The sequence below is a fragment of the Festucalex cinctus genome, chromosome 7, assembly GCF_051991245.1.
Source record: "Festucalex cinctus isolate MCC-2025b chromosome 7, RoL_Fcin_1.0, whole genome shotgun sequence".
Taxonomy (NCBI): domain Eukaryota; kingdom Metazoa; phylum Chordata; class Actinopteri; order Syngnathiformes; family Syngnathidae; genus Festucalex; species Festucalex cinctus.
Genome location: NC_135417.1, coordinates 19,549,813 through 19,621,294, shown reverse-complemented (window position 1 = coordinate 19,621,294; position 71,482 = coordinate 19,549,813). Strand labels below are relative to the sequence as shown.

Genomic DNA, 71,482 nt, shown 5'->3' with positions numbered 1-71,482 from the left:
TCTCTGCTTCAAATTGTCTGTGTGGAGTTTGCATGCTCTCTGTGTGCTTGTGTGGCTTTTATCCGGGTACTCCAGCTTCCACATTCCAACATGCAGGGCAGCGTAGATTAAAGGAAAAATCAATGTGATCCATAGATGTGAATACGAGTGTCAATCATTTGTCTGTACATTATGTGCCTTGTCGTTGGCTAGTCCTAAGCCAGCTGGGATCAGTGAAGAAAAGCAGCATATTAAACAACTGCATTGCAAACAATCATTTTGTACACAGTTTTTATTTTTATTTTTTTTATTATTATTTATTTATCAAACCTTTTTTTTTTTTTTTTTAGGAAATAGCTTTGTATCAGACACAATGTGTAAAGGCTAAAAGCTTACATGTTTTTTTGTTTTTTTTTTCCTGTGTGTGATTTTATATTTTATTTTTTTTAAATAAATACAACATTATGTACCGGTAAATGGTGACTGAAAACATCATTGTGCAACATTGGATCAGACTTTACAAGATGCATTGTCACCTTTCAAAAACAAGTCTACTTTTTTTCCCGACCATGTGGGCTACTGAATATTATAATTTTGAATAATTTCATTTCAGTGATCTGTTTAAATGAGGATGGGAGCAGCAACTTGATTGGACGACTTAGGTAACAAAATCCCATTTATCCAAAAAAAAAAAAAAAAAAAGACTAAATATATTATTTTAGGAAGGTGATGACATCCATACATTTACTGTATACTGTATGCATAATAAATATTAGACATGCTGTTTACTCATAAGCATGAATAGAAAAAGACACATTTGTAGGTGGTTTTAATGTATTAAAATTAGATTATTTGTATTTATAAAAACAACAACAAATACATTCATTCGAAGTAAATTGAACAGATACCCTAACTTCCAGTTTATTCTAATAATCTGTTCAAAATGCACATATATTTCCATGGAAAGTATCCAACTTTGAATTTAGCAACCCTACCTACGCCTCTCTGTAGCTGAGTGCAATAATCCTTGTGTCAGTTCTCAGTGGAAATAACAGCAAATGTAGTGGAGTCTGCGTATAACATCCCACCGTGTGTACAAGCAGTAGGCCTCTTTGACAAAAACATTACATAAAAAGACAGAATGCTGTGGTCGTTTTTGGTCTTATACAGTATATGTCGTCCAGCCTCCACCTACGTGTTAAATCTGAAGTAAACTGTAGAAGATGTCATTTTAGGAAGAGTCAAATGTGAAATTGTGGTTTTGCAACATCGTTTCTTCAGATGTGTGTATGTCATGCAAAGTGAATTAAACAAGAATTACATTAAAGAGTTTTTCATTTTTCTTCATGGAGGATAATGTTTTACCCTTTCATTTTCACGCTGATTCATGTCATACATAATGGGAAGACAGACATTTGTAATGCGTGGCATCATATCTAAAACACTTTGAAAAGGAACAGCAGCAATTTAAAACTGACATTTCATCAATGAGGAAATTGGTTTGTTTTCCACTGAGTCGTGTAATTCTGACACTTTGAAAAACTTTCTGATGAAAAGCATTTATTAATATACAGTCCTCTTTGAACTGCATAAATGGAATAGCAGCTATTAAATATGCCCTGTGTATAATATAATTATCATCACTTTATTTATTTAAAATAAATATATTTTCATAATTCAATAATAATAATAATAATGTATTAAAATCAAATGAATACCCAACTTTTAGTAACACTGCTAGATAGTTAATTTAACAATACATTTGTGTTACAAAAGCACTGTATCCTATTCAGGTTTTCTGTCCCTCTTGTGTAGTCCCATTAGGTAACACATAATAATAACACCCCTGAGACTGTGAAGGCAAAAGTTGTGGTTATAATGAATTTCATTTTCATTTATTTTTTTATTTAACCTTTCTTTTTAACCGGGAAGAGTCCCATTGAGTTACAATAACTCCTGGCCAAAACAAGCGGCATATACTTTCATATAGGAAATAAATAAATAAATAAATAAATACATAAATAAATAAATACATAAATAAATAAATAAATTTCAATAAGTAGTTTCAATAAGTAGTTTCCCTTAAGGTCAGTCATCACAATTAACATGAATGAAGTGAGGATAGTAATGTAGGCAAGAAGATTAGCACCACATGTAAAATGTTTAAACAATTTATTTGACAATAAGATATAAGTATATTCACTGCACTGTATGCTAATAGTTCAATATAGTTCATTCAGCTGAATGAGCAAAAAAATGCTCAGTGGGGATTATAAATTGTCATACAATATCTGAACTAAGATCATAATCCCTGTTCAGATACTGTATGATAATTTATGATCTGGTTCATGTTATCATAGTCGGGTGAAACAGGCAGAATGTACACTGTATAGCTTCACAATAGAAATAACCAGAGCCTAATGGATGACATCTTGAGGGTGATATTAAAGGTAGGTGCATAAAATAATCTGTTGATTGGTACTTGCAGCTAGCATAGGCTCGATTCCCTATTATTGGTTCAGGAAAAGGACAGGATCTACCCAATGCCATCCAAATATAAGTGTATGTAGGTCACTGAGACTCCTGAGGAGGAAGATGGAAATGTCTCGCCCCTCCCTTCGCCCCTTTGGTTTGTCTGCACGATTATGCTTTGACTGTGGCCACAGTTAAGGAGAGAGCTTCCCTCTTGTTTGACAGTTGACACACAGCTAAAACAGGGCAAGGGCACACACATATCAGGTTATAAAGGCTCTTATTAGGACTGATTCCTCACTTCTGATCCAAGCCAGCAAAGGCCCCATTATCAGACGTCTATCAAACATCGATTCGTGACCAATTAACCTGTGCTATTAACAATCACAAATCATTGTGCATGTGGTCAATACTAACAACAGCCATCTAACAATGGCTAATTGGAGATTGTCCTGAAGCTTGTACTGTTGCCACTCACATATAGAAACTAGTTAAGTTGACTATTTACATATCATGTGTCACCTCAGTCATTCAAGCGCAATTAAAATGAATGAAGGTATGTTTTTTTTTGTTTTTTTTTGTTTTTTTTTTGTTTTTTTAAATCAAGAGACTCGTACCTTAAACCAGTAATCTAATTTAACAGTAGATACTTTTTCTAAAGAGTTAGGGAAATTTGATTTTGGCAGAATTTTCAGGATGAAACAAAAAATGCATTACAATTGTTACAGGTGGACTTAAATTGAACTTCTCCTTCCAACTGTTTAATATTTCAGTACTATTTTACACTGCGATTGGCTGGCAACCAGTCCAGGGTGTCCCCCGCCTGTTGATCAAAGCCAGCTGAGATAGGGTCCAGCACCCCCCGCAACCCTTGTGAGGAATAAGTGGTCAAGAAAATGGATGGATGGATGGATACTATTTTACAAAATTGCTCTTCTCTGACAAAGAGCTGAATCACAAAATTCACAGTTGGTTTTAGACGCATGAATAGGTGTAAAGGTATAGTAAATGTTAAGTTCAATGGAAGGCCCAATTTCAGATTTTAAGGAAAATTTAGGCCTCAAAATTTTTGAGAAAAAGATTTAATACACCATCATATAATTTAATTCATCCAACCATCAACATTTGACTTTTGACCCTGTTTTTGGCGGGGGGAGGGGGGTCTTGGGCATATGCTGTTTGGGGCAACCCTGTTACACATAGTCAGAAAACTAAAAACATACAATTGAAAAAAGGTTGCTGAATTAAGTCCTTTTTTTTTTTTTTTAAAGAAAGTAACATTTTATTTCAATACTAATTTAATTTTAGTTTTATGCTACTCTATGTACAGTGACAAGGTTCTTAATCGAAGACAATGCTAGAGTTTTTGCTAGCTGCTAAGCTACTTGGACAAGAATAAATTTAGCCATATAATAAAAAGAACTCTGCGATTGGCTGGCAACCAGTTCAGGGTGTACCCCGCCTACTGCCCGAAGCCGGCTGGGATAGGCTCCAGCACCCCCTCGACCAATGTGAGGAGTATGCGGTTTTTGGGAGTAGTGTATTCAGAATAGGTTTTGTTAACCAGGAAAATGACACCTATGACCATGATATATTTTGTAATATAAAGGGTGAAGTTGAGGCAAGGACAGGGATCTATATGTTGCAGTATCTAATCAATGCAGCGCTAGCAGTGTGAAAGCACAACACAAACATATCAGACTAAATCCAAATGAGAGCCTATTGAATAAAGCAACAAGATCCGCTTCAGTGTGCTGTGGGCAGGTGCTATTAAACTCTGCTGCTGTTTCGAAGGAGGCGTTAGTGTTGCTTCACATCACCATCTGGTACTATGCCCTTTCTTTTAACAGGGTGGAGAGACTGAATCTTTATGCATGTGACTTTGAGTTCATGAGAAAATTGAAAACATACTATATTACATCGTTGATTCATTTCAACAGATGTGGCACAGGGCATTTCATAAATCCTCAAAAGGCATCGTAGGGGACGAGAAGAACTGAGTTTTACGTTGTGTAATTTTGTCTGCCTTGGTGGTAGAGATGCTACAGTACTGTATTGTAAGATATTGCAACCCCGAAAATAAATAATATGTAGTACGGGTAGATACAAATTTTGCTTTGAACAAACATAAGGTTCACTTAGTACCAGACCATCCTAGGCTGCAGTTCGATGATTGACTTTCTGGCCATGTCACTGAACTTGTGGCCTCATGTTATGGAGTCTAAAGATGTCTCATCAAAGGTTTTTGACTTCCGATACGATTTTTTTTTTTTTTAGGTTTGCTCTTTCCAATACCAATCCGATACTGATTTTTGTTTTTAACAACCTGAAGCAGTGGAAGGAGTCATACACAGGGTGAAACGATTGCTTGTTTTGTTACACTTTAACACATTGAACAATAGTGTTTAGCCTTTTTTAAACAAACAAACAAACAAACAAACAAACAAACAAACAAACAGTAGTGCGATCTCTGTTATTTAGTGTCGAGAAGGAAATTCCTACCATGGCTCGAAAAAGTCCATTAGATGGTGAAAGTGTGGTATTAACACGGGCTCTGCTAGATGCTAGTTCTTCCACGAGAAACGGGTTGTTTGCAGTAGTTGCATGTCTCTGTTGGACTACCGTTATCTGGTAGTGTAAAGTACTCCCACACGACAGACATGTTGGTTTATGCTTTACAACAGCCGTGAAACGTGTCGATGCCGTAAAAAGCCGTAACACGTGATCGGACACCATCATGTCAGTGAGTCCAGTTTCGTCCGATACTCATAACAAAGCTGTATCTGGACCCAATCCAGATCGCAAAGATCGGATCGGGACATCCCTAATTGACACTCAGGTGAAGAGAGGGTTGGAGCTGTCAACTGCACCTGCTGTGTTGACCATGATGGCGGGGTTTGACCGAGCACATCCAAGCGTTTTGTGAGCGTCTGCTGGAAATGTCTAGCAGAGTCATTGGCAGAGAATTATCCTGATCATTGAATCAGGTGTGTTGAAGTACAGTAACCTCAAAAACATGCAGGACTCAGGCCCTCAAGGACCGTATTTTGACACGTGAGGTAGGGTGGGAAGGAGGGACTCAGATGCGAGTTGCTCCTCTCCCGCATGGAAAGGAACCAGAAGAGATGGCTGAGGCATCTGATTAGGATTGACGGCTCCCTATGAGGTGCTACGGGCATGCCCCATTGGGAGGAGGCCCTGTGGATGACCCAGGTGTGAGGGTTCGTGGGGGATTGAGGACCCAAGTGGAGGAAGACTAGGCGAGGCGTGGCGTGGCAGGTGTGCTTGGAATCATAGTTTATTTTGAACATAAAACAAACAAAGTGCAAAATAACATACAAAGTGCAAACTAAAGCTTGGAACTAAACTTAATAGATTCAAACTAAACGGTCAGAACTCAGAGGCGCAGGGAAGCAAGGTGTGACGATGACAACAACAAGAAAGACTCGACAAGGACTGAACGAAAGCAGGGAACTAAATACACAGTAACGAGAGACACCTGGACAAGACACAAGTGGCTTGGGGAGCTGATTAGATACCAAGGGAACGGGAAAACGAGCACAGGTGGACATGATAAGACTTGACGAGACAGTGACAGAACAAGAGACACGAGGAAAACATGACTATGGATGGATGGATGGAAATGTCTAAAAACGAGGGTGACAGAAAGAACAAGTGAGAGACAAACAATCCAAATATAAGCGAATAGGAATGAGCTTTTTGATCAGCTGGGAAACGCTGCCTTTGTTCATCAATATGCCACTGACTGGAGGCAACATTGCTGGTAATTTGGGGAAATAATTCTAAAGATGATCAACATCTCATTATCTGTATTAACATGCTTGCCAGTGGGGAAAATACCTGCTAATATGACAGTGGAAGAGAGCTGTGCATCATTATTCTTTTCGATGGAGGGGTTAGAGACAAACACTGCAAAACATTCTTGTTATATGACTGTATTAAATGACAAAAATATTATGAATTATTGCGTCCCTATGAAGTCCTGCTGTCCCCATCTTCAAATGCAAGTACATTTGAAGTCATGGCTTCCCTGTCTCTTTCCCTCAAATAGAAAAAGGGAGGAATAGGCAGAGTCAGTGATAGAGGCAAAAGGGTGATAGTCTGGCTCATATTTGACACTCCTTGTCTGGGCAGCTTGTCAGCTCCATTCAAGCAGAAGGCTCAAAATAACACTCCTGGTTGTGGCGTGTCACTGCATACAGAATATGCCCAAGTATGTGGGATTCAGGGTTTGGATTTTGACCTTTGCGGTCCCCTTGGCAACCCACCATTAGGGTGATTCCCCTGATGCTCTCACCAACCCTCATTGAATGAGGCGGCTCTCCCTCTGTGAATTATTTTAGTGAAATGTCACAATAATATTCCTTGCGTAAAAGATTAGTTTTCCCTCGTTATCTCTTTAATCACGTGATACAACTAAATCATTGAAAGCACCTCATTACTTTTTCATGAATGTTCTTAGCACTCAAATTAAACACACCTTTTCACACTCACATTTTCTCTGAAGGTCACGATTAATTAAGATTCTCACAATTGCAGAGATGAATGGGTGGTATTTCCTCCAAAAGCCCACTCTGCTTCGAATGCCAGGGCAAGCTTTTATTCTATCAATCAGCCAAGAATGAGGTTTTCCTTTGTCCGGAAGCATGAATCTATTTGTTCCTATCTGATGGTGCCATTGGGCTCAAGACACACCAGAGAGAATCGCGTCTGAGTGGGTGTGGACTAAATGATATTTTGTCACTGCTGGTCATATAAACACTCTTCCAAGGACGCTTACTCTTTCGTTCAGACAAAACAATGGCGGAGGACATATAACTATAAATCATAGATGTCAGAATCGCCTTTTACAACAAAGTATTGCTCCTTTTGTAGCACACACCAAACACAAAAATACAATTATCCTAAAGCTCCCAATGTAATCAGAGACAGTGCTGTAAAGTCATACAAAAACAAAAAAGTGCCTTTTTGCAAGAATGTAAAATGAGCTAAACTGGATGGCCACATTCTGAGCCACCTGTTAAGGCAAAGGTCAAAGAGAAATATCAGTCATCAGTCTTTGGTAGCTAGACTCATCTGCTTTGATGGTCAGTCACAGTGTCCAATAAATAATTTACTGGTGTTCTTTTTTTGTGTGTGGCCTTAGTTAACCTCCCCATCAGATAATTACTGCCCCAATGTTCATAATTACAATACTACTTGTATTATCCAGGAGACTGGTAATCACAGCCATGAGTAAATGTAAGAAACAAGCATACCAAATGGCATTTCCATAGCTGCAATATATACGTCAACAAAGTTCATTATTGTAAACAGTTCTCATCGGTCAAATTTGTAATGGATTGCAAGCTTACACACTTTTCACGCAGAAGAAATATAACCCCTTTAAGAGAGCTTCAGATGGCAACCCAAAAAGGTGAATGCCAGTGGCATGACGTGTCACAAGCCATTGATGTGCTCGATGTTAATTCCCAGTTGTATTTTGCTCCGTGTCAAGTAAAACAGAAAACTCTGTGAACTTTAATTAAAATATATCAATAACGTCACCGTCGTTTGGTATTTAAAGGGTCATGTTCCCTTCTTTAAAGTAGCACTTGGGAACTTTTCAACCTTAATAAAATGAAACATCAACTTAAAACTAATTGTATGATAGCTTTGCCATGCCCTGAGCAGCTCTGTATTAAATAAGAAAAAGGGAAGCTACCCGGATAAAAGGACAATCAACGATCAACATTAGCAAGGCGTTCACTGTATAAAAAAACAAAAAACAAAAAAAAGAGGTCTTCCTTCAGGCATAACATTACCTCTTTTATCTATATGGCGCCACCATAATCAACATAAACTGAAAGTTCCTTCGTGTCGCTTTAAGTGAATTCTTGCCAGGGAAATGTTGCTTCAGTCGTTTGAAGAAAAAAAAGGTTATTATTTGGGCTGCAATTGATTACTGTGGCAACTTGTCAAAGAATCCACAATCTTTTTTTTTGTTGTTGCACTTTTATTAAGCTAACAAATATTAACACGTGTTATAGAGACAATTACAGGGATTTCAAACATTCAGAAATAAAAGAATAGAATGAAATGTAATATTCAGGGGAAGAAAAACCTTATTCCTCATAATATGTTTCATAAGAGCAGAAGTAAAATGTTCATCTATCCATTCTGTATACTGAATGTCCTCATTAGGAATCCCAGGTGAGCTGAAACGTTAGTGTGAGCTGTTGTTCGCATTAACATTAACACCTCTGGACAATTTAGACTGTTTAATTATTAACTCAACACGCACGCTTTTGAAATGTGGGAGGAAGTCGGACTACCCGTAGAAACACTAGGGAGGAAGGGAGGAGATTAAGGGGGCGGGGCATACTGTAGGTACTGCTTAGACAGATAAAAAAACATCCATCCATTTTCTTAACCGCTTGCTCCTCACAAGGGTAGCGGGGGATGCTGGAGCCTATCCCAGATGGCTTCGGGCAGTAGGCGGGGTACACCCTGAACTGACTGCCAGCCAATCGCAGAGATAAAAACACTCCTGACTAAAAGTTCAAGTCTAAAAACAGAGAACCTAAGAACACATAATACTGTAGCTAGGCTCCTGTCCTTTCTAGCCGAGAATTTGTGTACATTCAAAATAAATGTTAAAGGTCCATATCATGCAAAATCAACTCTTTTGAGCTTGTAGCCATATTAAAATGCTAATTCCTCACCAAAAACACACAAGTGATGTTTTCCTCCATGTTTTCATCTCTGAGCATTCCTGCTGTTTCAGCACCAGACATCACGATAGTCTTGATTTTGACCCTTGGGTCCCGGCAGATTTCACCAACCTCATTTTTTTTTTTTTGTCCCACTATTACACAGGCCTCGCCCAGGCGTCCTTTTGTGTATGTCAATCACACAGTTGTCATAAACTAATTAAAAGGGAATGTATCTGTTAAGCGGCACGGTAGTCGAGTGGTTAGCACGTCCGCTTCCCAGTTCTGAGGTCTCCGGTTCGAGTCCAGGCTCGGACCTTCCTGGGTGGAGTTTGCATGTTCTCCCCGTGCCCGCGTGGGTCTTCTCCGGGTACTCCGGTCTCCTCCCACATTCCAAAGACATGCATGGCAGGTTAATTGGGCGCTCCGAATTGTCCCTAGGTGTGCGTGTGAGTGTGGGTGGTTGTTCGTCTCTGTGTGCCCTGCGATTGGCTGGCAACCAGTCCAGGGTGTCCCCCGCCTACTGCCCAGAGCCAGCTGAGATAGGCGCCAGCAGCCCCCGCGACCCTTGTGAGGAATAAGCGGTCAAGAAAATGGATGGATGGATGTATCTGTTAAATTCCTTCCTATTTACTTACAAATTCACATTTACGTTCTCATTCGTATCCACGTCTAATCGGCAGCAGGACGGACTAATGCTGCATTCGAGGATGGTCGGAAGTCGGACTTTTACGAGTTCAAGCCAGGAAGTATGTACGGGAACGCCCCCTTGAACTCGGAAATTCCACTTGCGAAGTCGGAAAAAAAAAGACCCTATCTCCACTATCTCCCTGCATGAAATTATACAGTGAACTACTGAACTGTATGGAATGCTTATGAAATAAGATAAAAACAAAAAATGAAGCAAAACTACGAGAAGGTAAGTTTGCTGGAGGTCAAAAATGAGTTTTAAAAACCAAAATAAAAAACAATTTCCCACTATCCGCCATTTTGGTTGTTTAATTTCGCCTCGAACGCTTTTAGGTCGGAACTGGGAAAAACCATCTCGGATATATTCGAGTTCGGACCATCCTCGAATGCAGCATTAAGTAGCAGGCGGTGACTGGAACTATAACTGCTCCCTGCTTTCGCAAGGAAGAATCATTAAACTGTAACTAAACTTTTTGTTTCGTTTTTTTTTTTTTTTTTTTTGTTAGTGCAAACCAGCCTCACATCCCTGCTTGACATGACCAAGATCGTTTGTGCACAATTACCTTGACATGTCAAATGATATTCTGTTGGAATATGCACAGACAGTAGTTATTAGTGGACTAGGTAATGGAGCGTGACAAGTTTCGGAATGTGAAGAAAATTCCATATTTCCATTACTTGTGTATACGTCCGACTCCTCTAATAAAACACTACTAGAAGCTCAACTAAACACCAGTCCAACCCCATCCACTCCAGCACACACAGTCTCATTAAGGAAGAACCGTAGCACAGTTGTCTGCAGAGCTTCCAGGCTGTTGTAAAGAATTATTGACTTCAAAATGGCACAGTCTGTCACTGTTGAGCTCCGGCTATCGACATGCCATCTAGCGCGAGGGAGATATCTGCCCAGACCTAACTTTAATGGGCAGCTCACATTTACAGAGAAAAGCCTTTCAGAGATTGATTGGTGGCTTATAATCAAAGCCGTTTTCTAGCCAACCATTTTCACCATGAGCCCGAATTGAAGTCAATATGTCTTGCCATCTATAACTTCTCTACAATCTATAATTGAAAAAAAAACAAACAAAACAAAACATGCAAAAGCAATCATTACAACACACAAGATTTTGATTTTTTTTTTATAATTTATTTATTTTTTTGACATATTCAGCCTCTGGAGTATACGTAGCTCACCATAATGCATAACTGTATTTATGATGTTAAATCTAAGGTTTTAGTTTTGGAATCCCGTAATATAACCAGACACTTAATCAGCCACCTTTCTCCTCATGCCAAGAGGAAACCACTGGGAGTGAGGGACAGCATCTTGATTGTTTTTAATCAAAACATAAGCCTGCAGAAACCCAGTCGTATAATTGAGAAGAATTATATTGCCATGCAGGTAGAAAGTCCTCTTTCCATGCATGCTTGGGGAGCATGAAGTATCAGCATGGAAGGACAATTTTCATGCATACATGATGGCGCCTATTTATTGGCTGTTCTTGGAAGATAATTGCTTTTTTGTGAGTGTGGTAAGCAACAAACTTGATGTGTAGAGACCGTTATTGGCTATCTCTACATGAGCATGAATTTAAGTGCTCCCCCCACACCCCTCACCTGGTAAAATGCTTTCAAAACGAACATAAACAATCATCATCAAAGAAAGTGCATAATTTAGTGCCAGAAAACCAGTAAAAAGATGTTAAATATTTTAATACTATACTATTTCTAGGAGTATAAAATGTAATGGACTATAATAATGTACATTAAACTGGCACAAAAAAATACTCATCCTAGAAAACTGTCTGTTTGAGAAGTAAAGTTTGAATATAATTCATTCTATTAACTTATTTCAGTGAAGATTTAGCAATGGTGAAGACTACTTGCACAATATAATTATTTTTTTTTTTTACAAGAGCTGTATCAAATATTCTGCCTTCATAAAGAATAATGTTCTGTTTTGATGTCAGAGGTATTTATTTTACAATGTCTATCAAATTCTAATATTGTGCCTCTACATTATAAAGGTGGAGAACGAGATTGCATCATTCTATGAGCACCCACTAATCTTTCATTCTCGTGAACACAAAAAAAAAAAAGTCAAAGGAATATCTATTTTATATTGTCTAAAAGGAGCATAATCACCTTTTGCAAAGGCTGAATATTTGACTGCTCCGTCTGATTTATTTTGTAATTTCTTAAAAAGAGATATTGGCAAGAAATGAAAGTATGGATTATACACAGACTATTGGGGGAGAAGAATTGGAAAAAATAAATATTGATTCATTGTTCTCTGATATCAGGTATAATAAAAAGAAATGCATTTAATCGGAAGCACCCCATAAATGAGTCACTTAACGATCTCTGGTTTGCAAACAATTATAAATGGAAGTAAAAACAAGACTGAGTTTAATCAGGCCTGAGAAGTCAATCTGCTATTAAATCCTGTCTTTGCTCTCCTCTGCCCAACTGTGCCCTCTGGCTGACCTACAATACGTTACGTTAATTAAAGACTGAAAATTAGTGGCACCGTGGTACAGCGGTTTCCCGCTATTGCCTCACAGCAAGAGGATTTGAGTTGAAATGGCTTGGGATGCTGTAGATTTTCTTCCTCGGTCGCTGCATTGTGCATCAGGCCAATGATTAACTGTTTGCTCTGTGCCTTTTGTCAGAAAGACTCGGTGCAGAGTTGAAAGCAGTGGGATAAGACAGGGATGTCTTATCTGACTCGGGCAGAACTCCACCAACATCGCTGCTTGCCTTGCCTCTCCCATCACGAGTCTGTCTGCAACAGGAGCATAAAAGCAAATATTTAAATAAATAAATAAATAAGTATCACAGTCCTTCCATTTTACAACACTTCATCTGACATGGCAATAATATTTGAATTAAACTACTGTATTTGAGTGCCCTGCGATTGTATGTACTTATTATTTATTTATTTATTTAGCCTTAATGCACACGCAAGTCAATAACCAATGTCAATAATATGTGAAAAGTTCTTAGCATTTAGCCTACAAGTACATTCAAACGTACTTGTAAATACATTTATTTATTTGCAAATACATTCAAATGTATTTGCCAGTCAAAAATGATTACTCCAGATTGGCAGTTCCACTCTTCAATAATAATAAGCTAACTTGGAATATATTGTCGCTGTTCTGTGAAAAACGCTTATTTATTTATTTATTTGTTTATTTATATATGCTTTGGGGATATCTGCATTCAGTTTAATCCCAAAAATGTAATAATAATAATAATAATAATAATAATAATAATAAAGACAATAATGGACATAAGTGTTTTTCACAGGACAACTATGGGTAAAAGATAAAAAATAAAAAGTAGTGATGCACGATAATATCGGTGGCCGATAATTATCGGCACTTATCGACCAATTTGACGTCAAACAGATAAACCAGATAATAGAGAAATCTGCCGATAATTATCAGCCATTTGATTTCATACAGATAAACTAGATACGAAAGAAATCCATCAATAATTATAGACATGCCACGTTGGTCCATTTGTTGTGTTTGTGGCTCATATCAATAAAATTCAGCTTCATGGTGCTTTACATACAATGAAACATTGTGCAAAGTTTATACAATGTTTCAATGTATTTGTTAGACTTATAGTAGCACTTGAAAACATATTTGTATTCAAATTAATTTTGCAAACAATTATCGGCTTACATATCGGTTATCGACATCGGCACCTCTAAATTATTGGTTTATCGGTATCGGTTGGAAATAGCATTATCGTGCATCCCTAATAAAAAGTTCACTACAGAGAAAACAAGCTGTGTGAGAGAACAACTTGAAAAATATTATAAAGGAGCTCAAAAATAACAAATTGTTGCAGCCACAGGAGATTTTCAATTGCCCTATTTTTATCTGTGATTATCCAGAGGCAGAAGCAGCATTTATCTGTGGCAGTCCTTTGAAGGATATTAATTTTAGAGACAACTCATTCCATCAAAACCAGAAACTCTTCAGATTAAAAGGCCATCAAAGCAATTGCGTGCCCTGTCAACATGTAAGATAAGATACCACTGCGATGTTCAGGGTTCCGAAGGAAACAGCTTCCCACTCCTCAGAATGATGGGCTTAAAAAAAACAAACAAAAAAACAACAACCATTTTCTTATATAATGGAAAGAAAGTTAATTTTCATAATTTCCGATGATGCAACAGAAGAGATACCTTAAAACATTTGTGGGGGCTAGCAAGTGAGCCATGAACAAAATAAATGACACAGCCAGAAAAAGGAGGCTTTCAATGCATCAGACCACATAAAAATGATAAAAATCACATTCCTCTGGATCCTTTTGATAAACTCTCAGCTGCTTGATTTCCAATTTCGAATTGCTCCACTCTCAATTTGCATCGCACACTTGGCTGCTTTGGGACACCTGAAAGGATTTCGATGACATTCAAAAAGAAGAGGAAGAAGACCGTGACCAATTCAGCTCATGAAATTATAAGTGTGAATATGACACGTTATATTTATCAAATAAAACAAAAAGCTATGCCACCTATTGCATCATCACTTCCTCCTCTTAGCTTAATACCTGCTATGTCAAGTCAGGATGAACAGATGGAAGTTAATAAAACATAAAACCTTCAGTCATTTCATTGTGAAAAATGGTTCTCAAATTGTTCATAATTGACATAGTCTCTCGTATTGACATTGTATCTGTCTCAAGATAAAAGGACCTGAAAGGAAAGTTGTTGCTGCGCCACAAAACTTACACAAGGCCTTTCTTTACACATTGACTTGCTATGAGTCATCAATATGATGTTAGAGCTACACCATGTCATCGTTCTATTTCAAAACAGCCATTATTCTCTCCAAAATGAAGCGCTGACGTTGATGAAGAATGTTGGGAATAACATCTTGTTACACACTCAAGGTCAGCAATTGAGCTTCTTTATCACCAAAGCTGTCGAAAGAGTTCCACGCTCACTGAAAAAAAGAAAAGAACTGAGGTGAGTACGCTTAAATGTTCAAACTCATTCTTTAAAACAAATACATTTGTTTTTTTAGAGGAAAAAAAAGCCAGCACTGACTGATGTTATCACATTATGCCTTCTGCTCAGATGTGATTAAGCAGCGACTCATCACTGGACATCGTTCAAACTGATTGTACAGTTCGTTCTGATAACTGAAGGGGTCAACGGTGAGGATGGATTTACATTTAAAACCTGAATATTTACATATACTTCCACAATAGGGTGTATATAGGGCAAAATTTGGTAAATGTTCAACACTGACCCCCTAACTGATTCAGAATATCAATAAAAACATACTGCGTCCAAATTATGATTTGTTCTTCCAATACCAAGAGTTTGCTCACTGCCTTCAACATTTGAATATTTCTGGGATTGCTCATTTTGCTCAGTTATGCAACAAAATAAAATGTTTAATAATGGCTCTGTGGTAATCTGTACATTACATCAATGAAAAAGAAATTCATGCTAATATATTATACAGTATTGCAATAGTATCGCCATATTGAGCAGTTTTAGTAATCAACAGCACTACTGTCATTGGTTTAGTACAAACAGTGTATGCTACATCATAAAAACAAACAAACATGACTGAATGTGTAAGTTGGTCATATTTTGCTTCAGCCATTGTCTGGTTGTATTTTGTCTTTTGTGCTTCATTCACACCGAGGTGGCATATGTAATCCCAATTAAAACTTGTGATTCTATGAAATGTGCTCACAAATGCATATTTGTTGAGATATTCCGAAATCAGCAGATGAGAGCAGCTGTAAATTAGCATGGACAGTAGGATGGGATTCCCATTTTAAGATTCACTGGTCTTGAATAATCAATAAGAATTGACTACATGATCAGAGAAGTTTACGTCTGCCATAAGCACACATTATTTAATATTTTATGATTCTAAATGCAAACACAATGTGCCGCGTAATACGGAGAGAATCTGAAATGTTTTGCAGATCACTGTATACGTGTAAAATTTCAAAGCTTTTTCACAATCTCTGAAGAGTGATTCATATTGATTTTTGCTCACCGCCAGCCAGTTGGATGTCCTCCCTTCCAAGCTTTTTGTGACTGGCTTTGACTCATTTGGTCACGAAAATAATTAATATATCACTGTCATCTGGTGTGTTCCCAACTCCTTTAAATACACTGTTTTAGAAGCAAGATTCAGGAAGTTTAGCCTGGACCAGATGGACCTTAAAAACTTCCGGCCAATATTGGAACTCCCTTTTTTGTCTAAAATCTTAGAAAAACTAGTTGCAAATCAGCTGATACGTTTCCAGGAGACTAGCAACATCTACAAGACATTTCAGTCAGGGTTTCGAAAACAACACTATTGAAACAGCACTGCTGAAAGTCTCTAGCGACATTTTGATGGCCGCTAATTCAGTATACATACAGCATACAGTTGTGTCAGTGAGTGTAACAAAATTCTCATTCTAGTTACTTTTTCTTCATGGCTGATGACATAATGGTAATTATAATAATTTGTTCAAATAATTTATTTCAGACGGCTTGTCCCATGCTAGAATGACATCCACCACTCATGTCTTTCTTTCTGTGCCTTGGTCAAATCCATCAAAAATTGTTGTGTTTCACCATCAGCGCCACAACTTAGACCTGCATTTAGATGGTCTAAATTCTTTAATTTTTGTCACCAAATTGTCAGGTGCGCAAGAGGATGTGTAATTTAAAAAAAAAAAAAAAAAAAAAAAAAAAAAAAAAAAAAATGGCCTAGGTTCACTGGAAGGCCCAGTGAGATGCATTCTGCTAAATTCTCCAAAACAGTAAAATAGATGTGGCAAAGTGGCTTAGTTAGTGGGGGACAACGCCACCTGGGGACTTGCACCCCAGGAGTCCAAAACAAGCTTCACAACTAAAAGGCACGCAGTTTAAACATCCACAGGACAAGATGTGACTCCAAATATTCTGAGTTTATTAACAAATTAAAAGCTTAAAAAACAACAACCTGACAACAAAAGAAAGTGGTGTGGGACTGCTAAAAACACCACAGGACTGGGGGACTTACCACGACAGCGGTACCAAAAAAAAGGGGGAACTCCAAACACTACACAGCACCCGTGACACAGCAAACCAAATAAGTGGGAAAAAACGGGACCACCACCGCAAGGTGCCCTCAGTACCTGGCAACGATAAAAACACAAATTAAAAGAAGCAAACAACCCACACCACTTCACCCAAAGTCATCTGGCAGAGCAAAAATAAAAACAATCTTAAACATATAAAATGCCCATACTGTTAAAAGAAACAAACAAAAAAACTATTAATATAAAACAAAGAATCCAAACAGATAAAAATGTTAAATGAATGGAAGGGCTCCGCGGCGGCAACACTTCGCCTGGGTCGGTCCTAACAGTTCAGCTGACCCAGGTCGCCGCCCAAACAGGAGGGGAAGTTGTCAGGAAGGTAACGTGTTTAAAATCCAGTTTTAAGATGTTAAAAAGCCAAGACAACAGTATGACCCGGAGTAGTGCCACACGGAGCGCACAATGGCAAGGTCACGGCGTTGGGAGGAGATACCCAGCGCGGCTCCACAATTTAATGGCTGCAGGAAGCGCCGCGCACCAGGGAACAGTCACGCTCCAAAATATGCCACGTTGCTTCACTTGGGTCCGACACCACCCGCACACAGACCACGTCAGCGCACGTCTGTCAACTCCGTAAAGGAGGAAAAGGAAGTGGAAGAGAGACAGATTGCCGCTGCGCTGACCTATTTATAGGCACCTGCTTAATTAGGGGCACTCTGCCCCCTTGTGGTAAGGGGCATCTATTCTGCCACATAGACTAAAATGAAGATCCGCCAGTTTTTATGCTGAGCGCACGTGCGCCTGGTTACCAAAATAAGGCCCTGTGAGTCCACTGGGAGAAATGGCTGCATTTTGTTAAACTTACTTTTCGTTCTACTGCTTATTATAAATGAACAGAAAAGGTAGAATAATTTTTTTTTCCTGATGTAAGGAAAGAGTCTATTCATTTATTTGTTAAATTTGATACATAGAAAATTTAACACAATATCCTGTGGGTCTTGAAAAAGTCAAATGCTCTAAATTGGCTGGCAGTGAATGAGATAAGACCTCCAATGCATCTGCTACAGCAACTACTAAACATCAATAATGGATGACAAGTCAAGACAGCTATTGAGCCCATCTAGTGCTTACATAAACATGTCAAAATGGTAAGTTAAAAACAGCCATTTCAGAAAGTCCTCTTTTTGATTTGTTTGTATTCATCATCTGTATTTTATACATATCTGCAGTAAACAAGTCTTAGCAAATCCGCCTCACAGCTCTCAAGTTTGGCTCGGACTTTCCTGTGTGGCATTTACATCTCCATCTTTGTGAGTCTTCTTTTGTTTTCCAAGTGCTGTATTGTGGACATTTACTTACATTATATTTGGCCAAACCCAGCTTTCGTTCCAGCGGAGTGAATCTCATGCACCGCCTTCTCTCACGCCTCGCTCAGCGGCAGCCGGCAGGTGCTCCAGCAGCTGACTGCTTGCTTCTATGAGTGGAAGTCGAGCCAGAGTGTGAGAAAAAAAAAGTGAGGCCCCTTAGCTAAAAGGGGACAGATAATGTAAAATTGACTTAGAAATGTAGATGGATAGAAATTTTTCTACCATAGCTTTGTGGAGTCGAAGTGTTTTGTCAACCATCACTGTGGATAGTCGTGCCAAAAGAGAATTTTATTCTACGTAAAAAAAAAAAAAAAAAAAAAAATCATTATCATTGTTGGTTTTGTCATGTATACACATGTACCGTATTTTCACGACTATAAGGCGTACCTAAAAGCCTTCAATTTTTCCAAAAGCTGACCATGCGCCTTATAATCCAGTGTGCCTTATATATGGATCAATATTGAGCCGCCACAGGTCTCGCTGTCAAGACGCTATCGGTGACCCTGCACGATCGGTGACGTGCATGTGCAGAAGATCCCGCCATCTTGGATTGCTAGCTAATACTAATACTTTACCTCAGAGAAAATAATGAAACAGCTGTTTATTCATTTTTGGAGTGAATGGAGTTGTCAGAAAGCTGGTTTGTAATCTATTAATAAAGTTTGACTGACCTATCTGACTGTTTTGTTGACATTCCCTTCAGCGCAGCGCCATCTAATGGATGCATAACGTAACCCCAGCCTCTACTATAGCGCCATATATATGGAAAAAGTTTTAAAATATGTCATTCATTGAAGGTGCGCCTTATAATGCGGAAAATACGGTACATGAAATTTGAACTAGACTGTCAGTGTATAATGTCTTGCTTAAGGACACTGCAGCAGTGTCTTGAAACTGTGCTGGTTGACCATGCCTGCCCAAAAAATCCCATTAGTGAACTCAATTTTATTTTGCCTTATATAAAAATGGATGATGTTTGATCATAAGAGTTATGATAATGCATTATATCAAGTTGCCCTTTACCTCTAGTGTCAATTGGAGACATGCCAATAACCAATCACCAATAAAATGTCTCTTTTGTCACATGCGTCTCATGCAAGCCATCTTGTGTTGCTATTTTCTTTGTCAATTCGAGCTTGTTTCTTGCCAGCTTCTTCTGCACAATTCAGTCCTATTCTGCTTCTTATTGCCAACATTTTTTATTTTATTTTTTTTTAACAAATTGATTCCCCCAGGTGCTTCTCTGCCAATTTCCCCTCGAAGCTTGTTTTTCCTTCATGGCTTCACTCATGGAGATGAGATGATAGTGCTGGTAATTATCTGTGAGATGTTCGAGAGGTTCAACAAGGCCTTCAAGAGTGAGAGCGCGTACTTGACAGCTGGCCAAAGATAATGAACAGATCTGAGGTAAGAACCCTTGGCAAGCAAGTCTTCTGAACTCACTGCTGCCACTGTGGAGAGGACACGTTCCACTTTGAACAGCTCCCATTTATTTCAAACTTGATTTTCCATTAAAAGCAATATAACTCATAACACATTAAACCTATGCACTTCTGTCACTGAATTTATTGGTGATTTCATACTGTTTTTAAGACAAATGACCACTGAACATTTCAAGTAGCCACTTGTAAGCCACATGGTCATTTTGGACTAACCTACTCAGGACTTCATTACACCGTCACAGTATTTGTCTCTATTGCCACTGTGACCAGTGTTGCCACAGTTACCTTGAAAAAGTAACTTAGTTACTTTACTGATTACTTGGTTTTAAAAGTAACTAAATTGCGTTACTGATTACTTGATTTTAAAAGTAACTAAGTTAGATTAAAAGTTACTTTTTTAGTTACTTTCAGCAGCTGCCGATAACACCATCTCAACATAAAAATAATGCAGTAGAAACGGAGTTCCAAATACTTTATTGAAAGTGCATTTTTAACATGAAAATAAAGGTTTTTTTTATGAAAAACAAAATAGGCAGTCTCTCTTGACTTCTTGTAACGTAAATACTTTTTATAAAACAAAAAATAAAAATCTATCCAGGTTGAAAATGAAAATCCCCTAAATTCCTCTATTGTTTGTTTGTTCCGCTATTCCAGTGTGTACACATGTATCAGTTTAAATATTTATTAGTAGTTATTGACAGTTATAATTGTTTTTTGGTTTGTTTGTTTTTTCTCTTCAAAATAAGGATCAGGAAAACAAAAGGTTGATAATTTAATGTTAAATATAAATATTTAACCTTTAGACAGACACCAACACAATTAAACAGAATATTTGCACATTGTGAAGTATTTCAGAAACATAAATTTAAGACATGAAATAAACCTACCGTCCAGCCAAAAGAAATATGAAGCCACCTTATGGAACAATAAATCTATCAAACACATTTTAACCACTTAATATATGCAAAAATATTTCCAAAAGTTCATTTCCCTTTTTAATCAACAATTTTTGTATTTAACAATTGTTTTTTCTTTTGTCATCACTTTCATTTTTGGTTAATGTATGACATCTTTTTTTGTTTTTTTAATCTGAGACACGATGATGACCACAGAATCACTACTGTTTATATTTTGTTTTTTGGGCTGTCGTAATCGCGGGCACGTCTCAGTTCTCCTATCTGCTGCTCATGCTAGTTGTAGACATTGACAGGGAGCCACAAACTGAGAAATGAGATACTTGCAGTGTGCTTTTAGCTTAGCTGGTGTGTTGGCTGTGGGACATACCTGTGTGGTTTGAATCCATGCATTGGATCGTCACGGGAGTTATTCTTTTTGGCTCGCGCGCAGTACCAACGCCGGCCCGAGACAAGTGCACCGAGAGGACTCGATAGCCATGGGAAATACCGAGATGTACGGCACCGGCTTCTGCTAACTGTCTCCATTTGTATGTTGTCACTCGTTGCGCGCGCGCGCGCCGTGTCGCGAGCACGGAAACACGGAAGTAGCTTGAATGGTGATGCTACTGAAATGTAAACAAAACAAGTAGAGCACGGCGCAGAACTCTTGCTATTGTTATGAAAACCATAAAGCCTCACTCGCAACCGATACGGTCGTTTAGCTCCCCTTGACGAACGATGGTTCGGTCGAATCGTTTTTTTGTTCCACCCCTACTGAAAACGTAACTTGTCTGACGTCACTCCCCCTGGCGAGAGGGCGGAGACGACCTCATCCCATAATGCTTCACGGACCAGTTGAGGATGGAAATAAATTATTTTTTTTACCACTTTTATGGTCCATAATGCACAATTTTTTAGTTGTGTTGTGTGCCTGTTGGTTAATAAAACTAGTAGTAAAAGTATCATCACTTTTGTTTTGAATGTGCAAACCATTCATGACCAGACCATGGCTGAATTCAGTGTGGTGATCAATGACTTCTGCCTCATCTTCGTAGTTAGCAGTAGTTGTTTGTGACTGTTACAACAGTGAGATAGTTTGCCTTCTTCATGAAAATGTGGAGTAACGCATTGATTCTCTGGACAGTAACGTTAATCAGACTACTTTGTAGAATAAAGTAACGCGTTAGACTATTAGTTACTTTAGAAAGCAACTTTTTTGAGTAACGCGTTACTAAGTAACGCGTTACCGGCAACACTGACTGTGACTCACTATGTTTTAATGGGGATCAACAATCTTTCCTGCCAAAAGAGCAATTCCAGGCCAAATATATAACCAAAAGTCTGCTTGGAGTCGCAAAACATTTGAATATTGCGATAAAGGAAACAGTGTGTTAAGTGTTAGTCTAAATGTACTGAGGGCCCTAGAGCTAATTAGAGGTGCACCGCAACAGAAAAAATATGCAGCATACAATATTTTGAGGGTCTTATACCTTTCGTCTTCCCTTTTTGGATTAAAAAAAATAAAAAAAAAATAAAAAATAAATGTGTGTGTATAAGTTTCCATGCCTCATTTGTCAGACATTTTTAGCCTTTTTTTTTTTTTGGCAATTTTTATGGACATATGATAATTTTCTACCTCTCTCCATTTTTTGGACATTCTGTGGCTATTTTTGAACTTTTTTTCCCCTGCTTTTTTTGCTGTCAATTTTCTCACATTTTTGGCAATTTTGTGGACATTTTAATGGTAATTTTTAGGATTTCTTATTTTTAGACATTTCATGGTAACTTTTTTCTTTTCTTTTTTTTTATTCAATTCTCTGACATTTTTTTTTTTTTTTGCAATTTCATGGACATTTCATGGTATTTTTCTGCTTTTCCTCTTCCTTTTTGGACATTTATGGTATTTAATAAAAACTTGTTTATCTTCTACCTTTCATCTCACTTTCTGACAACTTAAAAAAATTTGGACTCTGACATTTTTACAGTCTGTAATTATTCATTCATCATAGGTGCCAAACTCTAATCCTCGCGGGCCACTACCCTGCGTAGTCCAGATGTTTCCCTTCTCCAACACACCTGATTCAAATGATTAGGTTTGTTCTCAGGCTCCTGCAGATCTTCCTAATGAACTGCGGGGTGCAAAAACGACAACGACTTGACAAGACTTAAATCAACAGCACACACCTCTCAGCAACAGTGCCTCTCTTGCACACACATTTAATTGAAAACGAACTGATTCATGAATAATAAAATACAGGATGACACCTGATTCCTTACAATATTGTAGGCTACTCACTAAAGTCACTAAACATAATGCAATGTTTAAGAAAAGGGAACTCTGGTATTGAACATATTGAAATGCATCGTGGGAGTACAGTGTTCAAAAATCACAATAACGTCAAGGGAGTGACATCATCGTGTTCAGCGCATTGTGACTCGCATGTCCATAAAAACGCCAGAGGAAGGAGCGAGATTCGTATTTTCAAGATGCAAGTACAGTTAGTATTTTGAGTTTGTGTCAAGTTCAGGTAAAAACAAAAATTTGAAGGTTTGTTGCACATTCTGTACTGTCAGCAGTGTTAGCTACGATTATTTAACAACTGTCAAAAAACAAAACAAAACCAAACAAAACAAAAACCTGATCACAGTGCAGTATGCATTCACAGGCCACTGCAGGCTGTCCCCAAATTTAGTATTATGTTGATAAACAATGTACATTAAAAATGTTGTTTTGTCATTACAACATTAAAAGTTAAATAAGTCAAGTAAATAATAATAATGCCTTTATTTATTTATTTTTTTAATATATACATTTTAAGTGAAGCCCAGAAAGACTTTTTTTTTTTTTTTAAATGAAAAACAATTAGCAACTTGAAGTTCCACTTCCAACTCAGTGGCAAAACTGGATGTCATTTTTATGTTAAGCAGTGTAGGGTGATTGGTATCTGATAACTATTAAAGTTACTTGTATTCTAAATGACTTAACTTTTTGAAGCAAGTAATCAGTAAATAACTAAGTTACTTTCTAAAGTAATTAATTAGCAAAGTAGCTGTTACTTTTTCAAGGTAATTGTGGCAACACTGCTCTCCATAATTCAATACTCCATACTTCTCAGTCTTCACATATTCAGCTGTCATCCCACGTCTTATGTATTTAGAGGAGGAAAAAAAAACATTATTTCACTTTAAACAATTCTTTGCCAAGAGTCTTTTACAATGATATGCAGATGACAATCTTTACCCTTAGTGGAGGTCTGCACTACCAGGTAACTTTGTAGTTTCTTTATAGTTATCCATGCGAGGATGAAAATGTTAAACTTAACTATATAAAGTCTGTCTTCCTTGAAAGACTACTACAGGGGCGTCCAAACGTTTTCATTTGAGTGCCACATACAGAAAATCAGAAGGACGCAAGGGCCACATAATGTTATGAAGAGAAATTGTGTTTAGTCCTAAAAATTGTACAAATAATTTATTCGTGCTTTTGCATATTTAGAAAAATGCTACAGTATATAAACCAATTTATTTGTAATAAATTTTCTATTGGCTGCTGCTTTCAAACGTCATTTACACATTATTCCGGTTTATATCAAAATAAATCTACTAAAAATCAAATTTCAAATCATCCCCAAAGGTTCATGCATTAAATTAATTTCCAAAGCCTAAAAAGAAGGACGTTTGCTATAATTATAGTTAGTTTTGTAAACATAAAATGTAGTTTGAGTTATTTTTCGTTTTTTAAAAAGCATTTTTATTTTATTTAGGTAACAATATTGTTTTTGAATTTTAGTTTTTTCATTAGTTTTAGTTAACTAAAATAACCTTTAATGGCACCTGTTTTTCGATATCCTTCCTTCTTATTTTGACCATCTCCAAACATTTTTGTTTTGTTTATTTTATTTGAACGGAGTCAAATGCCATTTTTAGCATATGTCGCGGGCCACTGAAAAATGGACGGCGGGCCGCAAATGGCCCCCGGGCCGTTGATTGGACACCACAGGATTACTACAATATCTTGGAGTGAAATTACTGTATAAAATACTGTAAAATGACATTACTGCGATCAGGGAGAATCATCCATCCATCCATTTTCTTGACCGCTTATTTCTCACAAGGGTCGTGGGGGGTGCTGGCGCCTATCTCAGCTGGCTCTGGGCAGTAGGCGGGGGACACCCTGGACTGGTTGCCAGCCAATCGCAGGGCACACAGAGATGAACAACCATCCACGTTCACAAGCACACCTCGGGACAATTCAGAGCGCCCAATTAACCTGCCATGCATGTCTTTGGAATGTGGGAGGAGACCGGAGTACCCGGAGAAGACCCACGCGGGCACGGGGAGAACATGCAAACTCCACCCAGGAAGGTCCGAGCCTGGACTTGAACCCGAGTCCTCAGTACTGGGAGGCGACGTGCTAACCAGTCAGCCCAGGGAGAATCATGTTAAGTAGAATATTACTTGGATGAGGTGACTTCTTAAAAGAGCACCAGTTATGGCATGTTTTTTATCAGTTCATGTATATTGAGTTTGAAGCCAATGGCAAAGCCTCAGCAGAATGTGGATGCCCCAGTCTTGTGTCTTTGACACCAATCTGTCTCAGTTCTCCGTATTTCTCTTTCATCACTCTACCCCTCGTTGATTCCCCCGAGTCATGTTCAAGACATTGAGGTAAATCTCAAGTGATTGCAGTATTGTGTTGTCTCTCGGTGGTTAGGGAGTTGCCAGGGGCTGTAGATCAGCTTTGTTCAGAAGCCGTTTGTTCTGCAGGCCACCGAATTGCGCCGTCAGAAACGTTAACATAATTTATTTCCACAGCTATTTAGCGCAGGCTCCTCTGACAATGACTCACACAGGAGCAGAGGCATTATGCTGCTAATGATGCTTAGCACAAATCAACACACAGATGCATTAAAAATACACATTCCAAAGAAAAAGAAACAGTACACCAGAAATACCACATATTGCCGTACCTTTTAAACATAATTTAAATATACTTGGGGGCTACCATGTGCCCGCAGGCACCATGATGATGAGCACTGATCGAAAGTATAACTCATCTTGGAAAGCTTACGAGGGTGACAGAAATTCTCACCCGAACATAATAACCAAAAAGGCTCTATCATTCCATCGAGGAGGAACCCTAACAAAGGCAGATTGTAATTGTAACACCGTATGCTGAGCAGATGTACCTGCCTTAAGTGGCAAAGGAATAGAATGAGTTTTCTGTGATGCTCCTTATGAATAATGCATCGGAGCGCTGTGGTTGGACAATCAAGGCATCTGGGGCGACAGTCCTAAATAATATATGAATTTAATGTGGATGTAGTTTTTGTGCTGCACTGTCTAACATTGTGTTTGATTTATTCTATTCAACTAGTTGAGAGAGGAAACATATTGCACCTTTCAACGCCATACTATACTATACTATCGAAGGTGTGAAATGTGTATTGAATTGCTTTTTCAATATTAATACATATGATTATATGGCATGGCAAAAAGGAAGATATACTTGTATAATTGAAGTACTGTTTTAATTGGCAATTGGAGGTTGAATTATGTTGTTATTGAATATTGGCCAGTGGCTAGCATCTCTAAGTGTTGCACTCTAAATGATCTGAATTCATCCCCAAGCAAATGTAATATTGTATTACATGGATGTTATGTGATGCTTAGTAAGATCAAAAACGGGTTATGTCTATGTATAAATTACATTGGTTCATTAGATGTATGATGCCGAGGACCGAAGTGATCACGTCTCTGTGTACAGCTTTGAGACAAGAGAGTTTTGGCATATGTTTTTGTGTTGGTATTGCCTATCGTGGTTCCAGCGTCTGCACCATCTTCTTAAAACGATGGTTTTCCATGACACTTGAAATTCAGGCAAAATCATAAGAAAGCTTACTGTGCAAAAAATGTACGGACAGAGAAGAGTGGCAATAGGGGAGGCTGTTCTTTTTGTTAAAATTTAGCCAGTATTTCTTTCTACTTATATACTATTCTGTCCTTCTATTCACTTATGATTGTAAGATACTGCAATGGAATGCCAGAATGGTCTCGTCTGTTCTCACGCTGCTTGCTGTGCGTCAAAGTTTTCATGATGACAGGTTTGGATTAAGCCATATTGAACTTCATGCATTGCATCACAGCTAAAAAAATGTGAAATGGGTTCAAATGTGGCCCACATTTCCTAAAAGAAATAAATTAATTAAAAAATAAATAAGATTATCCATCCAAAGATTCAGCTTTCAGTGTGTCTCATTAGAAACGTATATTTGGTACAGTAAACCAAAATGAATGTGGGCAAAATGAGTTTGGGCACAAAGATTAGACAAATCCCCATCTGTGTATGGTTTTAGTTGTGTGTTTATCTAACTGTCAATATCATTTCCATATGTGACTCACCGACGCCATGATGCCAGGACAATCAATGCAAACATTGAGATTATTGCCAATTTGACAATTGGGAAACGCAGGCAAGTAGCTAAACGGGGTCAACAATGAAAATCATGTGGCGCAACACTTACATCTGCTGGTAGTTAGCTGAATTGCATCCTCGGAAACTCGCCCGTGAAATATGTTTTCAAAGGATTACAAGACGGCCTACGCACACTTCCGATTCTCAATATTTCAACTTCCAAAAGCAACATCGCGTCCAAAAAAGATGATGACTTCTACAGAATTGAAGCAGCTATTTAAACTCACTCAATCACAACACCAATGGGCTGTGGAAAGGCTGGAGAAACCTATCCATGCTTTTAGAATGGCTTGAACCCTGACCCCTGAGGCGGGATGTTCCGAAACAACTTTGAAACATCTGCTTCTTTCTTTCTTTCTTTCTTTCTTTCTTTCTTTCTTTCTTTCTTTCTTTCTTTCTTTCTTTCTTTCAAAAAATGTTTTTTAATTAAGTGTGGGTCTTTGGGAAAGGGTGGAATTAAACTTTTAGTTTATTTACTGTGTTTGGGTCTGGAACCTCTTTGATAAACAGAGCTTGACTGTTTTACACATATTAATTCAAAATTACCCAGTTGGCCCATTCTTGCTTTGAAAATGCACTGTATTTGCTTCTCGATCAGGAATGGGCAGTTGGTGGCAATTAAAACAGCAACAACAACAACAAAACCTAGATAAAAAAAAATAACTTTCATTATTATTATTATTATTATTATTATTATTATTATTATTATTATTATTATTATTAGTATTAGTATTATTTTTATTTTTTTTATTTTTTTATTATTATTATTATTATTATTATTATTTTTTTTTTGCAATTTAAAAATACCCCCCCTACTGCCCATAGCCAGCTGGGATAGGCTCCGGCACCCCCCGCGACCCTTGTGTGGCGCAAGCGGTTCAGAAAATGGATGGATGGATTACAATTTTAAAAAAAGATTAACATTCACTTTTCCATGAAAATGGGTGGTATTTGCGGTGGGTGGAGCTTGGAGAAAACCCCCCAAAACAGAGATTTGTACCATGTGTAAAATGAGCCAGTTTATAAGAATCAGTAAAGGATTAAGGACTTTATGGCACTTTTTAATGTCATGAATTGGCCTAAAAAGCTGTCAGATCGTTGTAATGTATTAAAAACGCAGGACGTGTGTGTGGTGTGGCCCGGGGGGGAGATGAGTCTATGTTTACAATCCAAATGACTAGCTATGGCACTGGGCCAGCAAAAGTGATATCATGTGCGGCTTGTGCATTGATGATATGAGGCAAATCGATGGTAGTCATAATTAACAGAGATCAAGCTCTCTGCAGGGGGGGATGTTAATGTTAATAAGTTGATACATTAACATTAATATCAGTGTAAAGAATCTGCGCAAGACCCGTGACAAGGAGATATTAAATAATGGGCCTGTTTGACAACAACTACAAGAGGTCCTCTCCCTCATTTCAGTCTCACAATTCATTTTCTGTCTTTTATGGACTCATTTTTCTTCCTACTTCTGTCAACCACATGTGCCAAATAAATAATCTTTTCAGTGTGCGAATATGAAAATACTGTCCAAAATGTGAATAGGGCTCAGTTTTTTTTTTGTTTTTTTTGTTTTTTTTTTTTAAATGCGCTTGTTATTTGTAGGCTGGTACATGACAAATATATTGGCTATGGATTATTCTTGGAAACAACAACGTTAAACTTAAATCATACTCATCATAATCATCAACGCTTAAATCATAAGGCCACTGCTACCCCATGTTGCGACTGTCCCTGATTGTTCTGCCTCATTTCAATCAATCAAACAATCAAAATCCCATTGGTTTTACCTCTCAAATTGTGCTTTTTTTTTTTTTTAATGTCACGGAGAAGCATCCATTAAATTTAACCGCTAACACATCCTAATTTCCGTTTAAGCAAAGTGTGCATTAAGTTTGCGCATGCACGAGGGAAAAAACGAGACTACCAACTACACTATCAATTTGAATGGTGGAGATTAGAGTGGTGACAATCTTTGCGTAACTGTACACTTTAAAGCTTGCAAGTCAACTTCCCCAATGTCAGTAAACCACATGCTATGCATGTTAATAGAAAAAACAGCAACTTTCCAGCGGTTGAAACGTTTCTATCAGAGCCGATTCCATTGGATCCAATTCATTTTCAATGACCGTTTGGTAGTTTCGCCTACCTAAAAACTACCCATAATGCACCTTGAATTACCCATAATGCACCTTGATGTTGAGACGCACACTTCGCTTATTTGCTGGTTGTATGCTTTTGGTTGCCATACTATATTTTAGTTTATTTCCAATCACTCGTGTTAAACAAATTAAAGGTGAAGAATGTCAAAGTGCCCCCTGCATTTGTTACGATGACCAAACAAGGTCACCACAAAAGCAAATTTGGACATGACCACTAGATTAACAAATATAAATTCCTCCATTAGTAGTCAATCTCAATCATAACTTATCCCATTCAGAGATACTCTTCTTTCTGTCATGTCCTTTTCTTCCTTGTTTCTCACACACAGTCTTGAGGCCAATCATCTAATGAAAGACTGTCTACATCAACACCTGCGCTACAAGAAGCCCCCCTGCCGTCTGGCTCTAGTACATTCTCTCCCCGCCCGGGGTAATCGGATTTTCACTCGAGAAGAAGATTGGGCCGACAGCTGTTTGACGTTGCTCGTCAAGCGAAGCCTACTGCTGCTGTCTTTTGGAAAAAAAACATTTAAAGGACATTAGGCGGCTTGGATCTGACTTCAAATGGAAACTCATTGGGGGTGCGAAAGGGTCTGACTGTGCAGCAGCTCCAGCAATTTGCTGTTGCTGAGTGTCTGGTTCTATTTAAGAGGGACAGACAGTGAAAGGCTGTTAAGAAACAAGGATCCCCCCCCTGTAAACACAATATGGCAAGAGATGTGGGGGGATGTTGGGAGCTGAGTTGGCTGTTTGATATCCAAGTGTCAAATGTGACAAATATGTGGGATTAAATCTGGGGTTTTAATATAAGACCAGAGAGTTTGAGGGGGGCATATTTCCTCACAAGTGAAATTGTTTTGGTCTGAGCTGACTAATATGTGAGGCAATAATCTCTGAGGAGATGGGAAGAATCGGTCCAACAGAACCCGGAGCTGTGTGCGGCCGCGTTGATGAGATTCATAAAGTCTTTTTTTTTTCTCTCCTCTTCAGGGAGGAGAGTGCTGACCTGATGATGTCATCATCGTGGTAACATTAACCACGAGTTAGTTACAGGAAGCTTGAGCAATCCATCACAACTACAAAAGTCATTATGATAATTCTTTAGGGGATGATACTGTAAGTCGACACTGAGCGCTCATTCATCCCTCATTAAAAAAAAGAAGGTTACGCCACAGGCTAATGATGAAGACGTGTGCGCAGAGGACCGAAAGTGAAATCGTGCATGCATCACTGTGCATGTCACGACTGTGGGCTTAAGTGTAAGAGAGATCGAGGGGGAGATTCGCCTCATTGCATTTGCTACCAATCGGACTCCCCTCGCGTTGGGCCGCTGCAGGCCAGTGGTCCTTACCGGAATGCTGTCTGAACAGAAGCCTGAAATGTTATTAAGAAACTGTGGAAGGAAGAGAAATGTGTGCCATATTTCTTTCCTCACAAGCTCACATTAGACATCAGTAATTAGCTGTAATTCTTTGCAGATTTCTCGTGAATTGAAGCCACAGCAAAGTGATGGAACTCCGATGGGTTTGGCCTGACATTGTAATGGTTTCTCATCACTGCTCTCTGTGGGTTATAATTTCAACTGACCTTCATAATTGCTGGAATTATTAGCTTTCGAGTCAGGCAGTCATTGACCGCAAAGAATTTTAATATAAGTATTAAAACATATGGTTGTATTAATAGTTTTGTATTTAAAGAGTAAGCATGTCTACCTCACAGTCGAGAGTCTCTGCTCATAGTCTTATGTTGTGCACCATATGTCTTTTGTGAGCTTCATTGTTAAAGTTTCTATGTTTTTTGGACTTCAAACCATACAATATTTTTCTGGGGGAAGAAATGACACGCACATAAAAATGTGGCTAGAGCAGGGGTGTCAAACACATTTTAATTCAGAGCCACTTTCACCCAAGTTTGAGCTCAAGGGGGCCGGACCACTACGCACTAAACCCAAATTAGTAGAGTTTACTAGAAATTCACATGGAAACTGATTGCGTTAAACCGCTTTAGTTTTTACACATGGTAAAACTTAGCATGTTAAGTAGTAAAAAACAAAAATCTTGATTATTTACAGTATAACAAAAAATTGGTATTTGTCATTTCTTAACATCATTTGCATGTTGAAATCCAATTTGTATTTTTGGATTTTATACTATGCTCTGCTATTGGCTGGCAACCAGTCCAGGGTGTCCCCCGCCTACTGCCCAAAGCCAGCTGAGATAGGCTCCAACACCCCCCGCGACCCTTGTGAGGAATAAGCGGTCAAGAAAATGGATGGATGGATGGATTTCATACTAATAAAATGTTAATATAACTAATCATATTCAGCTGTACTGTAAGTAATAAAGAATGTAAGTTCTTAACTTACTGATATGGTGAATTTTACCATGTGTAAAAACTAAAGCAGTTTAAGGCAATACAAATTTCTAGTAAACTACTAATTTGTGTTTACAGTGTGTACTGTAAGTAATGAAGAATGTACATTTTTACTTCTTAATTAACATGTTAAATTTTCTATGTGTGAAAACGAAAGTGGTTTAAGGCAATCGGTTTCCACCTGAATTTCTAGGGAACACTACTATTTTGCGTTTAGAAAGTATGTCCTTGGCCTAATTAACTATAAATAACCACAGGTAAAAAAATAAAAATAAAAAATACATCTTATCTTTTGTTGTCCATTCTGCAAATATTCTCATTTATTATTGTACTGTAATCTGAAAACTCTCAACATAATGAGTGCAACATTTATGCAGCACAGCCTGAGTAACAGTTACATTTCAGAATGTCATTTAAATTGTCATCAGTGTGCCCCCCAGTGGACAAAAATAGCAACAACAGTTAATTTTACTGATAAACTGCAATTCTGTATTCTGTCCTCGCTAGATTGGACCCCCTGATGTGTCCCTTCTGGCTTGCAGGCAACATGTTTGACATTCCCGGGGTAAAGGAATGCTGTCTTCTTAAGCCCATGATGCAAATTGTGGATCCAGTCAGTCACCACCTTTAGATATCTTCATCTTTGATTTGTTTTGAGAGCTGTTTAATTCCTTCATTTGAATATTCTTGCTAAATAATCCGCCCAAGAAAACTTATTTGTAAGCACAGATGGTGTGAATCCACTTCCCGCCCGGGAGACCACGATTGTACGTGTGGATATGTGTGTGACTTCCTCTTCACTAAGAACGGGGCTGTTGTGTTTTGGCCATGGGGATGAGCCAACTCCCCCCCCGACTTTGTTTCTTGTTCCTGAAACGAAAAAATGACTTTCTGAATTGGTCATTATATGCCGAGGAATCTGTGGCGCCCTAGCCAATAGCAGCCGTACAGACACTTGGAGTGAAACCGCAGCAAAACCTGATGTGTATTGTGATGTGTATTGCACACAAGTATGAAGGTAAACACACGTGTGTGTGCAATGTGCATGCACAATAATGATTGACACACTTTTTGGTCACAGCTTCTGCAACAACAATCTGTCTCTGATAGGCTATTCTTGTCACGGCAGGACTTTATAGTAACAGGCCTAAGATGGAGCCAGAGAGTGACCGTTGTAATTATTTATTTATTTATTTATTTATTTATTTATTTATTCATTCATTTATTTACTCAGGACAACTGTAACATACAAACAAAAAACGAAATACTGTATTACTGCGATTGGCTGGCAACCAGTCCAGGGTGTCCCCCGCCTACTGCCCAGAGCCAGCTGAGATAGGCGCCAGCACCCCCCGTGACCCTTGTGAGGAATAAGCGGTCAAGAAAATGGATGGATGGATGAAAAACTGTATTACTTGAGCTTTTTTTTTTTTTTTTTTTTTTTCCAAAGAGTTTAGGTTCTCTTTTTACTATTTGAGTTATATGGCTACTTTTCCGTTAATTATATATTAAGTTGCTTATTTTTCTGTAGTGACCTTTGTTTAGTAATAAAAAAATTTAAAAAAAATAGCTAACCAGTAACCACCATTGAAAACCAAAACAGAACATTCAGTTTACATTATTTTTAGATGCTGATAATTGATCCAGATGCAGTAAGCAGCCAGGGTCAAATGTACAGCATTTGTGCACATTGTTTGCCACTGGTAACAACTTTCATCTGATTTTCCTTACAGTGAGTAACAGTGAAGAGACCATCGTCTGCAAAAATGTTCTTATGTACTGGTTTATTGCTTATGCAGTCTTGAATGTTTTTTTAAAATGACATAATGTCAACTTTATTTGAGGAAATCTACTTTGTTTAGAAGAAAGAGAGTAAGCTTGATGTGTGGTCATTAAAGATTGGTTGAAACACGCAATCCTCTGCCAGTGGCTGAGGGGAAACAGTAATCAATTATGTTCACATGGTTCTGCAGGAATTATGTACTCCAATTTAGTTCTGGATGGTAGAGAAAAGGGGGGAGTGAGGGTATGAGGGCAGTTTCATGCTTCTCCTAACCACTTCCACCCATGTATCTCTCAGATCATATCTCATTATAGCACCAGCGCACAGATTCAAGTTGGCATTGAGGAAACTGGGTCCATATTACATCCTAATTGGTCATTTCCAGGGGAAGCCTTCGTTTGTTAACCCTACTTCCAGGATGGGGATTTCTTAAACAAGCACGGGCTTAAGACGGGGGCTACATCTGGGTGGCAGGTTGGCTGACAGGCAGGCAGTGATTGGGTCCGTCCCAGCAGTTAAGTGGTCTGATTACAGAGCAGGCAACATCTTACATCAGCGTTTGGTTTCCTATTTACCTTATGTCACGGGAAAAATACTGTACATGTACTGTAATGGCGTCAATGTGAATGGTGACTACGCTGTGAATGTGAAACTACACTATTCGCTGATTATGCTGCACGGGCCTCCTAATGTAATGTCTGGATTGAATATTTCAGCATTGTGGGCTGCTATGTGGTCATGGAGAAAAACCGAGCAAAACTCTTGGCTCAGCAACTTTTTTTTTGTTTGTCTGTACTGATTGCTGGTATTTACAACAAAAGGTATGCCCTACTCACATTCATCATGTTACAATAGAAGCACCTGGTATTACTTTATTCACAGATTATTCAGTGGTGCGGAGCTGGACTGTATTAGGAGAATTTTATGTTTACTGCAGTTGGCTACATAAGACAGACCAAATATTAGAAATATGATGCAGTGCAGTTCTACAACCACATTAATAAATATATTGTTGAATTAATATTTCTCAAAAGTGAGTATTGTAATGTTTTTAAAGACTGATTTTTTTGCTACTCATATTGGATCTCATTTGATACTGTAAGTGGATAATATTTTTTTGCTGGTTGTTATGTAGTCTCCATAAATAATGCCCCATAAGTAGGGATGGGCGAGTATCGATATCAGTTATTGTTATCGCGCTGATAGCAGGCCTTATTTCACGACAGTGGCCGATACCAGTATTGGCCACCATCTTGTGTGTAAAAATTAGTAGGAATGTCCTCATACAACTTTTTTACTTTCGATACGATACCAATATTGCAGCCTAGAGTACTGTCTGATATCAAGTCAAGTCATCTTCATTTATATAAGGGCTTTCAATCAGCCTTAGCTGTCACAAAGCGCTTTACAGAAACACAACAAAACAAACATAACATACAACATGAACAGCAATACAATACAATCACAACAATCAATATACAATATCAGCAGGAATAACACATGCTTTATATTTCTTTTTTTAGTAGGAAATATTTGAAGAGACTTGACTCGAAATTTAGACGCTGCACTCTAACAAGAGAATTGTTTAACCAATTTAAGATTAGAAATTGAATAATTGACCAACTTTTTTAAAAATCGCTTCAATTGGTAACATACGATTGAATTAAGTTAGTTTAAAATGAATATATTAAGAGCAGGAGCGTCGTCTGGAATGGAATATTCTGGATGGAGGCCAATATAATCCGATACTGTTTTGTTTTTGTTTTTTTTGGCTGATCTTGGACTGATATTTGATATCAATATCGGATCGGGGCATGTAGGGACGTTCAATACTACTTTTTTTTTTTTTTTCCCCAGACTGTTTGATTTTTCAACTCCTGTGTAGTCAGAGATACCAATACCAGTACCGATAATTACTTTTGATACATACAATTTCCCCCCCAAATAACAATGGCAGATTTTAAGAAATATCTATATACACTAATATCACATTTCCCCTTAAAATTGCATGAACTTAATAACTAGTTTGTTTTCTTCTCATTTTTAATCGCCAGTTCCTTATCAAACAGCCACAAGAGGCTGATACCAGTATCAGCCCCCGTCACGAGTAACGATACTTACCTTGAAATAATGTCAAGTATTGGTCTGATACTTTCTATAAATTAGAAATGAGAAGAATAGAAAATTGCCATTAATTTCATGCAAATTTAAGGGAAAATGCTATAGGTCTTTCCTTAAAATGATCTGTTATTGATTTATTTATTTTTTTGTTATGTATCAAAAGGATAAGTAGTATCAGCACTTGGTATCAGTATCAGTGTCGATTCAAGAATTAAGTACTCGTATGGTATCGGTCTGAAAAAAAAAGTGGTATGAAACATCCTTACCCATAAGGATCGTGCACATACACACACAGCACTAACCCCTAACCCTAACCCCCGCCTAGAATGAAAGAACTTCTGTATATTAGAGGCTATTGGGTTTCTAGCTGCAGGTTACTGTTAATGAGCAGATCTTTATCTAGTGAATGTTAATGCAAAATGTATGTGTGACTAGTAGTACGCATGTGTTGGGTTATTAAAAAGCTCAAGGACTTTTAAGTGCTTGGGAGTGTCACTCGCCATTTCAGTGATGCTTGTTGAATATTCCGAGCAGCAGTGAGCAGTAGGTCCATGATTGAATTTTCCCGTTTTTCCCAGTTGGAGGACGTGTTGAGCGCTGGGGGGCAGTGTACGGTCGAGCTGAGAACCCTCCACATGGTTGAGCACGTCTAACAATAGACTGACTGTTGTACAGTGTTGGGGTCAGCCCTCCACTCACGTCCACCCATGGAAATCACTCACAGCATTTCTAGGACTGGCAGAGTGCTGAGTGATCACGAAAATCAATCCACCGCACACAGTTAAACCACTTTACGCTGAAATAGAAGGTCAACCAAATGTGCGTGAGCATGAACAGCCTTTTTTTTTTTGTAAAAGTCCAAATGTTGAAGTACATTATGAGCACACACACAACATGGTCCTTGCAGGTATGTTATGTGCGATTTATCAGAAACATGACTTTCTGAATGTGTGCGTGAGTGTTTTCGTCTGGGTGCTGCACTACTGTAATAACATTGGCAGGTGGCCCACCCCACCCCAGCCCTTTTGCTCCCCGTCCTCTCCACCGCAATGGAAAGCAGGTGTCCGACCCTGGTCTGGGGACAGAATTGAATTAATGTGCAACAACAAATGACTCCATCAGCAATGTCTAGAGGGGCCGCAGTGACAGGCCTACGTTTAGAACGCAGAGCCCAGCGCGCCGTCACCCGACACTGGGCCGACCGGGCTAATATCCACACCTATTACACAAGGATTCATGGGAAAACAACGGCAAGGCCAAAGGTGAGGATGAGAGAGGAGGGAGACGTGCAGAGCTGGGAAAAGTATGGAGGTCAGAGAGGACAAAGTTGTATTCTTGGAATCATCCAATTTAGCCAGTAACGGCCTTTTTGTCTGAGGTGAAAATGCACAAAGGAATGTGTTAGTCCTTTCAATCTGGAAGGCTTTGAGGAAATGTTTTGTCTAATTGGAAGCGACGGTAGTCAATACACAGGCGGGATCCCTCCCTTGAACGACATGCCCAAGTCTAATACTGTCTCCAATTTCAGGATTACCCCGATAATAACGGAGCCGGCCATTTCCAGCATACACGCAATACATACAAGCAGTTCTGGCAATGACATTGTAGCAGGGCACAGAGACTATATGTCTGAAACTATTAACTGCATCGAGGCCTTCTTGGCAGGGAGCTCATGAGAACCATCTAGAGAAGCTGTAAAAATGACAAAGTCAATATCAGAGATGACCACAATTACAGGCACTTGGGGGATTTGGTTGGGCTTTCTGGGAAAAGTATAGGCCGCTATATGTACACTATTGTTATCTCTCCGTGGAATGCTTCTTAACAATATATTTGCAGTTTTTGTCATTGACTGTTTAAATGCAGTCAATAAAACTTTCAAAACCAAAATATCAGCAATATTTGGGTTTTGAAAGGCTATGTAAACGCGCACAAAACCCCAAATATGCTCATATTTGAATTTCTAAAGACCCGAATGAGACACTTTGCGTTACCCCTTTTCAAACCTGAATATTTTCCTCACATAAACACGATCAGGTCACCTCCTTGGGACTGGACATTAGTTTGTTTTCTTTGCATGCTCTCTTCGCAAGGAATCTTTTGAGAACAGGAACTGTACTTGTATGCGTGGCGGCCATCTTACGTTGCCACTCACTAAGCCAGCCTAGCTTAAATACAAGGATTTCGCTGCGGCATTTTCACGCTATTTTTTTTGTCTTTGCGGCCAAAAGGCCACCATTAACGCCACTATTTTTTTTAATTGTTAAATTATTATTAATTATTATTCATTATTGTTAATTAATGACCATACTTGGAAAGTCTTTACTGGGGGAATTACAGTCGCAACGCAGCAGACAAATCCACGTCAAAATTTAGCAGTAAGAAATGTAAAAATAATGCATATATTTGTGGAGACTGGGGTCAAGTTTTATTTTACAATTTTAAAAATATGCAGAATTCCACAAGTTACTTCATGTTAAAGATTAGATACCTCTGAATATAAAAAGAAAAATGCACTGAGCTGTCACCATCTTATGAATGCAATTATGTTATCTAGTGGCAGAAAAATGACCTCAACACCAATCAATATCACTTTCATTTTTTTTTACAGTAGCGTACATCTTTTTAATTTTAACTCAATTTTATGAATTATTATAAAATTACTGTATCAGTAACTAAAAGATGCAGCCACTTTTATGTTAATGAGAGTATGAAAACTTAGAAAAAATATTTTATTGTGCATTTTACATTTAGAACAGATGTAACAGTTGCAATTATTCGTGAACTATCAAAGTCATATGATTAATTACGGATTAAAATTTTTAATCGCTCTAGTATATATACACACACACACAAGTCTGTGCATCTGCCCTGCAACCCACCAGAAATACACAAGCAGAGGTAATCAAACATGGCAACGCAGCACAGAAATTAAGCCGAATATTGACTGCATGTAAATATAGTCAATTTGTCTCCTGCTTTTCTGCATTATCAATTTAGAGTTTGCACACACAGTTAAATACTGTTTACATAAATAGGTTGCTGTCAGGCATGCAAGCGGCTATATTTATAACTGCTCGACACTAGTTTCCAGGCAACCCAGGGGATACCCCTAGCTTCCATATACACCCCCTCCAAACATTCTTGCACAGCCACCAACCCGCGGTAATCTTATCATCTCCTGGCATTAAACCCTTCTCCCCACAACACAAAAGCCACCAGCCAGAACTATCACTCCTGACCCTCCCTTGCCCTTAACTTGCTCTCCTCAATCATGCAGTGATTTGTAACGACCCCTCTCCTCCCCTACTCCCTGCAATAGCTGCCCTATCCCATAATACTCAAGCCGTCAGCAACACTTTGATATTAAGGATTACGCTCCCTTCTGACGAGACGTAATTTCAGTCCGCCAATTTGTGAAAAAATGTATGGAATGACATCAGCAGCTATGAAAACACCAGAGAGCGGGTAGGGGGGCGCGGGGAGGGAAAATGCGGCTTGTCTTGGGGATTCTCGCTGCCCGTCGGTGGCAGATTGAGTCGGATTGCGGTGGTGATGAGCTTTAATGTTGTGGTCTATCTACTGTACGCTGCGCTGAAGATGTGCAGACAGACACGAGGGCGAAAGTATAGCGGCGTGGCGATCCAACGTGGGCTCTCTCTCCTCATCATGGCTCAGCATGTGGGGAGCAGGGGCTGTTCAATGCCAGCGGGGTGAAGTCAGCGGGGAGGGGGGTCAGGGGCAGTTATCAGCTCTGATTGCATTATCTGGGAGCAAACAGGGATCGCGCCGAGTTGTGATGTATATGGGCTGGAAAGATTGAATGGCGGCGGTGTGCAGCAGGCCGGCCCGGCCACTGTGTTACGTACGGGCCCCGTCTGCATTTTCAGACTCTCACACGGGCTAAAGAAGTCACGCACGCTCATATACAACAAGCCGTCAAGTCATTCATAGAATGTGCTTGGCCCAGTGGGGTCATCTGTTCAGTTCAGTAATAGAGCCATCTGTTCCCAAGGAGAGGAAAGCAAAAATCTAATAAGGTTTGAAGGTGCCCTTGCACGTACTTCATGAGCCAGTAACACATGCCAAATGCATACTGGATATCTTGCTATTATTACTGAAATTGTTTGATAAAATATCAAGCTAAAATTGCCACCACTTTGCAATACGGATATCATTACAGAGGGTTTATACTATTCATATAGTTTTAATTTGTTTCTGAGGACTGCCCCTTAAGTGTTAAACCACAACGACCTCCTGCTTGGCAAATAGTAAATCCACATTTAGTACTATTGCTTTTCCTGTGCTAATAATAGAGTTGGATTTATTTTGTGGCAAATATTGCAGAGAAAATTAGGGAAGTGTGGAAATGCCAAGGTGGAGTAAACATTTTTGTGTGGTAATTATGTTTTAACGTATTTGCAAGTATGTTCGAACATATTTACAATTACATTCAAAATTATTTCCAAGTACGTTCGAGCTACTTTTAGTAGCGAAATGTTAAAAACTTTTTCCCATAATGCCATAGGGTATTGACTTGTGCATGCGCATACCCCATGGCATTATGGGGGAAAAAATGAGAATTACGCATGACAAACATAATAAATCTGAACAAAAGTACATATAAACAATGGTTATTTCATTTTGGAACGGATTGGTATAATGTAGGCTAAATGCGCATGCACAAATCAATACCTCGTGCAAAAAGGAAAAAAAGGGCAAAAGTTTTTAGCATTTAATTCACAAGTATGTGCAAAGGTACTTGAAAATATGTTTGCAAGTATGTTTGAACATATTTAACGTATTAGGTACATTCAGAAATAATTAGGTGGCCTTCCCGCTTATCAACACACTAGCCCTAAATGATGAAATTAGGGATGGGCGAGTACCAATACCAGCTATTCGTGAAATAAAATGGCACCAAACATTTCTAAAATAAATACTGTGACTCTATAATGTGAACTTGATACCACTTTTTTTTTTCAGATCAATACCAGCACTAGTACTCAAGTCTTGAGCAGTCACTGATACAATACCAATTAGTACCGATACTACTAGTGCTTTTGATACATAATTACAAAAAAACAAAAAAAAAACAATTACAGATCATTTTAAATGAAGAGGGCGGCACGGTAGTCAAGTGGTTAGCACGTCCGCTTCCCAGTTCTGAGGTCTCCGGTTCGAGTTCAGGCTCGGACCTTCCTGGGTGGAGTTTGCATGTTCTCCCCGTGCCTGCGTGGGTCTTCTCCGGGTACTCCGCTCTCCTCCCACATTCCAAAGACATGCATGGCAGGTTAATTGGGCGCTCAGAATTGTCCCTAGGTGTGCGTATGAGTGTGGATGGTTGTTCGTCTCTGTGTGCCCTGCAATTGGTTGGCAGCCAGTCCAGGGTGTCCCCCGCCTACTGCCCAGAGCCAGCTGAGATAGGTGCCAGCAGCCCCCGCGACCCTTGTGAGGAATAAGCGGTCAAGAAAATGGATGGATGGATGGATGGATGGATTTTAAATGAAGACCTACTGTATATATCCAATGCAGCCTTTTCCCTTAAAAATATCTTTAAAAAATGAAATTAGTGGCAATTTTGTATTCTTCAAATTTCTAGTTCCTGATTGTAAAACGGCCACAAGAGCTGCCAGTATCAACTGATACCGTCGCACGTACCAAAACCTTGAGATAAGGCCATGTATTAGCCCGATACTGATACCTGGTATCGTTACTTGCCCATCCTTGCTAAATACTATTGTAAGTCTTACAAGTAATTCATTTCTTTTAATAATGATTTATAGTTAAAAGACACCCATTGTAATTGTATCCTTATTGTAAAGTTATTACCCCAAATTAAATGCAGTAAAACATAGAGCGTTGCATGTGATGAATCTTTATTTGTCAGTGAGAAACAGTTGATTTTTATATTAACTTTTGGAAGGATTTACCATCTCTACAATTTATACAGCATTTGATGAATGACCGGGCTGCAATCTCTTCATTTCATCTCTATCTGCGTGTCCCTTGCACTATTACTCACCACGAAATTTATGACCTCCAGAGAGGTCATCAAAAGACTTACACATTCCCAACAGTAAAGAAGTGGATGGAATGAGAGGGGGGTGGTCCTTGCGAAAGGAAAGCAGTGAGTTGTAGTGAAGGATGTAGTGAGGGGAGTGAGGACAAATGTGGAGCAGGAGCAAGAAGAGAGATAAGGAGAGCGAGAGAAGTGCTGATGGCTGTAGGTCAAATGCCTCAAAGCACCAGTCAATAAAATTGAGGCCCACCCTAGAAACGTGATAAGATGTTTCTCTAAGCGTGCTCGATATATCACAACAATAAACATGTTGAATATGGCATGTTTATATCACTGAAAAAAGTTGTGCTTTTGAATGTGCAAAATTTCTTCAATCTGGTCCCGTTTTTGATTCATTATCTTTTTATTTTATTTATTTTACTAAACCATGACATTGTGTAACATGATCTACTCCAGGAAACTAAAAACTAAAAAGCCTTGTTGCAAGAACTCAGTTTTTATAATAAATTAATATTAAATATATCCATCCATCCATTATCTTGACCGCTTATTCCTTACAAGGGTCACGGGGGGTGCTGGAGCCTATCTCAGCTGGCTCTGGGCAGTAGGCGAGAGACACCCTGGACTGGTTGACAGCCAATCGCAGGGCAATATTAAATATATATATAAATAATTTAAAAAATAATAATAACGCCACTCCAGAAAAATAAATATTAAACATATTAAATATAAATATTAATAATAAATATTAAAAAATATTAAAAAATAATAATAACGCTACACCAAAAGAAAAATAGTTCTTCAGCTACAAATGCATGTTTTAAGTCAAGCCTGACTGCTTCCATGTCTTTTTTTTTTCAGCTTATAGCAGTAGGTCAAATGTCTAATTGTTGGCTCTGCATTCCAACATAACACTTTGCTTTCTCAATGTAATATGTAACATAATACATCATTGTGGGTATTCACCGATCTGTTAAAAAGTGTCGTGTTCTTGCGGAGTAACGCCGACACTGGCGCATTCAAGGCAACAGGTTATCAATAAATGTGATTAACGATGCAATCAACGGGCCCTAAAGTGAAAGAATTTATTACTGTCGTCTCAACCACTCGACCCTCAGTGGAATCATCCACACACTCTCAGGCCTCACTCACACATGCATGTGCAAAAGACAAATTACTCCCACTTACTCTCATGCGTACATTAACACCACCTGATGACACAAACACAGCCTGCAAAAAGCCAAACATTTTTTTTTTCACTGCAGCCTTTCTTCAACAAGTAACCAAATTTGTCAGCCTGAAGCTGAGCGGATTTGTGGGAATTCTGAAGAAAAAAAAAAAAAAAAGAGTGTGTCAAAAAGTTTGAAAAAATAGAGTGTCAGACAGTGACACATAGAAAGAAATAGGGCCCACAAAAACATGTAGAAAAATATTAACCATTGGTGTCTGATGTACCGTGCAAATAAACACTTCCCAATTTCATCTCTTAGTTGCTATCATGCTGTAAATCTGGTGAACACATTAACTGTAGACGGCTAGGGATGTGTGAATGTCGCGTATGCGTGTGTCTATGAGTGCGTGTGTGGTGCTGTCTAATATTTCCACCAAGACTGAGGTACAGGAAACTGCTCCATCTGCTACCAATGTAGCCACTTTCATTAAATTTCCTCTCACAAAAGGGCATCACACAGAGGAGCCCATCGCTTCTTCGTCTTTATCTTCGGCCTCCTTAAAGACTCTTTACAGGCTGTAATGGCCGACATGTACTTGAGTCCATCTGATAAAAGACAGTTTATTCTTTGGGTAAACACCGCTACGTCCCCAGTGCTGTTGGAAGGCACACATTCTCGACAGGCACACAAAAATACACGTTGTACTTACCTACTGGATAAGTACAGAAGTGTGGAACTGTCAACATTTTTGACTGGCATATACGTTCCAATATGTAAGTACAATCAATCATATTTGCAACTATTTTTAACGTACGTTTACATTTGAGCGTAGCCTGTAATTGAAAATACATTAGAACGTAGGCTAAATGCTAAAAACGTAGCTTTTTTTTGTTTTTGTTTGTTTTTTTCCACTTAATGCCTCAGTGTATGGATTTGTGCATGCCCAAGTAAAAAAATTAAGATTTTTTTTTTTTTTTTTTTTTTTTTTTTTTAGCATTTTGCCTACATTATATTAATACATTCATATATATATATATATATATATATATATATATATATATATATATATATAAGTGATCATTGTTTATTTGGCCTACATTAAATCAATACATTACGTCAATACATTAATGAAAAAAAATACTTTGTTAACCATTGTTAATTTGTAATTTTTATCATTTATTATTATATTTGCTCCCCCCCAACTGGACTTGTGCATGCCCCCCCCCCCCCCCCCCAAAAAAAACCACGATTATTTATTTATTTATTTATTTATTTTAACATTTGGCCTACATTATATCAATACGTTAATAAAAAAATACTGTATATAAAAAAAGCAACCATTGTTTATTTGTAATTTTTTTCCTCATTTGCAATAGTGCATAGACTTGTGCATGCCCAAGTAAAAAAAAAAAAAAGAAATATTTATTATTATTATTATCATTATTATTATTATTATTATTGTTGTTGTTGTTATTATTATTATTATTATTATTATTTTTTTTTTTAGCATTTGGCCTACATTATACAGTATCACTACACTAATAAAAAAATATATACTGTATGTAAAAAAAAAAAAAGCAACCATTGTTTATTTGTAATTTTTGTCATTTATTATATTTGCAGTACATGATTTCTGGTTGGCATTTTTACCCATAATGCCACGGGGTATGCGCATGTGCAAGACAATAAATACCCTGTGGAATTATGGGAAAAAATATCATACAAAATGACCATAAATTTAGGCAACGCAGCATTGCCCACCCAGGTTTTTTTTTTTTTCCTTATTTCATTTTAATATACTATAATTAATATGCATGTGTCCAATAGGAAACTTTGATGTTTGACATAATGTGGTTTATAAAATTGCAATCATGAAAGAAATTGCCATTTTAAAAAGTACATCACCATCATTTTGTGTGCTCTGTTTTAAAAGAGTTTATGTTCCACCCAAACACATGACCTCTTTCTCACTTCAACTTGTTTCTCACTCTGATGCGAAAATGTTTGATTCTGCACTGTTGGACAGTCTGACAAATAAACACAGGCTGACATCACAGAACCAGACTCGAGGGCTAAAAAGGCACACTCCTCCTCAGTGACCTTCTAACATTTATTCACCTCCCCAGTGGAAAGAAAAACAGAGTGAGGGTGAGGTCCACTTGGTGTAGGTGGATGTAGAAGGGCTAAGCCTCGTAGTGGCTGTCAGGCACTGACACCACCTCCTCACATCTGTGCAATGTTAAAATCGAAAGGGAGTGTGAAGGAAATAAGAAGACAGGAAGGAGAGACAGACAAAGTGACCTTATGCTGCTGTATATTGCTTTAATTACTGATGTGTGGATGACAATTGGCAGTGGGCGACTGGGCAAAAGGGAAAATTGTGATCACGGCATGGAACCTTTCGGTTGTTACGTGCAGATGAACTTGAACTCCCTTTAGTAGCAGTGCTCTAACTGCAGCTCAGACACCTCTGAAGAATGCCACCCGTGTGGGAGGGCGGTTGAGGGCCGTGATGGATGGCTGAGCGGCGGGGACAAAAATAGTAAGAGACTTCTACACGAGTTAACTAATCAGTGCTCATTATAGATGATGTCTCGCCAGAACACAAACAGAGGCTCAACAAAGGCTCAGCGTCAACTGACACCGTGACAATTGAGCAACTGAGGTTGTTGGCTAAGATGGGAACTTGCGCCAACCAGGGTTATAATAGTTTTGCATTTTTCATTATAGCTAGTTTTAACTTCGTTTGGACTTTTTTGTTCAATTTGATTAGTTTAATTAGCATTTAGAGCAAGTTTGTTAGTTTTTATTGGTTTTTATTTTGGGGGGGAATGCTTTGTTTTGGTTCAGTTTTTAATAGTTTTAGTGTTAGTTTTGTTTTACTGTTTATAAAGAAGATTTCTCTGATTTCTTTTAAAGGTCACTATTTATGTAGTTTAAAAAAAAAGAAGTAAAATACAATTTCCAAATGACTCTTTTTCTGTACGGTATAACACAAATCCCGAAATAAATACACTTAAAATGAGCCCCAAAAGTTTGGTTTAATTAGTTTTGTAAATGTAAAACGTAGTTTCACTTAGTTTATTTTTTTTAAGCATTTTTGTTTTTATTTTATTTTGTTAATTAAAATGTTTGTTTTTTTTATTTTTGTTTTAGTTTTTTTTACTTTTCATTAACTATAATAACAACCAATTTAAAAATAAAAAATAAAAAAATAAATCTTTTTCCATGCATGAAACCAGGGGCTTTATAAGTACCAAAAAAAAAAAACCCCAAAAAAACTTAGAGGAATGCTACATGTCACTCTCATATATCATTTTCTCTTCCAACAACACCAAATCACAAAGTCACAAACGTATTCTTGCTGAAACTTATCAGCCATGGAGTTTCTCTATTAATAGACAAATAGAAAGGTATGAGGATATACAACATGTTGAGAAATTATGAATTTATACTTAATTTGAAGGCATTTTGGCCTCAATTATCAGTAAATCACACAAAAGTGGTCACCAAAAAGTTGTCACTGTCTGAGTTTTTCTTGTTTCAATTTATATTTGATTTTGTCTCATGTTGTGTTTTGCTTCCTTGGTGGTTTGTCGTTTGTTGCTCGTTAGGTCTTTGGTGTCCACCTGTTCTCGCCAGCCTACCAATCAGCTCCCTCAGCCACTCATGTCTTGTAAAAAGGTGTTTCTCGTTGTCTGATCAGGTTTCTTGTAGTTTCATTTAGGATTATTGCTTTTCTTTGCTTTTGTTGCCATCTCATAACTCTTTGCATGGCATTTTTTCCTTAGGTTTGATTTGATTCCCTGGATTTCTGTGTTGCTTTGAACCTACCTTGTTTTTTGGACTTAAGTTTATATAATCACACGCGCCTTCATTTGTGAATAAATATTTGTGTTATATTTCTTCTGCTCCCTGTATTTGCCTACCAGCTTACCTGTACTTGGGTCCTCAACCATACAAAACTGCCAAAAGGCCTTTCCCCCCCTAAAAACAATCAAAACAAAACAACAACAACAACAACAACAACAACAACAACAACAACAACAACAACAACAACAACAACAACAAAACCCTAAATATCTCCAGAACCCAATATCCAATTTTCAAAATTCTTGGTGTTGTACTCAGCATTTTAAATCACATTGCTTGCTTTACTGGCATTTCTTGAAGGTGCTTTTGTGTGACTTTGACAGTCCATTTATACAGTACCAATAAGGTCTATATTGCCGAGCTAAGATTTCAACTCTGAACCCAAGAACTTTGAAGATCACTAGTCTAACATGCTGCCCCCTTTACAAAGACTAAACATGATGAATGCCATCCATCCATCCATTTTCTTGACCGCTTATTCCTCACAAGGGTCGCGGGGGCTGCTGGCGCCTATCTCAGCTGGCTCTGGGCAGTAGGCGGGGGACACCCTGGACTGGTTGCCAACCAATCGCAGGGCACATAGAGACGAACAACCATCCACACTCACACGCACACCTAGGGACAATTCGGAGCGCCCAATTAACCTGCCATGCATGTCTTTGGAATGTCGGAGCAGACCGGAGTACCCGGAGAAGACCCACGCGGGCACGGGGAGAACATGCAAACTCCACCCAGGAAGGTCCGAGCCTGGACTCGAACCGGAGACCTCAGAACTGGGAAGCGGACGTGCTAACCACTCGAATACCGTGCCGCCCCCATGATGAATGATAGTACTAAAGATTACAGTGACAGTGAAATTTGCTTTTCATGTTCATGTTTAGCTACAGTATATGAAGGTGTCAAAATAATGATAATAATAATAATAATAATAATAATAATAATAATAATAATAATAATAATAATAATAATAATAATAATGGAAAAGATAAACGTTGTCATAGCTGCAGCAACAAGGCTACTAACAGAGACGAAAACAATACTGGAACCAAAAGATCATTTGCACGTTTTGTGCTGTGTGTTGAATACTCTTTTGAGCTTGAAGGCATTCTAGTGCTTATCTTTCCAAGATAATATGACATTTCCATGCACATTGGGTTGCTGGTTATCAGAGCATTAAAAATAGTCCAAGTAATACTCACTAGTCTTTAGGTTGCTGCCCAGAGCTTCTAGAAGATGGAAAATGGCACCAATAAACATTTTACCTTTGTACTGGGCTATCAAAGTAAGTATCAGTGGTGACAATAGCAAAGATGAGTGAAGGATAAGCACAGAGGGTAAGCTAAAACTATTTTAAAAAGTCAATACAGCATGGTGAGGTTTTTAAAAGTATACTTTTCATTTAGTTTAATTTAATGTAAAGTATTTGAATAGCACATATGAGAAAGAAATCTTTTCGCCCAACAGTCAAAAGATAAGGGTGGGGCTGTTTATTGACAAAACAAGCCATCCTTATCACATCACAATCAATATTATATAGCTTCATCAACATCCCTGAGTAGTTAAGTGCACTTTATATTCTGAACTACACTTTGCTTGCCGGCAGGCCTCATTGCTCTAATGGGCCTGTTTGCTGCTCTGTCATCAGAACAGGGTGCTGGCGGCTATGTGATCCCACGGTCAACACATCGATGCGGACGCCTGATAACCGTCGTATCATTATCTTATCACAGGCATCTGCTACAAGTGAGGAACTGCTGCCCTGCTATGCTCGCAATCAGCTCGTTTTTATGCTCCCAAACGGTGCCATTTGAAAGGTCGTAATGGCGGCCATGAGAGTTTGCAACTCGTGCTCTCTCTCTCTCACGCGCATAAATATATCTGTTAAAATGCACATGTGCATTTGGAAATGCTGCTGTACAAACACATACACGTACGTATATTTTGCGAGAGTACAGACTTACGGGATAGGAAGTCAACAGGCTGCAGACTAGAAAGACAAATGACCAGCTCCAGACAGACAATATGGCTGTTTGTCCGTTACAACATAAAAGCATACAAATAGAGGGATTTTTCTCACAGGTGTCTTGTGTGCATCGTTCAAAGTAGCGCAAGACTGAAATAAAAAAAAATAATCCCAGCGTGGATCAAATAGAAAAAGAGCCAAAGAACTGTTCTAGTTACGGTATAGTATAGAAATGTATTATGTGAACAACAGTCATCACTTTGTATGTAATAATACATATAATAATACATTATTATTATTATTATTATTATTATTATTATTATTATTATTATTATTATTATTATTGTGTGTCCCCCGCCTACTGCCCAAAACCAGCTTAGATAGGCTCCAGCACCCCCCGCGACCCTTGTGAGGAATAACCGGTCAAGAAAATGGATGGATGGATGGATAATAATCATAATCCACTTCCTCCCACATTCCACAAACATGTTTCGAACATAACCACATTACCAGTATGAGTACTCAATTCTTGAGTAGTCACCGATACCAATATCAAGTACTGATACCACTAGTTCTTTGAATACATAAAATTAGGAATAAATAATGACAGATAATGTTAAAGAAAGATTCCTGTATCCCAATAGAGCATTTTTACTTAAAATTGCACGAAATTCATGGCAATTTTCTATTATCGTTTTTCCATTTGTTAAAAAAAAATACATATTTTGTATAGAACACATAATAAAATGAATTTAAATAAAGAAAGAAAGGAAGCAAGTAAGAAATAAAATAAATAAATAAATAAATAAATAAATAAATAAATAAATAAATAAATAAATAAATCTAATCTTAATGGTCAGCTGTCAGACGTACGCTTTATGTTCTTAATTGTGAATGAGCAACAAGAGAGTGGCCACCGTCGCAAGCGCCGATACCTTGAAATAAAATCAGGTATTGGCCTGATACTGATACCTGGTATCAGTACTCGCCCACATACATTTCTTTTGTTTAGGTTATCATATATGGTTCCTTGCCTAAGAAATGGCTAACATGTGTAATCTGTGTTGGTAGGTTTTGTATTATGACATTCATATGGAACCATTCATATAACTAGACACATTGATACTATTTAGTGAAACTATTAGATGAGGTTTTTTTTATTTTTAATATCATGTCTTGTCATTTGAGGTATTAGCGTTTTATAAAAGCAGATATGTGCAAGTGCAGGAGTTCTTAATCAGGGAATTGGTGTGAAGGTTCAAAGTCACTCCGGTTAAGAAATCAATCGACAGTAGCCCTGATAAGAAGGCACTACTTTTTGCTTTTTAGTTTTTGGTTGATTTGCCATTAGGTGGCACTACCGCTGTTGTTACATCTCCAAAGTCAAGTCAGTACATTCAAAACGCATGACTTTTTATTCACTCTATGTACAATACACCTTCCTCCTTCCAATTCCTTCTGTTTGACAAAGCAAAATACAATTTTCTTGATATGTTTGACCACATCAATGTCACCTTTTTGTCTAATATTGCTTCTGTGTGCATACTGTATTTTCACATTATCTGGCTGAACTCTGGTTAACGACAGTAAAAGAAGATGCATGATAAAACTGTAAGATATGATTAGAAACTACCGTGCTGACTGTGCTGCCTACATCGAAGTCGTTCCGGATTGAAATTTTATTATATTTGCTCGCAGTTCAAAGACATCTTGATGCCACTATCATTATCTTGTGCAGTGCATCTGCTTTAGTGTTCTAAAGTGCTCGTGCAGCCGTAAGGGTTGCTTGAGGTTAGCAAAAATATCATTGGAGACAAATCTGTGCATATTGTAGCAATCGGAAAAGCCCAGATGGTGTTTTTTTTTTTTTTTTTTATTAAACAAGATTTTCCACTCATGACGATGACTGGCAAGGAGGCCATTTGTGGTCCAACTATGACAGGTTGTAATGCGTTGGGCCTTTTTCGCCGTGCCGTTTCATGTCTCTGATTGTATAATCAGACACTAACATGTGTCTTTTATGAATCATAAAAAAACAGTTCTTCCTTCTAGTGAGGTTTAGACGATGATGCAGTCTGTCCTTCTCTCACTATGTTGATACTGAGCGTCATAACAAATACTCACACAACAGAAAACTGTCAGGCCTTGTCAAAATTGAGAATCTTGCACGATTACCGTAAAACACATTTTCAATATTGGACCGACTTGCTGATGCAGGCTAAGAACATAACCTTTCCGCCCTATCAAGAGATGAGCTTCAAATAAAACAATCTGCCCCCTGCTCAGAACACATCTTCGTCTTTATTGTGAGCAAAGGTCAGCAGCTGCTGGCACAGAAATAATCTTATCTACCATCAGCTATAAATATTTGACAGAGATGAGGGGAAGAACCATGAGGAGAAAAAGAGGATGAAGTGAAGGGTCAGATGCTCAGTCTAAAGGACTTCAAAAGTTGAAAAATGCGATTACAGTTTCATTGATCACAATCTCAGAAACAAACCATTTCAAGTCATTTCCTTCCCACTATATGTTTCTCATCACTATCACAAGTTCATTCTTCTGGTTGGAAACACAGGTGGATCCACAAATAAACAAAATAAAACAGTCTGGACAGCGTTTCTATTTGTGCAGCACTCCCATAACATTCCTAATCAAAGGAAACAACCCCCAAAACACATTACAGGTGGTCTCTGTTAATGTGTTTGTGTGGGTGGATGACGAGGGTGGGGGTTGGGGGGAGGGGGATACTATTCTATTCTTACATCCAGCTACGTCAGATTTTTTATTTCAATTTACCCCATATTACCTACTGACTTGTTGGCTTCCCCCTTTTTTCCAGAACGCGGTCCAAGCCTCACGCAAAAGCAGAAGATTATATGAAGGGTGGAAAAACAAAACTAATTACTGGAGGTATTTCAACAAGCCAGTGCTGCTTAAAATGTAATTACATGGGTTTAGAGCACTGGCTCAGGCTAGGGTGACTGCAAATCTTACAATGGCTGACCAGTTCCCGCTGTACTTTTTGACTGACGCGCAAGATGACAGCAAGGCAGAGATCACATGTTTTACACGTGATTATGTTTGTAAACAAATAAAACTTTGTTCTTGAAAATGCATCCTGTTGAAAAAGAAGTATTAAAAGAACTCACGAGTAAGGGCAAATTTTGTATCTGTTCTAAATGTAAAGTAAAATGTACAATAAAATATTTTGTCTAAGTTTTCATACTCTTATTAACATAAATGAGGGGGAAATGGTAAACTAATAGAACTGTGGCATGTTTTAGTTATTGATACAGTAATTTCATATCTCGTAAAATTTAGTTAAAATTAAAAACATACTGTACTGTAAAAAAAAAAAAGTGCGATATTGATTTGTGTTGAGGGTATTTTTTTGCCACTAGATGGCATTTGTGAGACATTGGTGAGATTTTTCTTTTCATATTAAGGGCTGACTAATTTTTATCATAAAGTAACTTGTGAAATTCAGCACATTTTTAAAAATTGTAAAATACAACTTGATCCCAGTCTCCATAAACATATGCGTTTTTATTAATTTTATTACTGCTAAATTTTGACGTGGACCTATCTGCTGCTTAGTAACTGGAATTCTGAAATACTGAAATTAATCAAATTAAATAATTAATTTACTTAATTAATAATTATCTCAATATTGTGGGGAGGTTGGCAATATTTTTTTTTTTTAAAAGCACAATATTGTGCTTTTGTACATAACAGCAATTTTGTTATTATTATTATTATTATTATTATTATTATTATTATTATTATTATTATTATTATTGTTTTGTATTATTATTGTTTTATCATATTATTATTATTATTATTATTATTATTATTATTATTATTATTATTATTATTATTATTATTATTATGTTGTTGTTGTTGTTGTTAATGCACGCATAAATTGAGGTTTCTCCACATATTGACTTTATCCCTTCATCTGACAATTAGTGTAGACTTTCAGCATAGAAGGGCCAAAAAATCCCTAATGAAAATAAAATTGCACTAAAAAAAACTAGCCACCAGAGGGTGCTAGAACTGCACAAATTGAAATCAACCGAACTTTTTTAACAGATGTGTTGTATTTAAATATCGTGACCATGATGATGACGATATTGTTGCAGTTTTAATATCACGATATCATGATATCGTGCGTATCGTTACATATATATACAGTATATATATATGTATATCGTGATCGTCTTTTTGACCATACTCCATCCATGAATCACACTCTGAATATGCCCATTAAACCATATCAGTTTAAACGCTTTTTTTTTTCATTGCAAAATGAGCCAATAAATCAACTTAAAACAAACATTTATTTTTAAAACCCAATGAAATCTTCTACATCCTAAAATAAAACTCTTTTAAAAGACTACACCACAGGTAGCGCCGTTTTACAAGGACATCTTGTCGTTTAATCACCAATTAACTACTGTAAACTGTTATCTTTGGATGGATGCACCTTTGAACGCTATCACAGGTGAAGAGTCACACACAAAGGGTGGTAAAGCCATAAAATTAGGGTAGCTATTTGACTTGGGGCGGATAGCTGTTTGAGAAGTCTGCATGAGGCAGAGGTGAAGGCTGCGCACTAAGCGAGCTGATAAGAGGAGCTCATCTTTCTCAGGCCACTGACAGTTGCTGATGCTTTGTAAAGTTGACGTGGATATTGAGAGCAACTACATTTTTTTCCCTATATTTAATGAAGTAAATGCAAAGGGGGTGTAATATCACTAAGGAAAAACAGATACAGCAAGTCGTATAATATTTTTACAACTAGTAAAAAGCCACGCAATAAATGTGAAGGTATTTAGGGAAGTGGAGGGAACTAATCTTGTACAACAAATTTTCTTTGATAGCGCATAAAATATAATTTAAAAGGGGAAAGTGTGGATTGATCCATGCAGATAAGCGCCTAAGTTTTAATGTTACAAGAAAATATTATCATTACAAAACATCATAGGAACATCTGCTTCAAATGTTTATTTAATAAAAAAAGAAAAAAAAGAAAAAAAGAAAACGCCCTGCGTCCTTATGCAACATGACAGTAACACGCCACCCATAAACTACTGTTTATTCCGTGGCTGTAAAAGAAAGGTGTGTTTCCTCTGCCTGGTTTACAACAGATCTTCTGCTGTCCCTCTATTTCTTTCTCTGTCTTTCTAGGACTGCCTGTGGGAAAATGAAAATGAATTGAAAATGTTTGGGAATAAAAGACAAAGACAAGCAACTGAGCTTTCCATGGACTATGTCAATTGTGTTGTTAAAATGATGTATGAGAGCATTTCCAGTCAGCGACTTTATCCTGTATAAGTCATCACGAATTGCCTCAAAACAGTGGTGTCCAAACTATGGCCCGGGAGCTATTTGTGGGCTACCATCCATTTTTAAGAGGCCCAGGGTATATACTAATTATATTTGCTACAGAAAACAAACAGTTGTATATGCTGTAGAGCTTTTCGAAATATGTTGAGATGCAAATTAACTATGTCCAATTCAACAACACAATTTGTTGCATTTAAGATGGAATAACTTTCAAAGATACAAATAGTGAATGAGCCAGCAAAATTTTATTTTACGGTGTGTAATTGCACGGAGTAGTATCACACAATGAAAATTAAGGGTTAAAGGGATGGTTTGGATTTTTTGACATGAATGTCTATTTCATCCTCACCTCCCGTGTGTGCGATCAGCACTGACTTACCCTTGACAGTGTTCTGTGAGACGAGTTCTGGTCCGGTGTTGGACGAGAAGAAAATAGTCCGGCGAGGTGGCTGGGGTCACATAAATAAAGCATTTTTCTTCTAAAAACAATTTGTGTTCAAAAGAGTGATACATTTCCATACAAAACTCCCTTCGAAAAAAAAGTCAGACGCCATTACCGCCGGGCACTACTTTTCTGTTTGTTCGTATCACTGCGCGGCGCCCCACATACAGCTGATAGACGCGCACTAACCTCCAAGTTGTTTGACTTTTCGAAGGCGGAAGGCGCGCAGATCAGCTGTCTGCAGCGCGTCGATGATCGCACACACTGGAAAAAGAGGATGAAATAGAGATTCATGTCAAAAAATCCGAACTATACCTTTAACTTGGTTCAACTTAATTAAGCTTCTAGAGTACAACAAATCAAGTGGTTTGCATTAAAATCATTTACACAATGATGGCTGAGTTGAAATAACTTTTTTTTTTTGAGTATAGCAATTAAAAGAAATCTGTATGATCTTATATGATAATCTTATATGAGGGGCATTGACGTATACGTTTGTCTAATGATGCCCATTTTATGAATTATAATGTGGTGCGACCAAAAAAGAATCAATATAGAACTTTTATTTTGAAATACATTCAAAGCCAGGCATTTGTATCATCCACAAGACTGTCCAGACAGTCCAGCAGCTATCAGGTTTGTACTGTCTCACAACTAAGTAAAAAAAAAAAGACCCTTTTTAGAAAATGGTATTGGTATTAGTTGGACATTGTGGTATGACACGAAATAGATATTAATTTTATCCAACAAATATATACTGTATTGTCTCAGTATATTTTTACAGTCGGCTACTTGTGTGGCTAGCTAGCTTGTTTTGTTTAGGTGGCTAATTGTTAGCTTCATAACTTTAAAACTGATTTAAGTTGAAAATATTACATGTTGGGACCATTGTGAAAGTTTTCCGTTAAAAATGTCTGTAGTAAATAATAGATGTCCTAAATTGTATGAAGACTAAATATTTTGTGTTTTTATCATCAATTAACTGTGCTGGTTCTCATGAAATCCTTATCTATCAATGACCCATAATATGCAATTATTTTGTTATGCTGGTAAAATTAAAGTAAATTAAAGTAAAATAAATAAATAAATAAATAAATAAATAAATAAATAAATAAATAAATAAATAAAATTCAAAGTGGTCCTAGCCTCCTTCGATTTTTCTGTATGTGGTATTTGGAGGGGGGAAAAAAAAAGGTTTGGACACCGCACAGGCTTGAAACAATAATTTCTCTTGAGGTCTGGGTGTAAATCTTACATCTACAACATAAAACACCTCAAATAAAAATAGACTTCATAACTTTAATGTCCCCCTGACACTATAATTTGAATGGAGCCCATCTTTCATCAAATATTCTGCTCCATTTCCACATCTCCAACATGTGCTTTGGCTTCGATTATACGGAGAGAAAGTGAGTCACCCGTTATTGGACGTGACAAAAAGGCAGTCCACTCGCTTTTTACTGAGCTCCCGTCTTAGAGGGGAACATCTCCAAGAGCAACATAAATGTGCATATATTACAGCATTAACACAACATTACAGTACCACAAATGTATTGATATTGTATTAAAAGCCTGTGTAAATATCCCTAGACAGCCCCAGAAGTGCAGAACATGATTTCCTCCTTGAGAAATGAAAGTTTGGCGAATGTAGAGCACACAGGCGGGGTGATTTTACAACAACAAAGTACAGACATTGCAGTCTCTTGGATCACGCTTCAAAGTGCAGCGTGTTAAACACTTGCAGGGAGAAATTCTTTAGATTCATGGTCATTTGGAATAGGGGGAAAAGGAGGAATTAGGGAGGAAGTGGAGGAGGAGTATGAATGCAGAGAAGATGAACAAGGAGCCCAATATTTGAAACAAATGGGAGCGAGCTCATAAAAATTGTGCTTTCTGCATGAGATGGGAATGTTCACACTGTGTGATAAAACGTCGTTTATTTTTTCATTTCAAATTGAAAACGCTCCAGTGTAAATGGCCCCTCGGTCTGATAACAGAACCTGAATTTGAATTTCGCCCCGTCATCCTGGTTTCTTCCTGTCCCAAAAGAAGCCCACATATACATTCAACTGTTGCCGTTTGAAATCAAAATAATCCCTTCTAAGTCTCTGGTGTCATGTGGCTCTGAATGGCCCAATACATGAGATACATGTGCTGACTTAGCTGCTAAAAAGGTCCGTCCTCTGCCAGAACTCCACTCTGTGTCTCATCAGGTGGCTCAGTCCACTTACTGAACCTCCGGCAGTATGTTTCAGGCCTGCTGGATTAGTGGTACTGGCACCGACATCTAAGGGCCAGCACACAATATAATACGAAATAATAAACTTCCCCCAGGAAAGTGAGAGCCAACCATGTGGGTTAGGGCGGTTTTTGTCATGAAATTAATGACAGATTGGGACAAACCAACTTCATAAAAGATATGTGCTGTTCTGAACCAGTGTTATGATAGTTTTGGAATTTTCTGTAATTAGATTTGAGTTTTGTTTTTTTAAATTTAGATAGTATTAATTAGTTTTCGTTTTAGCGTTTTAGTTTAGATTTAGCATTAGATTTTGTTTAAAAAAAACAAAAAAACAAAAAACAGCCCTGTATGTCAAGGTTAAAATCACACCATTGTAAGTATTGTGTAGGGAAAATTCAACAAAAATAGTATTTTAAAAATAAACGTCCATCCATAAATCAAATACTCAACTCATCTTAGTACTGTATAACAGTCCACAGACTTTGAATTACAGTAAGTGCAGTGCACAATACCGCTTCTAAAGCTAGACGAGGCGCATCACAATCCTAATTCAATAAAGCTAGGATGCCTTGTTTTCCAAGTTGCCAACTTCTTAAGTGGATTTGTGGCTTGAATTCCTGTTGAGAAGTATTAAAACTTGTTCTACAGTGTATAGTTTTTTTTTATTTATTTTTTTAAATCTACTATATAAATTGTTTCATATATGAACCTAGCATTGAATTTCGGGCTGAGTTTAATGTCAAAAGCGAAATGCAAAATTATCGCCGCAGAACGGTACTTGGTGCCGCTTTTCTGTTGGTTGTTGCTAGATGACGTCACTTCTGTGTGAAACACTTTCAGATGTCTTTTTATTCCAATTAATATCACAGTTAAAATCAACCACCCTCAAAATCAACAAAGAATAATGAATGAATTAATTAATGACATTTTCACTATATTATAGTTAAATTTAGTTAGTTTTGTAAATGTAAAATGTACTATCAGTTATTTTTGGTTTTTTGAAAAAGATTTTTTCTTTGTATTTTGTTTCGTTAATGAAAATGTTTTTAAAATGTTAGCTTTTGTTATTTTGTTAAGTAAAACAGCCTTTCTGAACTGTGTGCATTTTGCTGCATTTTCTCTCCTTGTATCATGATGAATTAATATTGAGGGGGAAAAAGGATAATGGAGTTACTATAAAAAAGGAGTGGGTTTTTTTTTGTTTTGTTTTTTAATTAATACTGTATTGTATTCTCGAGACCTCTCCAGAATTGTTATTGATTGAATGCAACACGGTGAAATACTGGTTAGCAAATCTGCCAATCGTTTAATGCAGGGGTCTCCAAGTTCGGTCATCGAAAGCCCCTATCCAGCCTGTTTTCCATGTTTCTCTCCACTAACACACCTGATTCATGATCGGGATCCTTATCAGGCTTCTGCAAAGCTTGCTGATTAGCTGATCATTAGATTCAGCTGAGCTGAAGGACGGAGATATGGAAATCAGGCTGGATAGCGGCTCTCGAGAACCGAACTTGGAGACCCCGGGTTTAATGTTTTGGTTTGAATCTCAAGTAAAGTCCTCCTGCACTGAAAAAAATAAAATAAAATACTGTATTTAATTTAAACATGTACATCGTTTGCTCATGATCAAAATGTGATAAACTCACATATTGGATTTGTATTGGATTTCTATGGGCACTCTGGCCTCCTCATTCCAAAAACATGCATGTTAGGTTAATCAAAGACTCTAAATTTGAACATAAGTGTGAATTGGTTATTTGATGTTTAGAGGTTGGACAACTATAACAAAGTAGATACTTTATGTTAAGTACATACAAAATACATACATACAAAATAAACTAGTATGTGTGTTTCATCAACAAACATGCAAATAAATGTTTTAATTGTTACCAGGTGAGCTAGTCAAATGGCTAGTGATTGTTAAGTGAGCTGTTATCAATCCGTAACTATCATTCATTAACTAAAATAACCTTTAATGGCACCTGTTTTTCGATACCCTCCCTTCTTACTTTTACCATCTCCAAACATTTTTGTTTTGTTTATTTTATTTGAACTGAGTCAAATGCCATTTTAGCATATGTCACAGGCCACTGAAAATGGACGGCGGGCGACAAATGGCCCCCGGGCTGTAGTTTGGACACCACTGATCCGTTTTAGTTTATTAGCTTTTAAACTATTTATTCCTCCATGTTGCATGCATAATGACAGATCAAATAAAGAAATGCAGAATCAAGCGAGGCATGTTTCACATTCCCTCCTGCTGGTTACAAATGGATGCCTTTATTACAAGTTAACTGAAACTTTGTTTAGAAATGCCAAGTTCAACCTTTCCAGCCATGTTATCCTAATTAGCCTTGCAATGAATCCCTTTAAATGTGGGGTTTGGAGTAACTGACCCAAAGAGCTACTTGAATTCCCCGTGGGACACCCACATTCAGAGCCTGGGAATGACAGAATGGAACTACAAGGGGGTCATGTTGCTGAAGATGGGAAGCGGTGAATTATTCTCATCTGTTATTTGGCCATCATTTCAAAGTGTCACCACAGTAATAGTAAATAGTAAAATTCTGTCTCACAACACGTCCCAATTCCCATGTTTTGTTCTCAGCAGCTCTTGAACCTGTGACCCGAACAGTTTTTTTTCCTCTTTATTTATCCATTCATCCGTTTTCTATATTTCATTCAGTTGGAGCCTATTCCAAGTGACTTTTCGGCAAGCAAACAATCGACAGAATGGTACCAATGATGGAATGAAATGCAGTGATTGGGAAGTGAAACAAAAAAGAAATGGTCAGATAACCAAGAATTAATCAAAATGAGGCACAAGTTTGAGACACAAAGACAGAACTGACTGGTTGGACATGAGGTGGGTCAAACTAATAATCAGACAGATCAATTCAATTTGTGTTTAATTATATTGGTATTTGTGGAGGGGAAAACACACCTATTTTGAGAGAGAGAGAGACCGCGCGCACAACGATAGCTGATTAGAATTATCGGAACAAGATGCTGCATCTGGAATGGAGCTATGCAGTAATTTCTTTTTTTCTTCCTAAATATAAAAATAAAGTCGATTATATTGGACATATTCATTTGATTATAGTCCAAGAAATAGATGCTATTTGATTTCTCCTTACAGTGATGAACTGTTGTTGCAGAGAAAAATGAAAATGAGAAATAATTAGACTATAAAAAGGAAGGAATAAAGTTCAAATAAATTGAATCTATAACAGTGAAAACTGAGGTTCAGCTGCTGTACTGTTAAAAATTAGGACAACATTTTTGGTGGGAAATACACAGTTCTGTATGCCTCGAGCAGCGCAAATCTTTGCTCACATTGAATTCAACCAATGTCAGCATTTCACAAGAGACCAAAGAACAGCAAACCTCAAATGATTAATGTCATGTGTTTTGCCTTTTCTTTTGTCTTTTGTGGCTGTTTTTGTGACGCCTTTTCCAAAGAAAGGTTCGGCTTCAAGATCTGCAGTGCCGTTCCACTCGCATGACGCCTTTGTCATTAGATCAAATGAAGACTGCCTTCTTGTTTTTATGTTTTGGTATGAGTGATTCACGCATTATACTTTCAAAAGAACAAAAAAAAAAAAAAAGTCAGGTAATTATGTTGATGTTACATATTGTACTTTTTCCGTTAAGTGAAACCGGAAGCTTCCAAGAAGAGTATATTTAAAGACTGTGCAGTGTGAAGGCTGCTTCAATGGAGGGAGCAAATTCCAGCAGCAATTCTGATCTTGCTGATGTGAATTATAACATGGAGTTACATTGGAGTAGTTATGGCAATTTCCCTACTGTGGTTTCACAGCTTCCAAAAACACAAGCAGACAGTGTCATTACCACACTTTAAGACAGCCTTGTTGAACACCACAGCTTCCCTTTTCACTGCATTTCCACTACAAATACACAGATCACTGCACAAGGTTAAGAAAGCAGGGCCTGTGTATTTTGGCAGTTGGAAAATATTCTGAAGCAGCAACAAATCTGCTATATTTAGGCTTTGATAGCTGAGGGAGCGGCAGGAACCAAGGCCGATGTCAGTAGGAAGGAAGGACAAAGCAGCTCCAGCTTGCAAAGGTGATGCAAGGGATGCAAACCATATGCTTGTAGTAGCGCGCTTGTGAATGTATTACAATGTTCCACCAACTGGAGTTTGGTGTCAGAAGGCCATATTTATATAAAGAATGAACATGGTAAAATTCATACTTCATATTCCAGCTGAAGGAGTTTTGCCCATTTGCCAAAAAGTGACGAAAGTGACAGTAACGTCTCACTTTCCACAACATCTCTCCGCTGCACGGCTTGTCCAGCAGATTTACGGCCCAGCGCTGAAACAGCAGCTGGCCGTGCAACACGGGAGGGAAGCTAATCTTGTTTACATTCAATCTGCTATTTCCTTCCCTCTGAAGCCTTGAAAGAGCAAAGTCATGTAATACTTTATTGAAATTGTTGCAGAAATGGGCCTACTGGCAGCAAGCAGCGAAAGGGTTTTGTGGCCTGGCCAAGACTGCCTGTAGCAAAACCCAGTAGATGCACCCGATATTCTGAACATGCCGTCTTCTCAAATAACAATAACTCTGAACCGCAAACTCCAGGAGAAACGAAAGAAGCTTACTTTCTCTGTCCATCTTGATCTAAGCATGTGTTGAATATGATGAAATGTAACATTTGTGTGTGCCTGTCAATGTCTACGTTTTAATCGAGATTCAATGTAAAGTAAAAATAGAAGAGCTTAGGGTTGAACATTTAGCAAATCGATCACATCTACAACATGTTATTTTGGTGTTTTGACGATTTGCTACAATTAATGCTGGGAAGCATGATGGCCGCAATCTGACTTAGTTAGTCATTGAAAGTTTACTTTCTGTTGATCGCAGGCCACTGTTCAGTCCAAAACAAGCGTCTTCTTCTCTGTAATGCTGGGAATAGGCTAGCTTTGCCTGGGGCCTTGGATGTGTTAAAGCAAAATTTTTGCTAAGCTTGCTGATAGACATGCTTTCTCCGGTATATAGAAGAAGATAAAAGTTCAGCACAACAATGACACCTACGAGAAAGGTCAAAATAAAGCAAAGCACAGCAAAGGCCATCTGCTGTTTTTTGGATTGGAGCAATTAAGTTCCTCAAAATGTAAGCAGAGGTAAGCTTATCATGTAAAACAACAATATGAGTAACTAAACAAATCAAGGTAAATATGGCAAATGAGAAAACGAGAGTCATTTGACTTAAAGCCGGTTCATTCTTCAAAAAACAATGTATCCATGTTCATGAAATCATACCTGATGTACTTTTGACAATGCTTTGAATATTTTCACGCCACCCAGCAAATCTTCTACGGTGATTTGACATAAAGCAAACACAAATGCGTGTGTTGATTCCGTGTTGATTCTTCCTGGTTGTTAGTTCAAACGCCAACAGAGCAACAAGTTGCCAAGCTGCGCAAAAAAACTTGTACATTTCAGCGAAGCGTCCGCCGGTATAGATATCTATGAATAGAGCTTTCACACGGAGTGGTGGGCATAATGAACAGAAATTCCCGCGACAGTATCAATGTTTAAGCCTCGATGTGGATGGTATAATAGCTGAATGTGTGATATAATTGTAACAAACCAATCTAGGTCAAAATTGCTAAAGAATTCAATGAGTTATAATAAACTTATTGGAATCAAATAGACAGCTTGCTCTTTAGCTAATATAGCGATGCTCTCCACAGTCTCCGCTATAGCTACTGTACCATGTAGCAGGCAGGCCAACCTATCGAGCATTCAAGATGTTTTCTGCAAGGACTAGACTATTTACAATTATTTAACAACACCGGCCCAAATTTCTACCATTAGCCACAATGCGACATGAAATTCTACTTAAAGTCATTTAAATTACTCAATTAGAACAATGCTGCAGCAATGCATCTGCTGATTACAATAATAAGTTTTCAAATAGTTGATTTTGTAAAACACATTGACACCAGTGTAGATAATATATCTAATATACGTCTTTTCCATTTACTATTTTGGTCAAAATTCATTAATTTTCCAGGAAATACGCCTTTTTTACCCACCACTGGAAATATATCATATTAAGTTACAATAACAACCAGAATTTTTTCAATGTCGTATGCACGATTAGCAAATCATTATTAAAGCCAGCATACTATAAATAACCAGTCAATAGTTTGGTAGGATTACATCCCTTTGATTTTGCTTGGAAAGTAAGAGTCTCAAAGGGCTTCACAGTTAAGAAAAAAAAAACTGTTTGTGTCTTGCTTTTGATCTCCCCTCTTGTGTTGTTGAAGTAGAGCTTTCTGCTAGAAAAAAAAAAGAAAAGAAAAAAAAGACTATATTGCAGCCATTTTATCATAACTTAAGTTGACACTTTGTTTCATTTGTACACATGGACACACACGGACAGTGACTTTTTTCTCCACAAGTAAAGATGACACTTGTTTCAGATTAATATGTCAATTTTTTCATATGCATGTAAAATAATTTGCTGCTCATATAAGTGCTTGATACCCCACCCACCATTTTCCATGTACAAACACCACTGGATGTAACGATCTCCTTACATCAGGGACGTGCAAGAGAACACAAATATACAAGGCAAAACATTGAACAGACCTTGTTTGAGGGTCATCACAACGCTCTCAATTGAAACGAGATCCAAAATCCAAGGACCATATCAACCCGGTCCAGGTCAACAACCTCCAACAGCACCATCCACACCTATCTACATGAAGTCAAAACAAACATTGGTTCGAAAAATTAGTACATAACCTTAACTATTTAAAACTCTCATGATGACAAATGTATTTTTTTTTTCATTCAACAAATCAGTAATTGGAGGTACCATGTCGGAAAAAATGTCATCCAGATGTTTTTTTAACTTCCAAGTATTCCACCTAACCAAAAATATATGACTTCTTTTTCATGGCAGGAATATGTCATCATCCTAAAGACTGAAGCATTAGCAGCACCAGAACAAGCTGCCCTTCCTGGCCACCTGACCCAAGTACGTCACTTGCACTTATACGTCGCCCTTGTGAACTCATACTTGGCAAAGGTTGTTGTTAAGAGGTACCACAACCAGCCAAGTGCCTGAGCAAATCCTGGATACGCGACAAAAGTGACAAGCATGTATTTGAATGGGGCGACATGCCATTCCCCCCAAAACGTGGTCAGAGACTTTATTGTAGGAAGGAAGCCGTTGCCCCAGTCATACTGAGAGAAAAAATACAAAGACCACTGCCGTATTCACCTCACATCCAGTTCCGAACCAGCTGTGGCTAGCCATAAATGAAAACTATGGTTATGAGAACACCTCCCTCAGGTGCCATATGGTCTTTGATTTTCCCAAGACTTCTTACTTTTTCCCAAAATCGCATAATTCCCTTCCACTCTTCATGGAAATTAATGTCCTGTACTTCAGCTGCACTGATGCAATGATGACAGAGAAATGATGCCAATTGCAGTCACAAGATTTACCACTTTTAAATGTGATGAAAAGTAAGATGGTAAAGAGTTCAGATGTTAGCAACAGTCCTGAAGAAAAATTGAGATTTTAGTTACAAATGAGAGCAAAATACAACAGAAGAGTGTGTTCTTTCTACGGAAACTAACTTCCAAACCAAAGTCGTGCAATCACCACATTAAAGAGCTCCCATTCTTTAGACAACCACTGGTATGCATTGTGAATGCCAGAGTAATGTTTTTCATTAGATTTCTTAGTTTTTTTTATTTTGATCTGGCAAATTAACTTACAACAGGCTGAACACAAGATGCAACTTGGAAAAGAGCATTGCAGCAAATTGCTTTTATCAAAAACACTCACTGGAGCTGTTTACTTTGGGTGATCTAATAAAAAAGCTCATGCTGAGAGTGTTTCGGTGAGTTCATGTGGATAAAAGACCACAGTAAAGCTCAATACAAGTGCCTAAACCACATGAAGAGGGTACGCATTTAATCTCCATCACGGCTATTTGTTTATCACTTTATAGCTTATATGTTTGCAAGAACGTTTTCCAATGCAAAGAATTGTGTTGCGATGGCTCATTATCATTGTTGCAATCTTCAAGGATAATGAAGTACAGTACATAAAAATTGGAAATCGTATCCTCTGTGACTATGTGGTGAATGCGACTTTCAAAGCCAAGCACAATATGTTTGTTGTAGTTATTCAGCACATGATTTGGGTTAGGAAGAAACAACGTGTAGGCAACCAGAAAATAAGTACTTGTAGAATGAGCAGATGGTTATAAAGAGTTTCAGTCGTATGCCTTCCTTCAACTCAACAATGATGAAAATGAGTCAATTTGATGGATTATCTTTTTTCATTTGCACATTAAAGTGGAAGTCAACCTTAAACATGTCTTCGATAATAACATGTTATATGTGACCTCGCTAGTCTAAACATTGCATTATATTACATTATTATTAGCGGCCATTTGGCTACTTGCTGTCGAATGAAGATGACATCAATGTTTCGCAGGGTTCAGGCAACAACCAATCAGATCTCACCTGTTGTCTGAAGCTTTGCTGTGATTGGTTGTTACCTGAGACCTGAGCAACATTGATGTCATCTTTAGTCGACAGCAAAATGGCCGCCCCTTGAGAGAGATAAAAATGGCTGGATTTTGCTGCTTAACTCATATTCCACTTTTTTGGGGGGTTGACTTCTCCTTCAAATCCATAATATAGAATCATTTGACACATTTAATGTAATCACACAGAGCATAAAATAAAATACGATCAGCTCTTTCCCTTAAAGCCTTGTCATAAAATTCACAATCAGCACTTGCTGACTGTCATAACTCATGGAAAAAATAAATATACTGTTGTCTCGATTTTTGAGATACTGTGATAAGCCAGGGATTGAATGGGTATGGACTATAAAGTACATTCCAGTCCTATGGCCCCAGCTTGCTCCCAGTGGTTCGCTCAGTCCAGCTCAACTCCAGTTCTAGCAGGTCACATTGTCTATGGATGTCTCTAAATCACCACGTTTTTTTGCAAAAATTGATAAGTTTCCAAAAAAGTAAAGGGGTGTGGCCAGGTGAGTAATGGGTCATTTATGCTCTGCAGACCATGGCCCACCCAGCCAGCAAAGCCAGCGAAACCAGCGGTATGTCCAGTAAGTTTGAAAGTATTCAGCGCTTTCATTTTTAAATGACTTTTTTTCTCTGACTCATATTACCAAAGATATCATTACAGTATGTGGCTTCCCAAGGGTATTTTGTCTTTATGACTTTCTCAGTGGAGAGGTTAAAGGTGAAAATCAGCTATAGAGTGGTCAAACATGGTCATGGTTGCAGTGACCTTCACATGAGAGGAAGCTAATCTTTTGTGCGCTTGGGAAGTAAAGTGTAGGTGTAAAGTGAATTTTCCACCTTTAACGTACTTCGCTAATTTCTTATAGCTCGGTCTGATGAAAAAGAACTGCTGCTCACCAGTTGGACACAGTTGGCTACTGTGAGCTGAAGTATCTTATTGGCCCCCCCACAGTGGAAAATGGTCATTAGACAAGAGCAGCAACAATAAAACCATGAGAGGGAAAGTAAATTGTTCTCAGTGACTCCTCGCGATCACCCGTTTACATAACTAGTAGAAACATTAATAAAATATATACATGGATGACCACTTTTGTTAACTGTATTTTCATAGTTTTGGCATTATTAAGGCTCACAATAGTATGACATAATTTACTGCATTGTTTGGAAGCATTGTTTAAAAAGGTTAATTCGGGCATAATAAAACCACTAAAGACAAAAACGATCATTTGTCATAATCCCCAAAAGAGACCTTTTTTTTTATTATGTTGACATTTCAATAGTCGAAGGCCCAGAGGAGTCAAACTTACCGTCAAATGGCCAGCCAGACCAGATTTAGCCTGTTTCGCATGACCTCCCTTGTCACAAAGTATATTCCCAGCTTCCATCTCCCTGGTGATTTTACTCATAAATGCAGATAGCACAGACTCCTCAAGGTTAATTTGAGGATGAAGGCTGTCTCACCCTCTTTGTACAGTAGGCTAAAAACATTGAATATTAATTTTTGCTATACTGTGACATATCAGAGGAAGCACCAATTACACAACTTTCTACGGTTGTTTAATATTCTTGGCTCTTGTCTGACATATTGTCATCCGCCAAGGAAATGCAAACGTGTATTTCTGCTGTCTTATGGAGCATGTGGCGTATGTTTAAATCAGTGGTTCTGAATGTGGGGTTCAATCAAACCCCAATGGTTCTGTGAGTCAGTCTCGGGGGTTCGGCGAAGGTCAAGACACACAACCGACTCAAATGTTTCCTGATGATATGCCATGCTTGGCCACCATTGGCTGCAGTTAATGTTACATTTCTTGGCCTATCTGTGCTATGGGGAATTTGGTGTGCTCAGTGGTCGACTTGTGGCTCCAGTCATGGTCTGTCGTTGAGCTATGTTGAGCTATGTTGAGCAAAAAAATAAAGTGGTCGGATGAATATGTGCAAAATGAATTCACATGTATAACAGAACTTATGGTGTTCCACAGGGTTTAATTCTGGGGCCTCTGCTGTTTTCATTGTATCTGCTGCCCCTGGGCTCCATCTTCAGAAAACAGCAGTGGCTGTTGAGTTGAGCAATGGGAGTCTGCATCTTAACCGCATGATTTGAAATAGGAAGTTATTATAGTCCAACACAACTAGCTATCTAGCAAAATTAAACTAACACATCCTGCTTAGAGATGGAGAATAGAACATAGCACTTTCTGAATTCAAGGAGACGAGAGCCAGATTCAATGAGAAGGCTACTTTTCCTGTTCATTTTGTTCACCACTCAACCCTATACCTAGGTCTTGAATTTGAAAAAAAAAAAATTACGTTTCATTTTCCAATAAAATCCATCCATCCTATTTTCTTGACCGCTTACTCCTCACAAGGGTCGTGGGGGGTGCTGGAGCCTATCCCAGCTGGCTTTGGGCAGTAGGCGGGGTACACCCTGAACTGGTTGTCAGCCAATCGCAGGGCACACAGAGACGAACAACCATCCACACACACAAGCAAACCTAGGGGTGATTTGGAGCGCCCAATTAACCTGCCATGCATGTCTTTGGAATGTGGGAGGAGACCGGAGTACCCGGAGAAGACCCACGCAGGCACGGGGAGAACATGCAAACTCCACCCAGGAAGGCCGGAGCCTGGACTCAAACCCAAGTCCTCAGTATTGGGAGGCGGACGTGCTAACCACTCGACCACCGTGCCTCCCTTTTTCAATAAAATAGAGACCGGTACCTGCAAGTCAGTATGTGAAGATTCATGAATCAAATATACTTTTGCTAATAGATGACATTTTCGAAGATTAGTCACACACATTTACAAAACACACCAGAATGACAATGGCAATGTGTGAGGTAGACAATGACGCATGAAAGACTGGGGATATTCCCATTAAAGGATGAGCAAGGTATCAAGCTAGCCAAGCACTCCAATGAGAATGTGCACTTCATTAGTGAGGAAAAGGCTGGGGACAACCATGTTGGGCCAAGTACTTTGAGGCTCTGGAACAGCTCATAAAAGTCCAAGCCAAGAGCCATACAAGTACACTTGAACTAGCACCAGTGAGTGAGTGAGGCAACAGAGTTCTCATCAGAAAAATGACTAGAGGTATTTAAAGGCTGAAATAATATTTCAATATTCGGATTTTTTTTCTGTGTATGTAAAATTATGTATGTCAAAATAAAAGTTGAATGTGTTTTGTATTTTTGGTGGAGTGGGAGTTGGGGGTAGCGGTCGGGGCAGGTGGTGGAGTGTAGCGCTGGTGAACGTTTTTAAAGGCCTCCCAGCATAATAATGAATTTTCTACAAAAACGTCCTCAGGGCCTGAGAAGTCTCTCGAGTCCACAATATCTGAATATCCAGATCCCAGATTTGCAGCTGGGCTGGAACTGCTCTGGTTGACTTACACCGCAACACTGCAGGGTGGGATCTAAAGGGCAGCAGGTCAACACAACTTCAGCAGCCACCCAGCTGTTTCAGCTAGGGGATTGCATATGAAACAATCTCTATACTAATATACAATATATACAGTATACTAACATGCTGACATACAGTAAAGTGAATTTCAATTGCAATACTACAAAGACCGAACTAAGAAAATAATTGTAAGAAGAAGAAATGACAGCGTATACAAATAATGTCGTTCTGTAGCAACAGTGAAAAAATAAGTGATTCATTTTTGACAACAAAATAATATGCAAAATAACCTTTGGAAATTTCAATCTAATACCTTCTGAAGGCAAATCCATCTCTCTCTATGTACTTCCTTTAACCCTTATTTATGCACTCTAATAATAACAAAAGAATGTAACCACAGAGAACAGGATCTTTCTATCTATCTTCCACATTTACAACTTTCCTACCTGTCCATCCAGTGGAACCTCTCGTGACTCATGTAATGCTGTCTGACTTCTTACTGGGGTCAGCAACATCTTGCATTACTTCACAGCCCAATTAAACTTACTTACAGCACGCAAGACTGCATTGTTAGTTCAAGCACTGATGGAGAAGCAGGGAGTTTTTTCAAGATAAATAGCTTTACAATGTCGGAGGGTCTCGTAACAACGGCACTGTGTTAAATAACGAGCACAGCCATTGTTATGCTTTCTACGGCCGCATGTTTCCTGGGTTCATGACGTTTATTTTCGGTTTGGCTGACTTTATACATGAGAATGAATTCTACTTCAAAATGTAAAGTAGCGTAATTTGATAAACATCTATAAAAGTAGACATGTAAGTATGAATTTTGAATGTGAGAGAAGTTCAGTTTTCTGCAAATCTTGCAATATATTTCAGTTTTTCTTATCATATTTAAAAAAAAAAACAAAAAAAAAACATTTTCTTGTGTTTGTATAAACAATGTCAGTGGAGTGGACAGTGGCAAAATAACACTCAAATTAGACCACTGCAAATGCAGTGCTACACTCGATGCCAAAGCCAACATTTGGAATGTCAAATCATGTTATTGCTTGGCAGGGTAATAAATAAGAATTGTTTATATAACAATAATCACTTTAGTTGAGTCAGCATGAAACAACGGCTGCAATTTTGGTGGCCTTATGCAGTATCACATCTTGAAGTCGATATTCTGTCTTGTGTAAAATAGTTGCAACGATGTAAGCCTTTTAAGTTGCCGAGATGAAATGAAAGAGTCCAGATGGTGAAAATGACAAAGATCAACAGATATCCAGCATCGCACTCATAAATAACAAGCCGGTCCCTTTGGATTGCAAGGCTGCGGTCGGTGCACTAATAAGGAGCATTTGTATCAGCTTCCTCCTTGCAGTACTACAATACTTTTTTAGACAGCATTGCCTTGTTGTACCCAAACAACATCAACTGAAATAAGATAACAGCAACATAAAAACAAGAAAAAAGTGTGAGGACTGCAGAAAATCTGAATACTGGTTGACTCTCCTACTGTGTACTATTTCCACATATACAGTACATGTACAGAACGTTGTAACCACTGGTTCCACATAGAGCAGCTATGCAGACTAGCCACAGTAACAAATAACTATACGATGTTTATCAGAACTTTTTACAACCAATACGTCAAACTGATAACTACAACCGTTCAATGTGGGAATGCGGAAAGCATCCCACATATGTTATTCGGATTTTTATTCTCCTCACTTTTCTGCCGAGAAACAACTCCCACATATTACTTCCGATTTACACCGTTTAAATTTCAACGTGCTTCAAAAATTCACGCATTCCGGGGTATATATAATCTGATTCCACATTACTTACAGTACTCGCACAATTTGACGTTAAATATCCCCTTTTCCCCATTCATTTTCAATAAGACTGACATTTCCACGCCCACTTCATACATACAACTGATCATCATTACCAGCTCTGTGATATTGTTCAGTTCTTTTTATTCATTTATCTTTAAACTTCAATTTAAACTATGTAATTTTCACAACATTTCTTTCAATTTACTTCATCAGCATTCAGCTTAGCATTCAGCTATTAGCATTCAGCTTTCAGCATTCCCACGCAATTTTTCCAGAAATTGCACTTAGTCTAGTTACAAATATTATCTGTAATGTGTCCAGTGTCCAGTGTAAACCAGTGTCTTGTTCTTTTGTTGTACTGTGATTAGCATTTTATGTGGTATTTATTATTAAAACGCTAATACTGCTTCTGGATACCAGAATCTTCTATCAATATCAATAATGATACAAGTGTATTTTTTCTGTGATTGTGCTCATAAATCTGAACACTAATATCTCAAATCATCTTTCCAGACTGAAATGAATATAAATGCCATTCATCCTTTCCAACCACCCCACCCTCCAAATAAGACAAATAAACAAACAAACATACACACGTTTTTAGTGTTTATTTAAATAAGAAAAATAGCACATAGAATATTTTACAATGTAAAAATATACAGTAAAAAACTATATATATATATATATATATATATATATATATATATATATATATATATATATATATATATATATATATATATATATATATATATATATATATATATATATATATATATACACACACACAGTAGATATAGGCTTTACACAATCAAAAATTTGGGGTCAACAAAATTATTATCTCCAACTCAATCAATTCAAAATTTAGACAACTTGTATATTTACACTATACAGTCTCACTCCTGCCATAGCGGAAATCCACATATAATTGATGCCAATTGAAATGTATCAGGAAAAAAATACACTCTCTTTATTAAATGTAATGTTTATATGTTTACATCAACTTTCCTGACAGTAATGGAAAAAAATGCATGAACATCGCCAGTCTTTCAGGTTTTGCTAAACTAATACTAAATATTATTACTATTTTGGTTCAACCGCT

General features: G+C 37.9%; 1 long non-coding RNA gene across 2 annotated transcripts; it reads right to left on the bottom strand.

Annotated features, from left to right (window-relative positions):
* Positions 1-13,131: 13,131 nt before the first annotated feature.
* On the bottom strand, positions 13,132-21,609 carry LOC144022945 (uncharacterized). 2 transcript variants are annotated; one of them, XR_013284443.1, is made up of 3 exons: positions 21,010-21,609; positions 18,276-18,390; positions 13,132-14,821 (listed from the first exon to the last, which is right to left on the bottom strand). It is a non-coding gene; the product is annotated as an uncharacterized LOC144022945 (long non-coding RNA). The 2 variants fall into 2 exon arrangements; XR_013284442.1 differs by lacking the exons at positions 18,276-18,390; positions 21,010-21,609 and adding an exon at positions 16,898-17,528.
* Positions 21,610-71,482: the final 49,873 nt, after the last annotated feature.